A 72,089-nucleotide genomic window follows, 5' to 3' on the forward strand; every position below is an offset into this window, starting at 1 on the left:
AGAATGAGGTAAAGAGTACCCAGGAGTTTCTTGATCGAGCTAATCAATACATCAAGCTCAAGGATGCGATTGCCAACGAGGGGAAATCGCCTGCGAAGGACAACGGGCCAAAGGAAGATCCCGCCAAAGCCGCCAACGGGTCGGATAAGCCCAATGGCAACGACAAAGGCAACAGGAACGGGAATGGTAAAAATGGTGGAAAAAAGGCGAACAATGAGCCATCAGCGTCTGAAAATAAACGCCCCAAAGGCAATAGATACGAGCCGAGTTTTACCAACTATACGGCCCTTGTCGAAAGCAGGGTGAAGGTCTACCAGGCGACCAACTCCACTATCCCTTATAAGCGACCAGCACCTATAAGGAAGGATATCTCCAAGAGAGATACAACAAAATTCGGTCGTTTTCACAACGACCACGGTCATGACACCAATGAGTGTAACCAGTTGAAGGATGAGATTGAGTTCCTCATTAGATAGGGACACCTAAGGAGGTATGTATGAGCCACAAGAGGATCTCAGCGAGAGGCTCAAGGAGGCAATGAGCAGGCGCCTGCACGCCAACGCTCGCCACCTTTACAACAAACTCCTGTGGCAGGTACGTTACTCACCATTTGTGGCGGCCCATAACTTGCAGGAGATAGTGGGAGGGCAAGGGAGCGGTACGCTCGGACCTTACGCCATGGATAGGACATCGAGATGATGAGTGTGGAGGATCAAGCACCTAAAAAAGCTCGAACAGAGGAGGAGTTGATAACCTTCTCCGAAGACGACGCTCAGCACGATTCCCACATTCAGATCTGCTGGTCGTTGACGTCCAGATTTCCAACATGATGGTTAAGAGGGTGTTGGTGGACACGGGGAGCTCAATCAACATCTTGTATAAGTCTTCACTAGAGAGGATTAAGTTGTCCGTCAAGGACCTGGAGCCGTGCAACCAAACCATATATGGTTTTTCTGGCGAATGAATCGCGCCAACAGAGTCGATTAGGCTCCCAGTTACAGCAGGAATTGCGCTCGCGAACAGGACATTACTCACTACTTTTATAGTAGTTGATTGTCCTTTCGCGTACAATGCTGTAATTGGAAGGCCTATTTTGGTCGACCTGCGAGCTGTTACCTCGGTTTGGCACCTTGCCATGAAATTCCCAACTGACGCAGGAGTAGGATGCGTATTGGGAAACCAATGAGAAGCGAGGGAGTGCTACAACTCCTCGATATCTAAGGCGAAGAAGGGTGGATTGAGGGAAACCGCCGGAAAAGAGGTGCAGACGGCCAATGAAGTACAAGCCCAATCAGGTGATTGTGTCACCAAAAAGGTTGTTGCCCAAAGTGAGGATAGGGATTTGGATCCTCGCTTTGGGGATTTTGGTGAAGAAGTAGGACCCATCGAGGACCTTGAAGAGGTCCAACTCGATGAAGCAGATCCGACCAGGGTTGTGAAAGTCGATAAAAACTTAGAGATGACAACAAAACAAAAGCTGGTGGAATTTCTGAAGAAAAACTAGGAAGTCTTTGCTTGGTTGCATAAAGACATGGTTGGGATTGACCTAGCAGTTATCAGGCATGTCCTAAACATAGACAAAAGTTTTCCACCAGTGTAACAAAAGAGAAGGCTCCTCGACAAAAACATATCGAAGGCTCTGAAAGAAGAAGTCGAGAAGCTAAAGAAGAACAGATTCATCAGGGTAGTGTTTTATCCATCGTGGGTCTCTAATCCCGTATTAGTTCCAAAACCGAATGGCAAGTGGAGAACATGCATGGATTTCACAAACCTTAATAAAGCCTGCCCTAAAGATTGTTTCCCACTCCCTAGAATCGATCAGCTGGTCGATGCCACTGCAGGACACGAGATCTTGTCATTCATGGATGCATACTCTGGGTATAATCAGATCAGTATGCATCCACTTGATGAGGATCACACTAGCTTTCAGACCGATACAGGGCTTTACTGTTGCAAAGTAATGCCCTTCGGTTTAAAAAATGTTGGTGCGACTTGCCAACAACTAGTCAATCACATGTTCAAGGAGTTGATCGGTATAAACATGGAAGTATATGTTGATGACATGCTAGTTAAGTTGAAGAAGGCAGAAGAACACATATGAGACTTGCAAGAGTGCTTCAACATCTTGAATAAATATCAGATGAAGCTGAATCCCCTCAAGTGTTCCTTCGGAGTTGGATCAAGGAAATTCTTGGGATTTATAGTAAACTCACGAGGGATTGAAGCTAATCCTAAGAAGATCAAGGCCCTGGTCGATATGAAATCGCCAACAAAAATCAAAGATGTTCAGAGTTCAACTGGAAGGATCGCTGCTCTAAGTAGATTTATCTCCAAATCGACAGACAAGTGCATCCCATTTTTTAATCTACTTAGAGGCAATAAGAAATTCGAGTGGACAGAGGAGTGCGAACAGGCTTTCCAAGCTTTGAAGTCTCACATGTCGCAGCCAACAATTTTATCTAAGCCAGTCGAAAAAGAAACTCTGTTCATCTACTTGGCAATCATAGAATACGCGGCTAGTGCTGTCTTGGTAAGAGAGGAGGAAAATGTGCAAAAATTCATATATTATGTAAGCAAAAGGCTAATAGGAGCAGAGTTGCAGTATGCTCCTATTGAAAAATTAGCCTACTGCTTGATTTTAGCCTCCAGAAAGCTGCGGCCATACTTCCAAGCTCACCCAATCACAGTTTTAACCGACCAACCTCTACGACGAGTTCTGCAGAAGCCGGAAGCCGCAAGCCGATTATTAAAATGGGTGGTGGAACTTGGGCAGTTTGAAATCTCTTACTTACCACGAGCAGCAGTAAAAGGATAGGCTCTGACCGACTTCGTCGTAGAGCTCACTGGGCTTCTAGACAGCGAGCAGACAGAAGAGCCTGAACCTCAAAGCCAAACTCCCTCTTGGAAGTTGTTTACAGACGGTTCTTCTAATGAGCACCACGCTGGAGCCGGCATGATTTGGTGACGCCTGAAGGACATCGATTCCACTGCGCAATCAGATTCGACCTCACAGCGTCCAACAACAAAGCAGAGTATGAAGCACTGCTCGCAGGGTTACGATTAGCCAGAGACATGAACATAAAGTCACTTGAAATCTACAGTGACTCCCAGTTGGTGGTTAATCAGATCATTGGAGAATATCAGGCTCGAGGTCTAAAGATGGTTGCCTACTTGAATAAAGCAAAGGATTTGTTGGCACAATTTGAAAAGTATACTCTCCAGCAAGTACCTCGCGATCAAAACTCGAACGCTGGTGCTTTGGCCAAGTTAATGAGTGCCAAGGATGCTGACACCCTGAATATAGTACCTGTTGAATGGCTGTCCGCACCAAGCATCCAAGTAGAAGAAACCTCTCTGGTGATTCATGCGGCGGATACATGGATGGCACCTTTCATTGAGTACTTGACGCATGGTGTGTTACCGACGAACAGAAACAAAGCCAGGACTCTTCAGCGGCAGGCTTCTAGGTTCATCCTGGTCGAAGGAATTCTGTACCGAAGAGGATACTCTATGCCACTCCTCAGGTATATTTCAAAAGAAAAGGCCAAAGAATTAATGAGAGAGGTCCATGAAGGCTTTTGTGGGGACCATGCTGGGGGACAGAGTTTATCGAAAAAGATCCTAAGGAAACGATACTTCTGGCCAACAATGAATGAAGATTCGATGGAATTTGTGCAAAAATGCGACAAGTGCCAGAGATTCTCCAAGATTCCATGAGCAGCCCCTAATGAGCTAAAGCAGATACAGAGTCCGTGGCCATTCGCAGTGTGGGGAATAAACCTCATCGAGTCTTTGCCCACAGGAAAAGGTGGCATCAAATACGCCGTGGTGGCTGTCGATTACTTCACAAAGTGGGCCGAAGCTAAGCCACTAGCAACCATAACGACCAAGAAAGTGCTGGATTTTGTGGTCAAGAACAGTGTGTGTCGCTATGGATTGCCAAGAAAAATTGTCTCAGACAACGGCACACAGTTTGATAGTGATCTGTTCACAGATTTTTGCAAGCGACATGGAATTATCAAAAGCTTTTCTTCAGTTGCTCACCCTCAGGAAAATGGACAAGTCGAGGCTGTCAATAAGATGCTAAAAGATACTCTGAAGAAAAAGCTTGAAGAAGCAAAGGGGGCATGGCCAGAGCAATTGCCTAAAGTCTTCTGGTCATACAGAACATCTCATCGAACAGCAACAGGTCATACTCCATTTTCCTTAGCTTATGGATATGAGGCTATGTTGCCTATTGAATTAGATTCGCCATCGCATCGGAGGATGACATACGATCAAGGCTCTAATAGCCAGTTATTAATGGAATCTTTGAATTTGGTCGATGAAAAGTGCAAGCAAGCCCAACATCGAGTAGCAGCTTACCAGCAAAAAGTTGCCCGACATTTCAATTCTAAAGTACGTGAAAGAAAATTTAATGTGGGAGATCTAGTACTTAGAAGAGTTTTCCTCAACACCCGCGATCAGGCCGCTAGAGTACTCGGACTTAACTGGGAAGGACTGTACCAAATCGAAGAAGTCCTCCATCCAGGCACTTATAAACTTGCTCACTTAAATGGAGATCTCATTCCTCGCTATTGGAATGGACAACACCTGCACAAGTACTATCAATAAACAATTCTTCTTAAAGAATTGGCTTGTATTAATTTTACGTTTTACAAGTTTATGAACAAGCGTTAGTCATTTTTGTGACTGATCGCTTATAAGTGTAAGATACAGACACGATTGTCCATCTATTACGAGAAATAAAAGGGACTGTGCACAGCCAATCAATCTTGCCAAACTATTGTATTTATTACAAGTATTTGCTCATTACGTGTGTTGTTTGTCTATATTATCGTTTTTCTCTACAACGAGCAGAAATGTTCGAACAGGTTTTGGTCAAGGCAAGTGACCGAGGACCTAAAACTCCTCAATCACTCGGGGGGCATATAAGGTATCTAGTAAGCAAAGCATATCAATAGGTATGTAAACACACGAGCAAAATAAGTGAAAGCATGCTACGATACTTAGAGTATTTTTCAAAATTTTGTTATTTTGTTAAATTAAACCAAAGTACTATGCTAAGTTCGGTCATGCGAATAGATGTTATAATAGAATGAAAATATTATAATATCAAAAATGAAATCCTTTACACCGCGAGCAGTTACTGCTCGGATGTAATTGTCTGTTAAAAGGAAAAAGCTGCCCACGCAGCAATAAAAATATACATCGTCTTTACATCACGAACCATAGGTCGTGTATCTAAAAATAAAATTAAAATAAAAAATAGATAAAGTTACGAAGCGACCGGAGGATCCTGCTGAGGCTCTTGTGGCTGCTGATCAACGACAACTCCAACATCTTTCTGGACACCCTCAATGCTCGTTGCTAGAGAAATCTTGGGAGACCCTTGAGCCTTCTCTTCCTCTAAGCGAGCAGCACACCTCGCCAGCTCCGCCTCCCTTATATGATCTGGTTGATAGGAAAAGTTGGCGTTGGGATGGCATTTCCAGAACATATAGAAACTCAAACGCCGCCCCCTCGTAGTTTTCGAGGTTGCGGGCGTTCTCTTCCTCCAGGTCAGCAGTCTCCTTGCGGCTTATCTCCAGCTCTGCTTGAAGCTTGTGGGCTTTTGGATAGTTCATAAGCGAGACCTCTTTATACTACTCCTTGGAAGCAGTGATCTTGAAAATGCTTGCTTCCTTCTTCTTCAGATCCTCTTCGAGGGAGGCGAGTTTGGCCTCGGCCATTTGCACACCTCGATGTGTTTTTCCTCGACCTACTTGAATGCCTCGCTATTCTTCACTTCAACTTCCTTGAGCTGCTCGGCGTGTTCAGCTTCGATTGTTTTAAGCTGCTCAACATGTTGGGCCTCGGCTATGCCAAGCTGATCAAATTGAGCAGCCAGTGCCCTCAAACTCCGCCATCCGGAGCTCATGGTGAGAGCTCCCTGTGATCAGAAAAAGAGAAAGCTGTTAGTAGGAATAAATTGATGAAGAAAATTAATAAAGTATGGTAAAAACTGTGACTTACGCTAAGCACTTTGTTCAGTGCACGGTTGAAGACCTGATCGACCGCCATGGAGCCAGTCTCTTGGATGGCCTCCCGGCTGCGACGGTGCTTTGTTATCTTAGTCAACCTATCTTTGGATGAATTGAGCACCATGCTCGTAAGATCTTCTCTTGAGGCTTCTTCTGGGCGACCAACAGGCGTCTGGTCGGTGGAAGCTGGAGGAGTGAGGTCAGCAGGAGCTGCAAGAGGAGTTTGTTCGACTGGAGCTGGGGGATTTTGATTCACAGAAGTTGGCGGAGGAGTTGTCTCTTTGGTGGGAGTTGGCGCAGGAGGATCCCCTGTTCGAGCCTTCTTCGTGGAGGGATTGCTGCTGCCCTCCCCAGGTTGGGGCTTGCTGGATTTTTTCTTGCTCGCCGATTTGGCGTACAAGTCAAAAGCTCTGTCAGCAGGCATGTCTGCAAGGAAGAAATCATACGAACAATCAGGCAATATAATAAAAGGAGCTTGCCAAGTTAAGGAAACAAGGGCAAAGAAATTAAAAGTATAATACCCGAGCTACAATTGTTGGTCGCTACACTATTTAACGTACTAGTGATACACTCACTCTTTGGCTTGAAGAAATCTGAATTTAAAGTAGGGGTGTATTTAAAGTTGCCGTCCCCGTCAAATAAGTGATAGGGAATAGGAAGACTATCTAAAAGCGAAAAGTCAGTACCGTTCTCGTCTGATGATTCAAGAATAGGCTCGGGGTGTTAAGAAACCTTCTTCTTGCCCTTCCCTAAAGGGACTGGAGCAGGGGCAGTTCGCGGGGTGCCAGAAGGTTCGTTGATGGTCACTCCCGTTGCCCTCCTCGTCGGGGGTTGTGACACATCTTGGTGTTGCTCGGGGACTTCTTCACCGGTGGCACTACTCGCTGTGGATTCCCTCACATCCTGGTGAGGTAACAGAAGGCCGACCAGCCTCAGATTGGCCTCTGTGACCAGCTCTTTGATGCTTTTTTCTACGTCAGTCATGCTGGCCAAAGATGCCACTCATATCTCCATCTCTGGAGTAGGAGCTGCCCGTAGCCATGGACCTAAACGACATAAAAGTTCTAATAAACGCGTGGGAAAACTAAAAGAATTTAAGCGACTAGAGAATAAAGAATTTACCTCCTTCAGTGAAGGCCAAGTTGTTTGCGACCAGGTCCGTGGTTAAAAAGTACTCCTGGAAGTACTTTCCTACATTTGATTTGTAGGTGGTGTCACTCAGGAAAACGCGAGACGATTCCTGGTGGCAGAAATGAAAAAACACCGTGTTGTTTTGGTTGGGGTTGGACTTGAGATCGAACAAGTAGTTGATCTCATGTGGCGTGGGAACATGCCACTTTTTATGGCTGTAAAGGATATAGAGAGCAGAAAGCGTTCTATACCTGTTTGGAGTTATTTGAAAGGGAGAGACCCCGAAATAATTGGCCACTCCCTGGTAAAAAGGATGGAGAGGCAAGATTGCTCTTGCCTCAATGTGGTATCTCGACCAGGCGCTGAAGACACCGCCAGGCAGGTTTGCCCGTTGGTTAATGGTGGGTTTGAATAAAGTTACCCTCGGAAGTCCGTACTTCCTGAGGTAATTGGTTAGCATCCTAGCAATAATGTTGCTAGGGGGTGCAACGTACCACTCGACGTCTGGTTGAAGGACGTCTCGGGGTTGGGCTTGTGTTTGGATTCCTAGCTCAGGGGTGTTTTCAGCTCAACCGCTGGTCGAAGGAATTTCAGCCCGAGGAGTAGGTTGATTTACACGAGGTTTGGTTGGTTTCTTTTTCTGGGCGGTGGATTTTACTCTACCCATGTTTGATGGACTGGTCGAAGGTCTGTTGGATGGGGTATGGGAAAAAGGAATCTCCGGAATGAATTTTGGAAAATGGATCAAAAAGCAGAAGGGACAAGTTTTTCAAGAAAAACTTTTTCGACTCTGAAGGGACGGGAAAAACCCAGTTTTTCTACAAGCTTAAAAATCGAATTTTACTTCGATTTTACGCCCTAAATTTATTATCCTAACTACCAAACTGATCCTTAACCCCTGCAATGTATTATTTCAAGCTCAAATCTACGTGCCCTTTTTACCCCGAAACAAGTTTTTCAAGAACAATTAAAAACATTCAAGAACTCAGAAACTCAGAATCTAAAATGGAGATAAAACAGATATTGCATGGCATCTCAACAACTGAAAAGTTCGAGAAACTTGCTTGTATAGAGGATGGAGTAGAGTTCTGTGACGCTAAGTCGATTTGGTTGGGTAGGAACTTCGTGAATCATCAAAGACCGTCTGAGCTTCTGAAGATATTACGCCTTGTTCTTCGGTGTTCTTGAGGATAAAGTTAAAACGTAAAAAGTGAAAAATGATTCTGAGGGATTATTTATATTAGTCGAGGAGCAGTTACCGAGGCAATCATGAGGGGTAACTTTCCAAGGCATGGGTAAGTGTAATAGCCGTCAGACCACATTTGGGAAACCGAAAAGACATGATTAGTTGTATTTTTCGAGAAGGCATGGACGATTTCGACAGATTTGATGGGGCAAACGAAAGGTCGGTCACCTAAGTTTACTTTATGCTGGTTGCAGTAAAATAAACTTGGGGGGCAAATGTTTACCCAAAAATGGCTCCTGATGACATGGCAAGAATTTCTTACATGTGACTGGCACATGGCAGTTTTGAGTGAAGGCATCCTGTTCGACCATCGACCTGATAATCATTGATTCTTCAAGTCTCACGATTGGATGCAACCAGTCTGGTCGCATATTTTCATTTACTTCTTATGGAATACGCAATCTTGTAATAATTACATTTATAATGTTTCTTTTATTACCTTGATACGCTGATCTTAATTGTAATTAAGGCCTATCGGCCCATGTAACCCCCTTGAGCCTATAAATAAGAAGAAGAGGGCTCAAGGAAGGGACTTTTGACTTTTGAACTTTTGATCTTTGTATTCAGAGAGAAAAGCATAGTGTGATTATCCACCGAAATTGTAATCCTCCCAAGGCTTGTGAAACTTATTTTCTTTCCATTTGATTCTCTTCTTAATTTCCTTTTGTTCTTTGTCGTTTATTTGACTCCGTGTCATTGGCCAAATCAAGGGTCAACACACTTGTGCTATCACAGTAGATAGTCAAAGTTTCTTGAGGAAAACCATAGTCACTAAGCATTTTGTTCATCCAAAGTAATTGAGTGCAGCTAGCAGCAGCTACCAGCTGCTATATATTCTGCCTCAGCAGTGGACAAGGATATAAAATTTTGTGTTTTACTTAACCAAGAGACAAGATTGTTCCCAAGATAAAAACACCCAGCAGAAGTGATTTTCCTATCATCTAAACTCCCAGCCCAATCAGAATCACTATAACCTACCAAAGACATGTTAGTGTCACACGTATACCACAGACTAAACTCTAATGTACCAACAACATATTTCATGATTCGTTTGACAGCAGTGAGATGAGACTTAGTGGGGTTAGACTGATATCGAGCACATAGACCAACACTAAAACATATATCTGGTCGACTAGCAGTAGGATAGAGAAGACTACCTATCATACTACGGAACAGACTTGGATCAACAAGTTTCCCAGATACATCTCGTGTGAGCTTCGTTGTGGTGCCTATGGGTATCTTAGCATGTTTAGAATTCTCTGATAACTCTACAAAATATAGTTATTTTACCATATTTTATATGTTATTGTTGCTTAGTTCTTGAGTTTTTAATTGATTTGTTAATTTTTTTTAAGTAATTTTAAATTTATTGGGTTTATTTTGATTTTATATATATATTTTTTTTGTGTTTTTATAGTTATTTTGTTTTAGTTTAATTATTTGAAATTAGTATTGTTAAGTTAGAAGTAAAAACATGCACTTTTGAGCTAAAATATTTAAGTAAATTAAGTTTTAATTAGTATTTTCATGAAACTTATGTTGAATATTTTATTATTGGAAATATTTAGTTTTAATTTAATTTGACTTTATTTTGTAGGAATAATGATGCACTTTTTGGGTTGAAAATTCAGCCAAGAAGAAAAGAAAAGAAAGTATGTGACAAAAAGGAAAAAATGGCATTATTGAAATACCAAAAGAGAAGCTTATTGGCCCAAGCCTCTTGCCCTAGCCACAGGCCCAACGTAGGCCCACCCAAAGGCCTCTTGCTGCTTCACTCCCTACCCAGCCAGCTCCAGCCCACGGCCCAAGCCCACCCGAAGCCTCCCTGCCTAGCCAGCTCCCACGACCCAGCCTTCCCAGCCACGCCTGGGCCTGCCTCCACCCACTCGACCCAGCCCACAAGGCAGTAGCTAGCCACCTGTTTTGGCCCTCTTGAGCCCAAAAAATGTTCCCTTGTCCCTTTATGTCCAAAAATGCCACATTTTTATCCAACTTTCCTACACATTTTCACCACCAAATCATCATTACACCCTAGAATTTACCCCTACTTGCCATATTATTATTAATTTAAATTGATTATTTTAATAATCTCATTTTGGCTATAAATATGTAATTTCAAGACCATTTGTGTGTGCTTAATTTTCGGGTAACCATAATCTTTTCTACCATTCTCTCTTCCATTTTAGTGTTTTTCAAGAGCATTTTCAAGTATGTATTTTATTTATTTTGTAATTCCTATTCTAGCTATGTGCTTCTAATCTTTTTCATAAGATTATTAAGATCATGATGAAGCAACTTGTAACTAGATAATATTTATGTTGTATGTTGATTTCCCTTGTAATGCAACAAAGTTTATGGATTTTTCTTCTTCATATGTGTCTTCCATCTTTAATATCTTATATTTTGGATTGTTAGATAATATTGCTTTGTTCTTCATTTTGCAAAACTTAATATTCTTTGTGTAAGATGAGTCATTAAATTGTACACATCCAATGCTTAGAACAAACCTTATAAATAATGTTATTTGATTTTTTGTTGTTTCATTGGGTTGATTCACATTAAATACTTTGAAATTATATTGTTTTAAAAAGTGAAGAAAAATTCTATCTTTTTAGAAATAATTTGTGCTTAAAATTATAAATCTATTTGGAAAATGATAGTTTTACTTATTTTAACTATCACTAAAACTTGGGAATCAATATACTAATAAGTATTATTAAACTTACATTTTGTGGATTTTAGTATCTTAATAATCTTTCTTTTACAACTTATTTTCAAATCATAATTGGTTTATTTTTGTTCTCTTAAATATCTTTATTTTAAATCTTTTATTTTATGTTCATGACATTCAATCTCATCAACATTTGAAGCTATGTTAGAATTTATTAATTTTGGTTTAAAATAGTTTTCTTTTTTATTTTAGACTACTCATTTGGGTTCGACATCCTTGCTTACACGATCACTATTCTATATGAACGATTCGTGTGCTTGCGATAAAAATATTTAAAACATACCCATTTCGGGTCCATCATTCTCTAACCCAAATTTTTTCAACATATTTAGAGCATACTTGGTCTGAGAAAGAAAAATCCCATTTTCTAACTGACGAATTTGTAATCCTAAAAAGAAACTCAGGTCACCAATCATACTCATCTCAAACTCATTTTTCATTATGTCAACAAATTGAGGGATTTCATTAGGAAATGTAGAACAAAAAATAATATCATCCACATAAATCTGGGCAATGAATATACCTTTAGGAAGATTCTTTATAAAAAGAGTTTGATCAGCATTGCCCCTAACAAAACCATGAGTGAGAAGGTAAGAGGTGAGTTTTTCATACCATGCCCTTGGTGCTTGCTTCAGACCATATAAGGCCTTCTTAAGCTTGTACACATGATGTGGAAAATGAGGATATGTGAATCCCTGAGGCTGCTCAACATAGACCTCCTCTTGAAGTAAGCCATTAAAAAAAACACTCTTCACATCCAATTGATGAAGCTTGATATGCAACTGACAAACTATTGCAAGAAGTAACCGAATATATTCAAGACGAGCAACAGGCGCAAAGGTTTCTTCAAAATCAACGCCTTCGACCTGTTTGTATCCTTGAGCAACAAGACGGGCTTTGTTTCTAGTCACATTTCCAAATTCATCTGATTTGTTCTTGAATATCCATTTTGTACCTACAATATTCTTCCCTTTAGGTTTGTCCACCAAATCCCATACTCCATTTCTTTGAAACTGCAATAGTTCTTCTTACATTGCAGAAACCCAATGCTTGTCAGACAGAGCTTGTTTAACGTCCTTTGGTTCAAAGTTAAACAAAAACATAAGTGGGAAATTTCATCAGCAACCTTTCTCCTGGTGACCATAGTTGCAGCTGGATCACCAATGACAACAGCAGGAGGGCGTGCTTTTTGGATCCACGATGGAGGCCCCTTTTTATATAACTTGGCTGGAGAAAGTTGATGAGAAGACTCTACTGACTGTTCTGACCCAGGACTATCAATAACCGCATCTTCAAAATTTTCAGATGGCTCTGTATGTTCAGTAGAGGATGAAGTGGAAGGGGAACTTGAAATAGGAGGCATGGGAACTTGTTGTGTGTGAGGTACCAAGGTAGGTGTTGAACTGTCCTCATCATTATCATAGTCATCTGAACAATCTTCTGTATCATCAAAGCGAACATTGATAGAGTCCATGATAGTGTTAGTTCTTTTATTTAAAACTTGATAAGCACGACTGTTAGGAGAATAGCCTAGAAACATACCTTTGTCACTCTTGGAGTCGAATTTTCCAAGATAATCTCTGTCATTCAGAATATAGCATGTACAACCAAAAATCCTAAGATAATTTAGATTAGGATTTTTACCTTTCCATAATTCATAAGTTGTTTGAGTAGTACTTGTTCTTAGGTGCACACGATTACTAATGTAACAGGCAGTGTTAACAGCTTCTGCCCAAAATCTTTTTGAGATTCCCTTGGCATTCAACATAACTCTGACCATTTCTTGTAGTGTTCTGTTCTTACGCTCCACTACTCCATTTTGTTGAGGAGTTTTTGGTGCAGAAAATTCATGAGCAATCCCCATATGATCACAAAACTTAGAGAATAAGACATTCTCAAACTCTACCATGGTCGCTTCGGATTCTAAACACTTTAGCTATATTTAGAGCCTTTTCATTCTGAAGTCTTAAACATAAAGCAGAGAACACTCCAAAAGTATTTGATTTCTCTCGAATAAACTAAACCCAGGTAAAACGAGTGTAGTCATCCACACATACCATAACATACCTTTTACCATTAAGACTTTTTGTCTGCATGGGGCCCATCAAGTCAATGTGCAACAGTTCAAGAGCTCTAGTTGTTAGAAGCATCTTAATGGGTGGATGGGCATATCTTACTCGTTTACCTTGCTGACAGGGACCACACACTCTTTCTCTACTAACTTTCAACTCAGGTACTCCTCTTACAGCCTTGAGCTTAATCAACCTTTTTAAATCTCTGCAATTCAAATGACCCAGTCTATAATGCCATAAATCATACTTGTCTAATGAAACTCTTGTGCACACTTCATTATTGTTTATCATATAGCAGTTATCACTAGACCTTATTCCAGACAGAATAGAACACCCATCAGCTGAATTAACTAAGCACTTTGACTTAGAGAAACTTACAATGTAGTGATCATCACATAACTGACTTAAGCTTAAAAGATTTGCTTTCAGTCCTTTAACATAGAGAACACCTTTGACCATAGGTAGATTTTTCAACACAAGATCACTCCCAAGAATAGGTCACTTCTTTCCGTCTTCAAATGTGACCATCCCTTCAGTACTCTCTTTGTAGTTGTTTAGCAATTGTTTGTTGCCAGTCATATGTTTGGAATAATTGCTGTCAAAGTACCACTGATCATCCTTAAAGGCAGAGAGAGATGTATGAGCCACCAGAACAGAAAAACCTTTTTCTTCTTGAGAGCTGCCAGTTAACTTTGGTCTCCAAACCTCCTTAGAATCCTTACCTTCAACGTGAGATGGCTTAGTTGCATCTTATTGTCTTCCCACCAACGTGAGTTCCATCAATGGTAAGATTTTCTCCCTTTTTGTACAAAATCTTGTAGCCTATAGATGTCCTGTCTCCATAAGGCTTTTGAAAATGAAGTTCATGATTCAATGCTGCAGTTCCAGGCGGTATTGACTCCAAGGATTGTTTGGCACGAACTAGATCAGCTTGAATAGCATACAACTTGTCCTCTTAATGTTATAATTCTTCATTCAGGTGTTTTACATCAGCTTCAAGCTTTTTGTTGGCGACTTTAAGACAAGTATTACGTTCTTCGAGAAATTTTACTTTTTGAACCATGGTCAGCCATTGTTGATACATTTTCTCATAAGCAGTCTGTTGATCAAGACTTTTGGATTCAGAGCAGCTGCTCTCATTGTCCCCTTCTTCCTTTTCAACTGTATCTTCTTTGGCAAGAAACGCAACAACATTCTTGCTTGATCATAATTCTCACTACAACTACCATCTTTTTCTTCTTCACTATCACTCCAAGTTTTTACAAGAGCCTTTTCTTTTTCTGAGTGTTTGCACATTTAGCCTGAATATGTCCGAACCCATCATATTCTCTACACTGAATTCCCCTATCCCATGCTTCCTTAGCAATCTCACAGTTTGCAACCACTTTCATTAGATTAGTTGAAACAACATTGAATATAACATCATGAGCTTTTGAATTAAAATTTTCCTTTTCAATTTCATCCACTTGCTCGCTGCCTTAGCTTTTTCACCATCCCCTACATTCTTAGTTGGGGGTTTCCATCCATCAGATACTGCCATCCAGACCCGTTCATCTACAGATTTAAGATACGCCCTCATCTTTGTTTTCCAGTAAGGGTAGTTAGCCCCTTCAAGCATTGGAGGTCTAGTGGTTGATCCACTTTCTCTGAACATATCCATGACTGTCAACACAATAGAAGTTAAATAGAACTCTCGATGACACTAGGATAGGGTAAGATGGGTCAGTAAAAAAAACAAACAATTACCATTCGAACAATACAGAGGCAACCAAATCACACATACAGAAACAACCAGGAAATAGTAATCAAGAATTATAGATAGCTCTGATACCAATATGAAAATGATTTACTACCTAAGTATTGTGAACTTAATGAATTAATAATTCAAGATTCAATGAAAGCTTAAAGAACATGTAAAAAGAATCAGACAAAGCAATTTTTACAAGGTTCACCACCACACAAGTAATGACTTATCATTGGGACCTAGTCTAGAGAAATCCACTAAGATAAAAAATAAAAGTTCTACAAAGTATCTCTGATTTTATATTAACAATAAGAAAATCTTCTATATTTGTCTCTCTTGCAAATTTCCTTAGATTGAACACTTTAAGTCTTCTCACTTCAACTTTCACAGATCTAATCTTCTTTCAATACTTCATTTGAAGAACATTACTGTCTGCCATGAATGAACATTCTTCTTCAACCTGTCAAAACAACAAACCACAAAGAAACCAAACTACAAACTCTACCAGAGCTAAGTTTCTCACAAAAACATCAATAATGGTTCTACTGACTCACGGAATCAAGACAACAAATATATCTTCATAGAACTCACTATAACAAAAAACTGTTAGGAATTCTAACACAACACGAAACCCCAAAACAAAATAAAGTCAACTAAACATAACAAAAAGTTTAATACATGCCATGTAAACAACAAGAAGACATTAGGACTACACCGAACTTCCAGATGCAACTGACAAAACAACTGATGGATCATAATATTGCAAAAATACAAGCAACAGAAAGTATGACACTTGCATCTTGGTTTTATTACCATAAAAAAATGAGAAGGGTAAAATGTCCTTGTCGTGATTTTATTCATCTTTTTTAGTCGTCTGTCTTGAAGACCATACAAACGCCCAATAGCTAAAATTATTGTGTTGTTTTTCATATAATTTTGTTGATCATATTCTCAATGCCTATCCGCTTTCTTTCGTTGTAAATTTGATATTTTTTTATTTGATGGAAATTTGATCTTAGGTGACGAATAGATAAGGAATCGAATGGTAATAGTAATAGGAATGAAAGTTTGAACGGAATGAAATAGAATTTCAATTTTTTTTGTTTTGTTTGGTAGATGCTTTAGAATCAATAACTAAATACTATGTTTGATATATTATGGAAAAAAATGAAACTTATATTATTTTAACCAAATGATCTTTATTCTTACAAATTAATATATATTTTTATCAAATTATCATCATCGTTGTATATTAATATATTTTTACATGTATACCAAATTACTATTCTTATTTTAAATTATATATATATTTTTACCAAATTATATTTTAGCATGAAAAAGAAAGTGTGTATGGAAGCTTGAAGGAGAACAGGGTAAATTGGGCAAAATGTAGTAAAGATTGGAAAGGAATGAGGTTTCATGTAATTTAGTTCAGAAAAGTTGAATCAATTATTTAAATGAATAGGAATTCTATTTTGAATGAGCTTTCCAATAGTAAAAATAAAAAACAAATCAAATTTTAGTTTACACAATTCCATTCCTTTAAACCAAAACAGCAGCTTAGTGCTCCTTGTTGCTTTGTACAGGTGAATTTTTTTTTTTGAGGGAGTACATGTTAATTATTTGGTCAAAGTGAATTAGTACACAAACAAAACAAAAGATAGATAAATAAACAAATGAATGCACTACGTTGTGCTTGGAAAATCTTTTGATACCAACTGGTTGCTATGGTTTTAAGTCTTAATATAAGATTGCAAATGCAACAGTAACAAACAGAAACAGAAATGAGGCCAAGTATAAGTAGATTTTAATTAAAAATGTCAACTTATTTTAAAATTAAAAATTGGTCGCATATGTATTGATCCCATATATTTAATTGAGAACTTTCACTTTCTTATGGATATCCTTTCATGTTGATTGAAAAAAAAAATTAACATTAGCTCCAGATATATAAAAATTTGACTTAAGAATTCATCAGTAGATTGATCTAAATTGATTAAAACACTTGTTTTTTTTTTTTTTTGAGAAAAGTTACAGAGAAAAGAAAAGAAACAGAGAAAGGATAACAAACAAGATTCAGGACGCCTATTGGCCTTTGTCATCTGCAAGAGCAAGTGAAGCCATCTGTGGGACACAACCTTCCCAGCAGTAAGTCTCTTGAGATATCAAGGAAAATTTGGAAATCATGTGTGCCACACCATTCGACGATCTGGGACCGAACCGAACAGACCGAATGCTTTGCTCTGCTGCCTCCCTCCTAATATCGGCCACCAGTAAGTCCAAGTCCCCTCCCTCTTCCGGTGGTCTATTGAGCATACCAACTGCAAGGCTACAATCTGAGACTAACAGTCCTTCTTTAATGTTGAACCTCTTACTAAGGTGGATACCCTGTTGGATGGCCAGTAACTCAGAAACTAGAGGGTCATAAGCATAGTTGATAAACTTACAGCTTGAAGCTATCACATCTCCCAAACTATCTCTGATAACAACTCCACTGCTGCAGCATCCTTGGTTCTTGTTCACTGCAGCATCCACATTGATTATGAACTCTCCCTCCATAGGGGCGATCCACCTTTGCTGAGCAGAAACGGTTTTGTCAGGAGCGGTACCATGGCTCTGCGCAAACTCTTCCAGATATGTGGCCGCCCATTCCACCACAGCTGTGGCCTCCGGATTCCATTTTCTGAAAGTATCATTGTTACGGCAGTTCCAACATTGCCATGCCAAGATAGAGAAGAAGTTGAATTTTCTTTGGGAAGTTGAAGGGAAATTCTGGACAGGAAGGATATCGGGTCCTCAAGATTCCTTCTTTTCATATTCTTGTTGAAACCCGCCACCTTCCAGATTTGGCGATTTCTTGGGCATTGCCATATTGCGTGATACCAGTCCTCCCTTTGGTGGGAATCCCCACACCTACAGCACCCCTGCTCCTTCCTAAGTTTCCTGCAAAATAGAACACTGTTAGTGGGAAGCCACTTGTTGCTTAGCTTCCAAAGGAAGAGTTTGATTTTGGGAGGGACACGCAAGCTCCACACTGTTTTCCACCATCTCTCTGTATCCCTCATATCTGATCCTTCGGCCCTTTCTTTCTCACGAATAGCCACTTGGTAACCACTGCGCACCGAATATTCACCATTCTGGTTATAATGCCAGATTCTCTTATCTCTAGCCTCCAGAGGTCCTGGAATGATGCTTAAGATACTATCCGCATCCTCCTTAGTAAATATGTTTCGGATGAAGCACTCATCCCACTCCCCATCCGCTTTCCTCAGGTCTACCACTCTAATGCCAGCTGGCAGCTCCGGTTTTTCCAGGAAGGTGAAGTTGAACGGCCTTGGTATCCACTTGTCTTCAACAATTCTAACTTCCTCTCCCGACCCGATTCTCCATCGGGATACCACTTCAATAATTTCCCTTCCCCAAAGAAGACTCCGCCAAATGAAGGAAGGGGCTGAACCCATCTTAGCTTGAAAAAAGTCACAGTCCCTGTGATAGCTGAATTTGAGGACTTTAGCAACCAAGGAGTCCGGAAATCTCTCCAACCTCCAGCATTGTTTAGCAAGCATAGCTTTGTTGAAGAGCTCCATATCTTTGAACCCTAAGCCTCCTCGAAACTTCCTTTTGCACAACTCTTCCCATTTGCACCAATGGATTCTCCTTTTCTTCTCGGAGGAGCCCCACCAGAATTTGGCAGCAATGCTATGAATATTATTTATCAAATTTAGAGGGAGTCTAAAACAACTCATGGCGTAAGTAGGCATTGCTTGCACCACCGCCTTAATCAGTACTTCCTTTCCCGCTGCTGAGAACAGGGATCTCTTCCAGCCCTTTATCTTATTCCAGATTCTGCCTTTTATAGAGCTGAAGGTTTCCCTCTTCGATCTGCCAACCAAGCCGGGGATACCCAAATACTTCTCAAAATGCTTCGTGATTTTAACTTCAAACAACCCTGCTATTTCTTTCTTTGTATCTTCATTAACTCTACTTCCGAAGCAAACTTCTGACTTGCCGAAATTAATCACCTGTCCTGAGGCGTCAGTGTACCAGCGGAGAATGTTTCTCAGAGATCTACACCCACTCTCATCTGCATCAAGAAACATGATGCTATCATCGGCGAAGAATAAGTGAGAAACAGTCACCCCTCTTCTTCCAAAGCATATGCCCTCTATAATCTTATTTTGTTCAGCTTCCAAAATCAAACCAGAAAGAGCTTCAGCGCATAGCACGAAGATGAAGGGGGAGAGGGGGTCACCCTGGTGGAGGCCACGTTCTGGAGTTACATTACCTCTGACTTCCCCGTTAATCAGAAAGGAAAAGGAAGCTGAGGTAATGCACCCCATGATTTTCTTCACCCACTCCTCATGATAGCCTATTCTTAACATCAGTCTCTCAACAAATCTCCATTCAATTCTGTCATAAGCTTTGGACATATCAAACTTTAAAGCCATTTTCTTTCCGTTCCCGAAACGATCCTTTCTCATGCAGTGTAATCCTTCGTAACCAATAATTGCATTATCATGGATCACTCTTCCCGCAACAAACGCACTTTGAGAATTCGAAACAGCCATCGCCAAAGAAATTTTCATACGGTCCACCAAGCATTTAGAGATAATTTTATAGACCACCTTGCAAAGGCTAATCGGGCGGTAATCCTCTATCATCTTCGCTTTCGGCACCTTCGGTATGAGTGTAATCAGAGTCTCGTTCAGTTGATGAAGAGGGAGGTTCTCATTTAACACTTTCAGGCAAACACTGACTACATCGCCCCGAACCGAGTTCCAGAATTTCTGATAGAAGAGGGCGGGGAGCCCGTCAATACCTGGTGCTTTGATAGGATTCATACCCTTGATCTCCGAGCGAATATCCTCTTCAGAGAACTGCCCCAGTAATGTCTCATTCATGGCCTCCGAAATTTTTGGTTTAATCCCTCTTAATAACATAAAAAATTTCAGATCACAGAAACAGTATGCATGGCATCTCAAAGGGTTTAAACGTCGAAGAAATTTACCTGGATAAAGATTGAAGATTCTGAAAAGGAATGACTTTGGGTTTGCAAGTGAAGGACCCTTGGCAAAGCGAATGAAGACCTTTGAAGTTCCTGGTTCTGAAATAGTTCTTGAGAGTTCGTGGCAAAGAGATGGCGTGTAAAGCTGTTGATGAAGTGGCAAGGATTTTCAACACGTGGCCGACACGTGGCACAGATATTGCTCGCCTATCGACCAGGATTGTTTCCACATGGAAATATCACGTTTTATATATGACCAGACTGGTCGTATACTCCGTTCATTTATGTAAAGATCTGTACAATTGTGATGATATCCGAGAATATCTCTTCATTATGACCTGCAGATCCGTTTATTAAGCATAGATATTATTTCCTAATTCATGTAACTCTTCCTGAGCCTATAAATACTCAAGAAATAGCTCAAGGAAGGGGATGGATCTTTTTCTTTCAGAATTATATTACTATTATCAATTGTTGTATTGTTTTCTTCTTCTAAGGTCTGTGAAACTCAGGAACCCTAGTTCTTTGATCACACCTTTGAAGCTCACTGAGGCCAAACCACTATAATTCTCCGTGTTCTTTATTTTTCCATTAGATCATTTTCTCAACTTCTATATTACTTTTCTGTCGTTTTCTAAACTCCGTGTCGTTGACCGAAATCAGGGTCAACACTCTTCATGAAGATCTCCATGCAAAAAAGCATTATTAACATCTAATTGGTGCAAAAACCAGCCATGAGATGAACCTAAAACAAGAAGTAACTTGACATAAACAAGTTTAGCAACAGGAGCAAACGTATCATTATAGTCAATACCTTCTTGTTGTGTGTATCCTTTGGCAACCAACCTTGCTTTGTGTCTCTCTATAGTTCCATCAACATGATATTTGATCTTGTACACCCATTTACAGTCAATAGCATGTTTGTTTGAAGGAAGACTAGCAATAGTCCAAGTATGATTGACTTCTAAAGCGTGAATCTCAGCAGCCATGGCTTGCTACCATTCTGGTTGAGTAGCCACCTGTTGATAACAACTGGGTTTCGAATGGCTTGAAACAGCTAAAACTGAGGCACGAAATGATGGAGACAACCTCCCATAGTCAAGAATAGCAGACGAAGGATAAGAGGTGGAAGAGAAAGAAGGAAAAGGAAAGTGGACAGTAGCTAAAGTGCAATGATAGTCTTTGAGGTAGGAAGGTCGTTTGTGAGGGTGGGGGGATCTCAAAGTAGAAGAACAAGGAATGGGAGGAGCTGGTTGTTGTGTCATTTGGGGGTTCATGAGATTGGTAGGGACTGGTTGAGGTGATATTTGTGATACAGTGGTGGGAGTAATATCAGAGGATGGTGGGGAATATTGAAGGGAAGATGGTAAGTGAGGACTCTCGACAGCAATAGGAGAAGAACAACAATCAGAAACAAAACAAGGTAAAATGAGTCAGAAAAAAAAATCAGAAGCATCAAACATATTATGATTGGAAGAAGCTAATGGAAAAATATATTCATGAAAAATAACATCTCGAGAATAAAATAATTGATTGGTTTCCAAGTCAAGTAACTTGTAAGCTTTCATACCAAGTGGATAACCAAGAAAAATACAAGCACGAGACTGAGGTGAAAACGTATGTCTAGAACTAATAAGGGTGGAAGCATAAGCTAAACAACCAAAAACTTTGAGATGTTGATAATTGAGAGCTTTGTGATACAAAAGCTCAAATGGAGTTCTTTGTTTCAGTAAAGGAAAAGGAATGCGATTGATAAGATGAGTAGCTATAGTGACACAATCACCTCAATAAGCAAGAGGAACATGAGATTGAAACATAAGGGCGCGAGCTACATTTAACAAATGTTGGTGTTTTCGCTCTACAACCAAAATTTTTTCAGGTCTTTGCACACAAGAATGGAAATGTAAAATGCCTAGAGATGAGAAAAGATCATGAAATTGAAGTTCAAGAGCATTATCACAACGAATACCCTTACTTATAGCTTTAAATTGATTTTTGACCATATTATTGAAGTTGGGAATGATTTGGTTAACTTTAGATTTAGTGCGTAACAAATATAGCCAAGTAAAGCGAGAATGATCGTCAACAAGAGTGAGAAAATATCGATGACCTGAAACAGTAAGTGTATGAAAGGGTCCTCATATATCATAATGAATAAGATCAAAAGGCACAGCATATATAAAATTGTGAGAAACAAAAGGAAGACGTTCCGCTTGGAAAAATGACAAATGGAACAATGAAAAACACTTTTATTATCATGAGAAAGTTGTAACATTTTATTAGGGTGATATTTTTTTATTCAAGATGGATGACCTAGTCTATAGTGCCATAAAGTTGTTTTGGAAGGCGCTGAAAAAACAGAAAAACTAGCTGGAGTGAGAAAAACAACTGGAGCATAATTGACTAAATAATAAAGATTACCTATGCGTTCACCCATCCCAATCTGGAGTGCCCGAGAAGTGTCCTGAATGATACAAGACTTGTCAGAAAAAATGAAAGAACAATGACAAGACTGAGATAAAGAACTAACATATAAGAGATGATACTTGAAATCATGTACATAAAGAACATTATGTAATGTAATATGAGGGGAAAGGATAACAACCCCAACCTGAGAAATAGGGACAGATTGACCAGTGGGTAAAGAAACAGAGGCAATATGAGTAGAAGAAATAGTGTGAAATAGAGATAAATCACTACAAACATGATGAGTAGCTCCTGTGTCAATAATCCAAGAATGAGAGGAAACGATAGAAGTCATACCAGTGAAGTTAGAAACAATAGGCTGATCCTCTGAGATGTGATTTGAAGATTGAAGTTGGGTTGAAAGTAGGTGAATAATCTGTTGGCATTGAGTGTTGGAAAGGGTGGCTGCAACATTCTTGGATGGCTCGGGAAGTGTCTCAAATAAATGGTGCTCATCAGCATTAGTGTGATTAGCCACTGGTTTGGAACTTAGAGAAGGTGGAGAGGATCCATCACGAAACTTGAAACTAGGGGGATAGCCGTGTAACTTGTAGCAACGAGCCATGGTGTGACCAGAGATACCACAGTGAGTGCAAAGAGGACGATCAGTACGGCCACGATTGAAGCAAGAGGCAGCAGCAAAAGGCTTGGGAGGAATGGAACTAGAACCGAACTCCTCAGTGGTGGAAGGAAGAGGAGTAAGACATCTTTGATGTTCTTCTTGAACAATGAGAGAAAAAGCCTTATTGATGGAAGGTAAGGGGTAACACTTGTAACACTTATTTATTACCTATATATATATCTACTATATGTATACTATGGTACATGAAATTGAAGAGAAACTAATCCAAATTTAATCTGAATCCAACTCAACAGGCAACATGGCTTCATACCCGTATGCTAAGGAAAACGGGGTATGACCTGTTGTTGTTCGGTGGGAAGTTCTGTACGACCAAAGGACTTCAGGAATTGTTCTGGCCATGCTCCCTTAGCTTCTTCGAGTCTTTTCTTTAGGGTATCCTTCAACGTCTTGTTAACTGCTTCGACTTGCCCATTCCCCTGGGGATGAGCGACTGAAGAAAATCTTTTGATAATATCGTGACGTTTGCAGAAGTCCGTGAATAGATCACTGTCGAACTGGGTGCCGTTATCTGAGACTATCTTCCTTGGTAATCCATAGCGAAAGATGATGTTTTTTACTACGAAATCAAGCACTTTCTTAGTCGTTATGGTCGCGAGTGGCTCAGCTTCAGCCCATTTGGTGAAGTAGTCAACAAAAACCACTGCATACTATACACCACCCTTTCCTGTAGGCAAAGATCCGATTAGATCTATTCCCCAAACTACGAAAGGCCATGAACTCTGCATCTGCTTTAACTCGTTGGGAGCTGCTCGTGAGATTTTAGAAAATCTCTGACACTTGTCACATCTTCGCACAAACTCCATTGAGTCTTCATTCATTGTTGGCTAGAAATATCCCTGCCTTAGGATCTTTTTTGAAAGGCTTTGCCCCCCAGCGTGGTCCCCGCAAAATCCTTCGTGTACCTCCTTCATCAACTCTTTGGCTTTCTCCTTTGTAATACACCTGAGAAGTGGCAGTGAGTATCCCCTTCGGTACAGGATTCCATCGACCAGGATATACCTAGCAGCTTGCCGTTGAAGGGTCCTAGCTTTGTTTCTGTCTGCATGTAGCACGCCGCTTAATAGATACTCTACATATGGCGCCATCCATGTATCCGTCATTTGGATGACCAGAGTGGTTTCTGCTGCTTGGATGTTGGGCATGGATAGTCGCTCAACTGGCACTATGTTCAGATTGTCAGCGTCCTTTGCATTTGCCAACTTTGCCAAAGCGTCCGTGTTGGAATTTTGATCACGAGGTACTTGCTGGAGAGTGTATCTGTCGAACTGGGCTAATAAATCTTTTGCTTTGTTCAGATAGGAGACCATCTTCAATCCTCGCACCTGATACTCTCCCAAGATTTGATTTACGACTAGCTGAGAATCACTATAAACGTCAAGTGCTTTTATGTTCATATCCTTGGCAAATCGTAGTCCAGCGAGTAATGCTTCATATTCAGCCTCATTGTTAGAGGCAGTGAAGTCAAATCTTATTGCATAGTGAAATTGATGCCCTTCCGGCGTTATCAATATCACTCCTGCTCCTGCGTGGGATTCGTTAGATGAACCGTTTGTGAACAATTTCCACGAGGGTGCTTGGGTTTGACATTCAGGCTCGCTGGGCTCCTCAATCTGCTCGCCACCCGCGGGCTCTGTGAACTCGGCGATGAAGTCAGCTAAGGCTTGTCCTTTTATCGCTGCTCGCAGCAGGTAAGATATGTCGAACTGCCCACTTTAGTAATCTTCCGGCAGCCTCTGGCTTCTGCAGGACTTGCCGAAGAGGTTGGTCAGTCAGTACCATAATCGGATGAGCTTGGAAGTAAGGCCGCAGCTTCCTAGAGGCCAATACTAAGCAGTAGGCTAACCTTTCGATGGGGGGATATCTTAATTCTGCTCCGGTCAGCCTTTTGCTTATGTAATAGACAATCTTCTGCACACCTTCTTCTTCTCTCACCTAAACAACACTAGCAGCGTAATCCGTGATTGCCAGGTAGATGAACAAAGTCTCTTTATCGACCGGCTTCGACAGGATGGGTGGCTGCGCCATATGCATTTTTAGTGCTTGAAAGGCCTGTTCGCACTCATCTGTCCATTCAAATTTCTTATTGCCTCTGAGTAGATTGAAAAATGGGACGCACTTGTTCGTTGATTTTGAAATAAATCTACTTAGAGTAGCAATTCTCCCGGTCAGGTTTTGGACATCCTTAATCTTCACTGGGAACTTCATCTCGATCAGGGATTTTATCTTCTTGGGATTAGTTTCAATTCCTCTTGAGTTAACTATGAATCCCAAGAACTTCCCTGATCCTACCCCGAAGGAGCATTTAAGGGGATTTAGCTTCATCCTATATTTATTAAGGACGTTGAAGCGTTCCTGCAAATCCCGTACATGCCCTTCTTCTTTCTTCGACTTAACCAGCATGTCGTCGACGTAAACCTCCATGTTTGCACCGATCAGCTCCTTAAAAATGTGGTTGACGAGTCTTTGGTAAGTCGCACCAGCGTTTTTTAAACCAAAGGGCATCACTTTGTAATAGTAGAGCCCTGTATCGGTTCGAAAGCTAGTGTGATCCTCATCAGGGGGATGCATACTGATTTGATTATACCCCGAGTATGCATCCACGAATGAGAGGATCTCGTGTCCTGCAGTGGCATCGACCAACTAGTCGATCCTCGGGAGTGGGAAGCAGTCTTTGGGGCAGGCTTTATTTAGGTCTGTAAAATCCATGCACGTACGCCACTTGCCGTTCGGCTTGGGCACGAGTACGGGATTGGAGACCCACGATGGATAAAATGCCACCCTGATGAACCCATTCTCCTTCAGCTTCTCGACTTCCTCTTTCAAAGCCTTTGATCTGTCTTTGTCGAGCAACCTTCTTTTTTGTTGCACATGTGGAAAGCTTTTGTCAATGTTCAGGACATGGCTGATGATTGCAGGATCTATCCCGACCATGTCTTTATATGACCAGGCAAAGACATCCTGGTTCCTCCTTAAGAACTCCACCAATGTGTGTTTTGTTGTTGTCTCTAAGCTTTTACCGACTTTCACAACTCTGGTCGGATTTTCCTCATCGAGTTGGACCTCTTCAAGGTCCTCGATGGGGCCCACTTCTTCTTCAAAATCCCCAAAGCGAGGATCTAGGTCTCCATCCTCACTTTGGGCAACACCTTATTTGGTGAGATTATCACCTGAGCGGGCTTGAACATTAGTTGTCATTTGCAACACTATCCCGGTGGCATCTCTCGATACATCATTCTTTGCCTTGGTGATCGAGGCGTTGTAGCACTCCCTCGCTTCCCTTTGGTTTCCCAACACGCATCCTATCCCTGTGTCCGTTGGGAATTTCATGGCGAGGTGCCATATAGAAGTGACGGCTCAGAGGTCGACTAGAATTTGTCTTCCTATCACAGCATTGTATGTTGAAGGACAATCAACTACTATGAAAGTGGTGAGTAATGTCCTGTTAGTAGGTGCAGTGCCTGCTGTGACTGGGAGTCTAATTTACCCCACTGGGGCGAGCCCTTCTCCAGAGAAACCATAAATGGTTTGGTTGCATGGCTCCAGGTCCTTAACAGATAATTTCATCATTTCTAGCGAGGACTTATATAAGATGTTGACCGAACTTCCCGTATCGACCAACACCCTTTTCACCATCATATTTGGGATTTGTACATCCACGACCAGCGGATCGGAGTACTGGAATCGCACATGCTGGGCGTCGTCGTCAGAGAAGGTGATTAGTTCCTCCTCAGTTCGTTCCTTTTTTGGTGCACGATCCTCGACACTCATCATCTCGATGTCTTGGTTGTGGCATAGGGTTCGAGCATAACGTTCCCTTGCTTTTCCACTATCTCCTGCAAGATGCGGGCCTCCGCAGATGGTGAGTAGGGTACCTGCCACAGGAGCTGGCTATAAAGGTGGTGAGCGTTGGTGTGCAGGCGCCGACTCGTTGCCACCAGGAGCCTCTTGTTGAGAACCTCCCGCGGCTCGTACATATCTTTTTAAATGTCCCTGTCTTATCAGGAACTCAATCTCATCCTTCAGCTGGTTACACTCGTTGGTGTCGTGCCCATAGTCATTATGATAACGACAGAACTTTGTTGAATCTCTCTTGGAGATATCTTTTCTTATTGGTGCGGGTCATTTGTAGGGCATGCTCGAGCTGGTTGCTTGGTAAACCTTGGCTCGGCTTTCAACAAGGGCGGTGTAATTGGTGAATTTTGGTTCATACCGATTATTTTTGGGGTGTTTACTCTTGGAGGTCGAGGGTTCGTTCCTCGCCCTCTTTCCACCATTCTTACCGTTGCCATTCCCGTTGCCTTTGCCGTTGCCATTGGGCTTAGACCCGTTGGTGGCTTTGGCGGGTTCTTCTTTAGGCCCCTTGTCCTTTGCTGGTGATTTCCCTTCATTGGCAATCGCGTCCTCGAGCTTGATGTACCAATCAGCTCTATCTAAAAACTCCTGGGTACTCTTAATCCCATGCTTCCTGAGGCTACTCCAGAGGGGAGAATGGTGCCTAACCCCAGCGGTTAGGGCCATCATCTGGCCTTCACCGCCCACAGTCTTGGCTCCTGCTCCGGCTCGCATGAAGCGATGAACATATTCTTTTAAGGGCTCCCCCTCTTTCTGGCGAATCTCGACCAGTTGGTTCGCCTTGGTGGGGTGCACAGGACTTGCGTAGAAATGTCCGTAAAACTCCTTCACGGACATCTCCTAGGATACTATACTTGCAGGGGGGAACTTAAAGAACCACTCCTGGGCGGCATCAGAAAGGGTCGCTGGGAAGATCCTGCAGCGAGCATCTTCAGAGACTTTCTGAATGTCCATCTGTATCTCAAATTTGTTTACATGAGATACCGGGTCTCCATACCCGTCAAAATTTGGCAGAGTCGGCATCTTAAAAACTTGCTGGGGGTTTCTGCCACAGCAATCCTTTGTACGAAAGGGGTGCCTCTCCTCCAATCATACTCAATGTGCGATGTCCGCCCCCCGACCAGCTGTTGCACAGCCTGGTTCAGGGCATCGATTTGAGCCTGAACAGCTTCAGGAATTGCTGGGGCCTTTGAAGCCAGGGGAATGTACTCATTGTGCCTTTCTCGGCGGTCGTTGAGTACATCTCTCAAGTCATCGTCTCTTCGCCGCTGCTCGCTGGCTCCGAGTCGGCTAAAGACATTATTTTGTCTGGGTTGCCCCCCAGCATTATGGCCTGCTTGTCGGTCTTCTCTAGGTGGGGGGCTCCTACCTCCACCTCTCTCTTCGTTCCTCCGACTAGCATTTCCTCTGCCTGAGTCGGCCTCATTGTAGCCGTGGCCATCTCTAAACCTTGACTGGCTATGGTGGGACCGACTGTTTCCCCTGTTTCCTCCTTGGGCTAGCATTTCCCGAGCGTTAGGGGGAGGCCTGCGTTGGTCGGTGGGTCCCCGTGCATTGTCATGCCGTGGGGGGCCCCTGACCGCAGAGCCTGTCTCTGAGTTTCTTCTGTTGGCAGAAGGATGCTGCCCCCTGCTCGGTGGATGCGGCTCTTCACCACCTGGGCGTCTAGGGCTGCAGGGCTGTTGCCCGACCCTATTCTGCCTCGAGCGCGGGGGATTGCCTCGACCAGCCTGAGACGCAGGCTGCGTCTCAAGATCCCTAGGTGGGATCTCATCCTGAGTTATAGGTGGCTGCTCCGGCCTCTGAGGGCTTGTTGGCTGGAGCGAAGGGCCAGGATTGGGACCCCTTTGAGGTGGCCCGCTTGGGGGTTGATCAGACTACGAGGCTGGCGCAGTCTGATTCCTAGCCAACTGGAGGGCTGCTTCAAGGGCTGCCATGGCATCCCTCTGCCGACGGTCCATCTCTGCCTGTCACTCGCTTAGCTCTTGGCGTTGGCGCTCTATCTCCCTTTGTTGTGACGCCATTATCTCGGCGGCACTCTCCTGATTGGCCCTCAGAGCGGCCAACTCATCTTGCAACACCCCAGTGTTGTCTTCAGGGTCTCAGAGTCCACCTCCTCCTCATCGAACTCCAAATGAGGTTCGTCTTCAGCCATATTTGGGGGAGGAGGATGGGATGGTGCAGCGGCAGCCTGTCCAGTCTTCTTGGTAGTCTTTGCCATTAGATTTTCTTGAGTTCGACTCTCAATGAAAGCACCAGAATGTTGACCCTGATTTTAGTCAACGACACGGAGTCTAGAAAATGATAGAAATGTAATATAGAGCTTGAGAAAATGATCTAATGGAAAAATAAAGAACACAGAGAATTATAGTGGTTCGGCTCCAGTGATTGGTATTAACCTACGTCCACTTGACACTATTATTAGTATTGAGCTTCAAAGGTGTGATCAAAGAACTAGGGTTCCTGAGTTTCATAGACCTTAGAAGAAGAAAACAATACAACGATGGATAATAGTAATATAATTCTGAAAGAAAAAGATCCATCCCCTTCCTTGAGCTATTTCTTGAGTATTTATAGGCTCAGGAAGAGTTACATGAATTAGGAAATAATATCTATCCTTAATAAACGGATCTGTAGGTCATAATGAAGAGATATTCTCGGATATCATCACAACTGTACAGATCTTTACATAAATGAACGGAGTATACGACCAGTTTGGTCGTATATAAAACGTGATATTTCCATGTGGAAATAATCCTGGTCGATAGGCAAGCAATATCTGTGCCACGTGTCGGCCACGTGTTGAAAATCCTTGCCACGTCATCAACAACTGTTTTTTGGATAAAGAAAGAGGTTTATATGACTATTCCTCAAGGGTATAGTCCTAAGGGGGAGATTATTATGCCTCATAACCCGGTGTGCAAACTTAACAAGTCTCTCTATGGTTTAAAGAAAGCTTCAAGGCAATGGTATACAAAATTTTCAAGTATTTTGCTAGAAAAATAGTTGAAACAATCAGCCACGGATCACTCTTTGTTTTTCAAACATGAAGGTAGTGTTTTTATAGCCTTATTAGTATATGTGGATGGTGTTATCATTGCTGGGAACAATTTACAAGCTATTGAGCGACTGAAACAAGATCTTGACAAGAAATTCAAGCTTAAAGACATGGGAAGCTTGAGATATTTCATTGGTTTAGAAGTAGCTCGAACAGAAAAGAGGATTTTCATTTCTCAAAGGCCTTATGCTTTACAGATTCTCGAAGAAGCTGACTGTTTAGGCACTAAACTTGTTAGTACTCCTATTGTAACGACCCAAATTTCCTAATAAGGTTTAGGACCTTGATTAGGAGGCCGGGAGGGCCATAATCGATTTACTGTGTTATTATGATTATATGCATGATTATGTGGGACATATTATTATATGATGATAAAGGCATGCATGGGGCTATCTACTCTGCTGTGAGGGTATTTTGGTAATTTGGCTCATTGAGAGCGTAATTGTGTACTTGTGTGTATATTGGTAGGCTAATATTGAGACCACATTATTATGTGGATATATTTATATATCTGTGGCTCGAGACGATCCTAGTGAGCAGATTAGTGAAAAAGTCATGGCGGGGATTTATACCCGGCTCGGGGTGAGTCTAGGGGTATAAATGGGAATTTAGTGAGCTTATTGGAGTCTATTTTTTTAACATCGAAGAATATAATTGGAGATTAGTTAGGTATCAGGAATTAAGCGGGAAATGTTAGAGACACTCGAGGAGTTAGCGGGAATTGGGTAAAATGACTAAAATGCCCCTAGGTGGATTAAAGGGTTTAGACTTAATAGGGAGGGCATTAAGGTCATTTGGCTTGCAAGGGATAGATATGCTGAGGCTTTATGTTAGTGGGAATTGTAGAAAGTAATAGAAGTCTGGAAGAAAGGAAAGAAGGAAAAGAAAGAAAAGAGAAAAGGAAGGGAAAATAGAGTTGTATTCTCTTGGGTCGGTTTGTGGTTCTCTCACCAATTTTCTGGGGTTTTCTTGGAGCAAAAGCTCAGAGGAGAGCTGGGTTAGGCTAAGAATCAAGAATCCTAAGCTAGGATTGGAGACTTGGCAGAGGTTTAGCAGGAACACCCTAACACTTGAGGTAAGGTTCTATAGTTTCTTCAGTTTCTGGTTTTGGTTTTTGAACTATGGTGCATAAGCTGAGTTTGATGGGAACTTTAGGGAATTCAGGCCAAAGGGTGAGGAAGAGCAAGCTAGGGAGTTGTAGAGGCTGTCTTGAAATCGAAACTCCATTAAAGGTATGAATTCTAAGCCTCTAACTCTGATGTTTTGGCTGGTTTTGCTGAGTTTATGAGCTTAGGGACAACTATGGTGAATTTTGGGATTGGAGATGCATGTGATTGGGTTTTGAGTTTTTGGGGTGCTTGGGATGAGTGGAGTATGTGTATAAGGTTGTTTTTGAAGTTGGCAATGGTTTGAGGAAGTTTTGGTTGAGTTTGGTTCGAGGAAATCGCAGGAAGAGAAATTCGGAGTTGGCCTGTCTGTGACTAGCGCTACAGCGCTAGCCTTTGGGCGCTGTAGCGCTAGGCCATGTATGCTGAGGGGATTTTTCTTCTGTTTGTAGCGCTGTAGCGCCCTCCTAAGAGCGCTGCCCTGTTTTCATAAAGGGATTTTAGGGTTATTTGCAAGGGTTTTTGACCAAGGGTTTGGGGTTTGGTTCCACCACCTTGTTTGGTGGAACTAGAACTTCCCGGGGGCTCGGGATTGGTCCCGAGGCTAGGTTTTCGGACTTGAGGTTTGGTGATGACTTTGACCTATGATTGTGTTTAGGTGTGCGCTAAGGTTCGAGAGGGATCGTGTTCAAGGAGTCAAGTGATCAAAGCTAGCGAATCGAAAGGTAAGAAAGCTGCACCTGAGTATGTGGTTAGGTTGGGACTAAGTGTTCCCTATGTATGTATGAACTGTTATGTGAATGTGAATAACCATGTGGACACGATGGGACTAAGAGCTCCCTATATTTGTACATCATGTCATGAGATAGTGTTATTATGCCATGGGACATGCGATAACCGGCCTAAGAGTGTCGGAATCAATATTTGCGCACAGGGCGCGGCTCGGCCACTGGTAGCTGAGGCAGCTTATTTATCACTGAGCTCAGTTAAGCTGGCCGGAGTCAGTGAGTATTACACTGGGGGCGGCCCAAGAGAGCCGAAGACAGTGTATTAAATAGAGGGTGCGACTAAGGGCGCTGACCCTGAATATCATTTGATGTTGTGATAAATTGTTGATTATGATCGTGAATATTGTGTTATGAACGTGATTTGTTGGCTGTTTGGATGACAAACTGTTAATCTGTTGTGTGTTACCACTGATTGGATAAATGTTATGAAATGCTAAATTCCTGGTTGTGCATTGTGAAATATTTGATAAATGATATTGATCTTGCTGTGTTATCATGCTTTCTTGCTGGGCTCGGCTCACAGGTGCTACGTGGTGCAGGTAAAGGCAAGGGTAGGCTGAATCAACCATGAGTTGGAGAGCTCTGGGGGCGAGGTGTACATTGTCAGCTGCTCGGCCGCCACGGTTGAGGAATTGTACAGGGACGGAAACCTAAAATGTATATTTTTCCATTAGAGTGGCTTGAATTATTTGTAACTCTTGGAATTTGTTGTAACTAAGACGTCTAAATCCTGTTTTGAGTTTCCATGTATTAAATTGTCATTTTTAATGAAAATAGCCAGTTTGTGACCAAAATCTTTTATTCGTAATCTGTTGATGACATTGAGTTCACACCTTGTTTAAATGACTTGATTAGCAAGTCTTGCACTATTTTAAACACACAGTGTAACGGTCTTGGTTATCCAGGGCGTTACACCTATGGAAACTAATTTGAAGTTAAGTGAAAGTGAAGGAGAGCTCTTGGAGGATCCAGGTGTGTATAGGAGGCTCATTGGAAGGTTACTCTACTTGACTATAACATGGCCTGACTTGTGCTATTTAGTAAATAGACTTAGTCAGTTTTTAGCTAAGCCTCGTCAACCTCATCTTAGAGCACTCCTAATGGGTGCTTTATTCTATACTTCAAAATACCTCATTAAAACACCAATTTTTCTATTTTACCTCACATATTAACATTATACCATACAACAGTCTCTCTATATTTTTCTCTATATCATTTAAAATATATATTTTTAATATATTTATAATAAACAAATTAATAAAATATTATATTATATATAATATTTATTTAAATATAAATACAATAGTCACCAAAAGTGTGTAAAAATATATTAAATTATTTTTACATATCACTAACACCTAGGAGTGTTGTCTCTAGATGAAGAGATTTTTACATATCAAGATTGCATTTAGTTATTTTAGCTCATGGTTTACATCATCCATTGGAAACTTATTTTGATCTTTTTTAGCTACATTTTAAAGTTTGAGGTATTTTAACTCTTCCATTGTGACTGCTCTTAGAGCTGCACAAAGGGTTTTACAGTACCTAAAGTCTGCTCCCAGCCAAGGGTTGTTTTACTCATCAAAATATGAAATTAGATTAAGAGCTTTCACTGATTCAGATTGGGGTACTTTTCAAGACACAAGAAGATCTACAACTAGCTTTTGTGTATTCTTGGGAGATTCCTTAATTTCATGGAAGTCCAAGAAGCAACATATTGTATCAAGGTCTTCGGCTGAGGCTGAATACGGGGCTATGGCGAATACAAGTTGTGAGTTGCCATGGGTGTTGTCATTACTGAGGGAGCTGAAAGTTGAGCATGAAAAACCAGCTGTTATGTACTATGACAATTAAGCAGCATTTCACATTGCTACAAATCCAGTTTTCCATGAGAGAACCAAACATATTGAGATTGATTGTCACATCATTAGAGAAAGAGTTCAGTCAGGGAGCATAATTCTGTTTCATGTGTCAACACAGGACCAAATTGCGGATGTGTTAACTAAGGCACTCTTTCCAACTTAGTTTGGTCATTTAATTGGCAAGATGGGTTTGATGAACATATGTAGTCCATCTTGAGGGGGAGTATTAACATCATTTTGTTAGTTAGTTACAATAGAGAACTAAAGTTAGTTTTGTATTTGCTTTTCTGTTGTAACCGAATAATACTTAGGTGTATTGTTGTAGCTTTAAATACTTCAGTTTGTAGCTTATTACACAACCTGAAATAAAGAAGTCTATTTTTTCTCTACAATTTTTCTCTACTCTCTTCATTTTCTTACAGCTAATAGACTAGAGATAGCAAAAACTCTGTTCACTTTCAAAGCCAATTTACCTAGCCTCGTATATTCAGCTGAATCTTTTCTCTTAACCAATCCCATAACCTCTTTCATTTCTTTCTCAAGATTCTTGTTCCAACCATTCCTCTTCTTTGCCATTTTCGAGCCAAAGTTTTCTTGTCCCGACTCAGATTCTCCCTTGGCCACCAAACAGCAGGCTCAACATTCCGTGGGAACTTTTCAAGCATGGCTCCAAGTAAAGGAAGTGGGAAATCTTTATCTAGAGCCAGAACCTTTTGTATCGCCTCATTCACATCATGAGAAGTCAGGTTTCGAAGAGCCAAACAAGTTTTATCTCTTGATAAAGTTGCTTAAATAGTCTTGAAATGTTTCTATGCTCTTTAGCTAGTTGAGAAGTCTGAATCTTATTTACCACCAGCAAAATTCCAGCAATCGCCATGTATAGAAAACTAGAGGAGAGTTTTAGTGCTAAAAGGATATCTCCAACCACATTGATTGTCATAAAATTTTATTAAATTAATTAGAGTTACCAAAAACCATAATTCTAATTAATTATGATTAAAGCCAATGTTGAGATTAATTGACATATATTCTCAATATGGTCAGCATTTAAGGTAGTTACTCAATATTGAGTTACCCAATATTTCATATCTTATTGATTATCATATATTCTGACATTCAATATGGTAGAGATCTTGATGGAAGGTCTCACATATATAAATATAGGGTTCTGGTCCCCAAGCTCACTGTTCATTCTCATACTCCATCTAAAGAGCTAGTGAGAGCTTGGAAGTCATTTACCCTCACTAATACTCTTTTGTTTTCCTTGCAGATCTAAAACTGTTAGATCGAGGTTATCAAAATCAATGGCTGAAGGTATACTCTATCGATCTCATTAATTTTGTGACAATCCTATTCAGTCTATTCCGCATATTATGATTGTTATTCATCTAGATTAAATTAATCTTATATTTGATATCAGAGCCTTATTTACCTCTGCCTTGCTATATAGTTTGCCATGAATTTTTATACATATATTATTGGTGTATGATTATATGTATATATCTCATTCATATTGGATATTCAAAAATTTGAGTTTATATTGCCTTAAATATGTTTTTCATATTAATAACATTAGAAATTATTTAATTTAATTTTCTAATGATATAGTGTGTGAAATACAAGTTTGAAACTCAATGAAGATTTTGGAATTTTTTTTGATATACACGTTAGCCAATGTTTGAAAATGTTATGGTTTTATGATTCAAATCCATTTTTCAATCTAAATAACATTAGAAATCCTTTAGCTTTTGTTTTCTAATGTATTGCTTCATCAACATGAGTTTTGAAATCCATATCAATATTTGAAACCTTGAAGAACACGTTAATGGCCGAAATTTTTGTGGAAATTAAAATTTGTTTTTGTGTTATTGTTTATAGAAAATAAAACTATTAATCTTCATATACATGATTTTCGGTGTGATCTGGGAAAAAAATCCATGAATTTGGACGTGAAAATCGTTGTTTTCAAGTCGGGTTTTCGTTCAGACCCGTTTATGGCTGATTTTTTTTTTTTTAAATTGAAGCCCCGATTTCAGTTGTTGTTTGAGTAAAATAAGGCCACAAATCTTCATATAACTAGTTTTCTAATCAATCTAGGAGAAAATAACTAGATTATTGACGTCAAAATGGCATTTTTCAGGGGGTTTATTTCAGATCGACATGACCCGTGTTAGAAAATCGGGTCACTTATGACCCTGCTGAAGGTAAGAGATGAAAGAAACGACATGTCGTTTCTATCCCACTGAAGCAAAAATGACCAGTCGTTTGGACAAGTCAAACGACAAGTTGTTTTCCCTAAGGCAGAATTAAAAAAAAAAAAGAAAAATCTGAAAAATTAAAGTTTTTAAAATATATTTTTGAAATTAATTTTGTTTTCTTGATTTTTAAATTATTTTAGGCAATAAATTTAATTTTTTATTTTGCTTATTTTAATTACGCATAAAATTTTGGTAATTTATATGTTATTTGGAAATTAGTTAAAATGTGCAAATTTTTTATTTGGTATATTATTTGCATGATTTATTTTTATTTATTGAGCATGCAATAATAATTGTACTAATTTGGGTATGTAATTGCATTTAATGTTTTACAATTAAGTTTTAGTACAATTATTTATTAAATTACCAAATATTGAGTAATTGATTTATTGCCTTATTAAGTATTAATTTTAAATTAATTATGCCATTTAATTATTTATGGAATTATTGCATTTATTTTATTATACATATAAATTTAGTAGATTGTACTAATTTTGTATGTTTATTTATGTTTTAATTCTTGTAATATTTATTATTAGTACAATTAATTATTAGAAGTAAGTGTGTAGATAACGAAAATTCTTGGTTTAACAGTTTGTTTTGTTAACTTTAACGGAATATTCTAAATATTTAACAGAATATACTTTTAAAACTAACTAAAAATAGATATTTATTAATTTTATTAATATAAATTAAAATATTATAAAATATCATTATTATAATAATATTTAATATAAGACTACATATATAATAATTATATTAATATAAATTCAAATTCAAATGTTATAAAAATATCATTATTATAATAATTGTTATCCAGATTTCCGGATAGCGTTTAGATGGATATCCTCGGGGAAGCAGAATTATCAATGTCTTTCACGGTAGGTGACCAGAGCTCGCGGATGGACAGAAAGGCTTCGCCTCTCCCGTTTAGTGTCCGGATTACTCTTTCAAGCAAACGCGACACGGAAGCTCGTCAACTCTCCCGGACTCCCGAAGGGACATCCTTCGGGGAAGCTCCTTCCAGGAGAAGCTCTTCAAGTGGTCTTCGCGGAAACAGTTCCGTGCCTCGCACGGAATAAGACCAGGCGGTCGAGTCATGGAGGAGGCATAGTTGGAATGATATCCGCCTGACACAGAATCCCGCCTGACACGCCCGACAGGTCAAAGCCGCACACATCCCAGCACGCCTAAAAGTACTATTTCGCCTACTGTTCCGCTGACAACTTGGAAAAGACGGCTGCCTTTGTGCATTCCCCATACTTTCACGTAAATATACCCACATAGAGCCTGGTAGCCAGGTGACTACGGTAATTGTATCCTCTATTTATGGCTGGTGTAATTAAGACTCATGTGAGTAGAGAAAAACCCTAATCCAAAACCCTAGCTATAAAGACCCCCTCATTTTACAATAGGGGGGACGGCCAACAAATCACATAGCAAGAACTCTACTAAAATCTCTCTAGCTTCATCTTCTCCAAGAGAACCCGAGAGAAACACTGTGGGGTTGTGAGTTCCTTATACACCAGCTGTTTGACTGTTATTCTCTACAAGTATAATAACATCGACTCGTGGACTAGGGCTCGTTAACGCCTGAACCACGTAAAAACACTGTTTGTTTATTTACATTTCTGCATTTCTATAGCTCTTGTCTTTTTATTATTCCGTTCGTATTCGTTTCCGAAAAACTCGGTAAACAATAATATATAATACAAAACTAGATATTTAGTAATTATATTAATATAAATTTAAATATTATAAAATATTGTTATGATAATATTATATAGTCCTAATTTTTACTAATTATATTAATATGAATTCAAATATTATACTTATATTACTATAAATTTAAATATTAAAACATATCATAATAATACTAATATATAATACATAATCATATATATTTTTTAAAATTATCATATTATATATATTTAAAAAAATCATAAATAATGTTTTAGTTTATTTTTTCATTTAATATGTTTATGTCATTCTTTTATATATAATATTATTTATTTATTTGAAATTTATATGGCAATGATACAAATTTAATACAAATAATTAATAAATTTTATAAATAAAACTTGTTGACCCAGAATTTGGTCAACTGACACGGAATCAGAATATGCTTGATATGAATGAATGTGTTGAGAAGAACATAATGACAAAAAGTAATAAGAACACGATATTTTTATAGTGGTTCGGCCCCAGGATCTGGTAATAACCTACGTCCACTTAGACTGATATTGATATAAGAATCAAAGGAGTGATCAAAGAACAAGGGTTCAATGAGTTTCACTAACCCCTGAAGAACAATACAATATTCCAAAGAGAATTACTCTAATCTCAAATAATTCAAAAGCCAAAAAAGTCCCTTCCTTGAGCTATCTTTTCCTATTTATAGGCTCAAGGGGGATTACATGATTTAGTTGCCAATATTATCTCCTAAATAATCGGATATTCAGGAGATTGTGTGAGTTAAATTCGGGATCTACAAAGATCTTTACAGTAATATGACATTGCATGCGGAACTATCGACCAGACTGGTCGCAGGTAAGACTGGGCTGCTTACTGCTTCTAGTACGTCCTCTGGTCGATACCCTAGCAGAGTTCTTCCAGGTGTCAGCCACGTGTCCAGGAATCACTTGCCACGTCATCAATGCTAATTTTTTGGATAACAAAACTAAATAAATGTGCATTGTACGTTGTTTGTGTCTAGTGAACTACACTAATTGACCCTAATTAACCCTATATTTATAACTATAACCCTTAGTTAATGTTTTTCACATTATAGACTCTTTAAGACAAAATTACCCATTTGTTAAACAAACAAGTAGAAACAAATCTAACCCTTACCCTTCTCGTCTCTAAGCTTCCCACCGAAAACCCTCCCAAACTTAGCTATCTTCAACGTTGCCGTCGAAGCATCGGTGGTGTTATCGTCTCCGGCCAGCACCCACGTCGTCTCCGCCACACCGACGCATGTCCACCCAGCTGTGTCGTCGTGTCCGTCCAGCAGCACTGCGTCGACGTCTCCGCCCATCCATTGAGTCCCCTTCATTGAAGCCTCCTCCCATCACCACCCTTTGTGTATCGTGTTTCTCCAAAAACATACATTTATATACAACTTACAATCAGGTAATGTAATTGTTGTTTGATTATATTTTTTATTTTCATTGTTTATGATATTCTTTTGTAGTAATTTTAAACATATTTGTTGAATTTTCATAGTGCCCACCAAGTGTTTGTAATAATGCTCAAATAAAAATGCATGGCCTCAATTTCTAGTGTGATATATATCTCTTTTTCTAATATTATTAGTTTGTTGGAATAAATTTATTAGCATTATATATGATATATAAGTGAAAATCAATTATGGAAGGAACTTGTAACTCAAATGCACTAGTTTGTTATCAAATATATGAATGAGTATTATCAAATGCCAAACATGCTAAAAGTAGCTAAAAAATAGGCACCATATTTATTTCCATTGGTTTGAGTTGAATCCTCATGGAGTGTGTAATTCCCAGCAAGTTATGATCTTTTAATGTTTATATGTGAATTTAATTGAAAAAATAGTATCTTTTAATGATATAGAAAAACTCATTTGAAATATGATTTCATTTCTACAGAATGTAAGTAATATTTTTTGTAGTTTTTGGGTTTTTGAGTGAGAAATATCTTAGATCAAGCTAGGTCAACAGTGGGATGGTTTATGGATTTTTATGGGTATATACTTTAAATACTAACTTTGTTAGAATTTTGTGTGAACAAGAGGTGAATTTAGTGTGAACTATGTCTGAATTTGGTGTGAATTATCTGTGAGGTTGGTGTGAATTTGGGTGAACTATGTGTGAACCATGTGTGAATAATGTGTGAACCATACGCGAATCATGTGTGAATTTAGTGTGAACAATATGTGTGCTTAAGAGAGTTGTTGGTAGAGGAAAGAACGAATACTGCTTGAATTTTAATATTTATGGTCATAATACAAGGTTTGGAATTAGTGAATTTGGTTTGATCACTAGATTGAATTGTGGAATTTCTCTGGATTAGGCAAAGTATAAAGAAATTACCAAGAGTAAAAGACTTCTCTAGATATACTTGAACCATAAAGAAGGTTTGTCTTCTGAAGAGTTGGAAGATGGATTCAAAAGGTGTGATGTGAAAGAAGACGTAAGGAAATTAGGTCTCTGTTTCTTGGTAGACTCTCTTTTACTACCTAGTGAACCAAAGAAGAAATGCTTTATTGATGTCCTTTCCATGGTGGAAAATGAAGATGACTTCTTTAACTATCATTGAGGGAGATTATCGTACGAGAAGACATTATTCGGATTGACAAAAGATATGAAAAGGCTAAGGAATAAATACTTGAAGAATGTTGAGCAAAAGAGAAAAAGACCAGCACCTCAATACACAATTTATGGTTATGCCATTGCTCTACAATATTGGGCCTATGAAATTTTCACAAAGTTCGCTGCATTTGCTGATCAACAACCTTTTGCCTTTCCAAGAATGTTTAGCTGGTAAGCTAAGTGCATAAAATGCTGAAAGAGAAAGATATTGAAGCTGTATTTAAGAAAAAAAGTGTAAGTTGTTGAGATTTTATTTGAGTTTGTGATTTATAAGTAATGTTTGTACCTTATTAATTTATTATTTTGTTGCAAGATCTTGTTAAGGACACGCTCAATCCTAGACTCGAAGAGAAAGAATTTCACGACTCTATTATTCAAGGACCAGATGAACTACTCATGGGTCGTGTTATTAGCTTTGTAGACAATGATGTCGAATTGGAATTTGAAAGGGAAGAACGTGAGGAACCTCCCACAAAGCTCGATGTAACAAATGGGCATCATCACGAGCAAGACCAGAAAGAGATACCAACTCCAGTTAACACTCACCATGAAAAGTTGTTAGCTGATGTTGACACTTTGAAAAGTAACCAACAAAGAATGGAGGAGAAGTTGGATTATCTAATTGAATTGGTGCTCTCGCAACATAAAAGGTAGTGATTCTGAGGATGCAATATTAGATGGGCATCTTGCTTCACCACACCATACATATATTGTGTAGCACATTTTTGGAGAAGATAGCCCTAGCTGTTAGGTGGTATCTCTTGAAGATATGGCTGGGGTGGAATTCAAGAGAAGGAGGGTTCCAACGAAAATAATTTTTGGTGCCGAGTTTACTGATCCAACTAGGAAGAAAAAGCAAGCAAAGACAATTGTAATTGATAGCCCTATAGCCATATGACGAAAAGCAAATGAGATGTTTTAAGAAATGGGTAATTGATTTAAAAAATAATGATAAGCCTATTTCTCTTTTGGCTGGTTCATGCACAACGAAATGGTTTGTTCAGCTACTTACACCACATACATGGCATGACGGACTGGTAAGACTATTGAAAAATATTTTTTTTTTTAAAAAAATATATAATTTGAATGTGATGTATATATACTTATAATATTTGGCATGCAACACATTGATGCTGTAACGATCCAAAATCACTAACAAGGCTTAAGGGCCTTGATTAGTGTGCCGGGAGGGCACGATTGTCTTATGTGTAAATTAAGAAGTTTAATGCATGATTCTGTGATAAGCATACTTGTATGGTTATATGAATGTATATGTGAAATGCATGTCTATGAGTATTAGTATGCATGTAGGCCCCGTTTAGCTTAAAAGGGTATATTTGTAATTTTAGCCGTTGAGGGCGTAAATGTAATTATATGTTATAATTGTGAGGACCACATTATTATGTGGGTAAATCTGCAGCATGCGACTTGAGGCGATCCTATGGAGCTAGTTAGCGGAGAAGTCACAACGGGACCTAATACTTGACTTGGGGTAAGTCAAGGGGTATTTCGGGTATTAGATGGTTGTTTGGGTTATCAGGTTATGAAAATAAATAATTGGAGATATATTTGAGGTTAGGAAGCTTAGGTGGGAATACTGGGGAATTTTACCATTTTGCCCTCGAGGACGTTTTCAGTACCCCGAGCCCTTAGGATTGACTTAATTGCTTAAGGATAGATAGACAAAACTTAGAAAGTGGTGGAAACATCAAGAACTGACCCTTCTCTCTTCCTCTTTTTCTCTCTCAAGGAAAACTACAGAAATACTAAGGGAAACCACAAGGAACCAAGAAGAACTTGGCTGGAATTCAGTGAATTGAGTAGAGATTTTGGAAGATTGACTCAGTAGAAGCTAAGGAAACTAACTAGGAACAGAGGTAAGCATTGAATTAAATTTTTGATCAATTGATTATGTAGTTTTGGGGCTGGATTCTAAGAGTTCTTAGGTCCTTAACTTCAAGGTTGAATTAAGGCAGAAAGCTTGGGTGTTAGCTCAGTAATTGCTTGGAGGATTGATTCTTCAGTGAAGGTAAGCTCCAATTTATGATATAGTGTTTGGATTCTGGGTTTTCTTGACTATTTTTGGTGTTCTTGGTTTCAGAAATTAAAGTGGTGTTTTGGTGAGTTTTTAGATTAGGTTTATGTTGGCTTATGCTTATGAAATCATGCAAGTATGTTTGTGATAATTGGAGTATATTATTGGGATGGTTATGGGTGGTTTTGAGTGAGGTTTGGGTGTTAAAAATGGTGGTTTTTCTGGGTTCGAAGGGGTTGGGCTGCGGCATAGTTCTTGGTGTGCTGCGGCCCTTTGAAGCAAATGGGTACTGGAGATGGAGGGTGGGCCGCAGCATGGGGTATGTAGGGCCGCGGCCCGTGTTAGTTTTTGGGCGAGGTTGAGCCTCTGGTTGGGGCCATGCCGCGACATAGGGAGCTTGAGCCGCAACCCTTAAGGATATTTGTGGCATTTTGGAGATTTTAAGCACGGGAACATAACCTAGGTGCTTGGGATCGATTCTATTACTGTATTTGGTGGAATTCGATGTCCCGGTGGCTAGAACCTTATCCGGAAACCTTTTTACAATTATTAATGGTATCCCTTATCTTGGTTATGACTAGGTATAAGCTAGGGGCTCAGGAAACGGATCGTGCTCAAGGGACATCTCTCGTAATCAGTACATTTGGAAATTAAAGGTAAGAAAACTGCACTTGGTTGTGAATTTATAATGGGACTAAGGTTCCCTGCTTTGTATGCTTTATAAAGGATGGTATTATGCCATGTGAATAACAAGCAAACGACCTAAGAGTGCCAGAGTTTACATTGGTGCACAGGGGGTGGCTCAACCACTGATAGCTGAGGACAACTTATTATTCACTGAGTTCGGTTTAAGCGGACCGGAGTCAGTGGGGTTAAACAGAGGGTGCAACCTAAGGGCATCGACCCTAATTATCATTTGATTTGATTATTATTATTGGTTGATGGATTTGTCATGCTGAATAGCTGAGTGTTGGTTTGTTAATTTTCTGGTTATGTCTATGAACTATGTGATTAATGTGGTATGCTAAGTGTAAGAACATGCCTTAAGAGTTATCTAATTGTTATCATTGTTTGTGATAAGATGTCATGTTTTCTTGCTGGGCCTTGGCTCACGGGTGCTACGTGGTGCAGGTAAAGGCAAGGGTAAGCTTGATCAGCCCTGAATCGGAGAGCTCTGAAGGCGAAATGTACATGATCAGCTGCTCGGCCACCACAGTTGAGGAGGAGACAGGAACAGGAGGGCCATAAATATTTGTTTTGCCCTTAGAGTGGCTAGTGGTTGTTTGTACTCTGAAAATTTTGTAAACTGACTTTCAAACACTGTTTCTTTTGGGATCCCTTGTACAAAATGTTTAATTATATGAAATGTATTTTTTGTGACCAAAACCTTTTAACCCTAGTTCATTAATGGTTTCAGTGACACATTTTTAACTAAATGACTTGATTAGCAACTCCTGCACCTTTATAAATACACAGTGTAGCGGTCTTGACTATCCAGGGGTTACAGATGCAACTTTAGGGTTGATAAAAGAACAAGTGTACACTTACAAAAAGACTTACTCTGAAAGATTCACCATCGTGGATTCTATGTTCCAACAGTTCTTCAAAGCACATTGGGAACAATTCAACAAGAGGAAAATCAAATCAAGCTACATTTGGCTAAAGGAAGTGATTGATTACTTGGTAGGTGATGATAACGATTTCAAAAGGAGTTGAAAGACATTGACGATGTGTTGGCCCCGATTAATTTTTTTGGGACACATTGGGTGTTGTTAGAGATATCATTGACAAGCTATCTTATAAAGGCTTATGACTCTGATATCACTGTGGTCTCCACAAGGAGTTTGATAATAAAATGAAAAGATGGGGAAAAAATGCTACCATATCTAATTCAATCCAGTGGGCTATTAAGCCATAGGAAATATGTCAAACTACAAGCAGAGAAAATGCTTTTTGACTTCACAAGACTTGGCACAGAAAAAGTGCCACAGACCAAAACTAGGTATAACTCTGTTAACCATATTTAAATTGTAAATAATCAATATGGTCTTCCAATAATTAAAAAACTTTATTTTCTTTGCAGTGGCGATTGTGGGGTATATGTCATCAAACATCTGGAGTACTTGCTAGCCAAAAAACCGTTATCCGAAGTAAATGACAACAACATGGATTTCTTTAGAGAAAAGACTTGTTTAGATTTGTTTTACCACAACTTACAACCATAGTTGTCTTTTATTTAAATATATGCATCTTATTTTTAAATGTATGAAGAAAACTATGTCAACTTCATCTCATTAAATGGTATTGAATGACTTCATCAATTTCATCTTAATAGTGGAATAAATCTTTGTCACTTTTATCTTATTAAGTTATGTGTGAACCAGGTGTGAATTAAGTGTGAACTATGTGTGAATTAGGTGTCAATTACGTGTGAATTATGTGTGAACCACATGTGAAATATGTGTGAATCAGGTGTGAACTATGTGTGATTTACGTGCATGTGTGAACTGTGTGTAAAGTAGGTGTGAACCATGTGTGAACTATGTATGAACTAGGTGTGAACTATGTGTGAACCAGGTGTGACACACTATGTGTGAACTAGGTGTGAACTATGTGTGAAGTAGGTGTGAAGTATGTGTGAATTGGGTGTGTCCGAAACAACAAACTTTAACACAAAAAGTCGTATTACTGAACCAATCTAAAAGTTAAAATTCTGCAATTGAAGAGTACAAAGTAAAACAATCAAAGTACAAACTAAGCATGTCTAGACGACGTTTCGAACTTCGCACGGATATTCATGCTAACATGATGTATACAAGCACCGTGGTGTGCCTCAAGAAAATTTCTAGTCAAGGCAATTGCTATATCTGTATGTCTATCAGAGACGAATACTAGATTCTCTACTTCACCAATCGCTTCCTTCAACCTCAGTAGAAAATACAACCATGAGTCATTATTCTCTGAGTCAACTACTGAAAATGCAACTAGATATATTTGCTTGTTAGCATCTTGTCCCATGGCACATAACAAAGTACCTCCACACCGAGTAGCCAAGAAGGTTCCATCTACACATATAACTGGGCGAATAGATGTTTTAAACCCCGCTATAAAAACACCTAAGGCCATGAAGCAGTATTTGAACCTACCTTCGTTGTCCATCTGCAAATGAGTAACAATTCTGAGATATTTTTGCTCCATCATGTATAGAAATGAGGGGAGTTTCTGAAATGATGATTTTGGTGTACCTCTTATGTGAGCCAATGCATGCTCTCGACACGTCCAAGCTTTAGCATAGCTCATATGAACTCCATATGATAAACTCATATCTTTTACAATTGACCGTGGCTTGTAATTAACATCATCACCCTCAAATTTTCTCCTTATGACATGTCCAATAAGCCATGAGGATGCTTGACGGTGATCTTTATGTTGAACATCCAATGAGCATGTGTGTTCACCGAAAAATTTACGAACCTCGAACATATTGGAATTAACCAATTTTGTAGCCCTCAACCTCCATTTGCATTTATCATCAACACATATTGTACACCATGTATTTTTCACAGACTTCTTTACTTTAAACTCAAAGTTTTTCTTTAATGCATAAAGATGGAGTTTTATCTTCAACTCTTGCTTGTTCTCAAATATTTGACCCTCTTTTATTTCTCACGAATTGATACTCGAAGAAGATGTCAGTAATTGAGCCGTTGAGGCTGAAGTAGAGCCTCTTTGCCCTTGATTCAACAAAAGTGGAGTACTCCATATATTAACTTCACCAACCTGTCTTACTTTACAACCTCTATTGTTTGAGGAATCATGGCTCATCAATACTTCATTGGATGTTGACTGTTGTAAATTATGCTTCACAAGTACATCATTGCAGGTAGGCCTATCGATATTCTCATTATCATCTGAGCTTGATGCATCAATGTTATCATCATCACTACTGTCTTCATTACCATCAATGCAAAAATCATCATTCACTTTGGTTTCAACTGGAGGAATAGTATACAACTCACGCATTTTAGTAACCAAAGGATCATTACTTCTCTTCTCTATAGTAGACACACATAGGGGTGTCCGATGATTATTAGATGTTCCTATCTCATCAAGAAAAAAAGCAACATCATAATCATTACTAATCAAAGATTGAAGGATACCTTTACTTCCAAAATGATAGATTACATTTAAGTCAAGATCAATACGAGACTTGTCAGCTCCAATTAAAGTATACAATTGATCAACAAGATTATTGTAAGTGATAGTCTTTGGCACCTTCATACCCTTGTTTTGTTTCGCACTAAATGACCAACCTTCGTTCAAAACTTGTGCCCACGATCTATCATATAACACCACAATATTTATATGTGTTTGACCTGTATAACATATGACAAAAGGTTAGGAACCCAAAGATTATTAGGTAAAACTAGCCAAAAGAAATAAGAAATATACGTGTGAAGAAAGCATGTGTGAAAAGTGTGAACCAAGTGTGAAGCATGCATGTGTGAACAATGTGTAAACCATATGTGAATTATGTGTGAATCAAGTGTGAATCATGTGTGAAATATGTGTGAAATATGTGTGAATCAAGTGTGAACCAAGTATGAATCATGTGTGAACCAAATGTGAAAAATGTGTGAACTCGTTTGAACAATGTGCGAACTATGTGTGAACGCAGTGACCTAAATCGCGGAAATCAATCGAAAATTCGTCATCTCAACATAAAATTATTTTTTTTCATAGAATTTTTAGTCTAGAGTAGTTCAAAAATTCCATTTAAGCTATTACACAAGACACCCATAAACTATAAATAAAAAAAAAATACTTACTCATTATCAAATTAAATATTCAATCTTCTTCAAGTTTTGGAGATGATTTCTCTTTAATCTTCAATCTTCTTCAACTTGGGTGAGAAGAAAAGAGTTGTGGGAGATAACGTCACTTTCCAAATCTTGGTGAGAAGAAAAATAGTGATAAACTTTGAGATTTGATGATTTGAGAGAGAATAGGTATTTTCTCTTTTTGGTGAGAGTAGATCCTCTTTGTGGTCGCTAGGTACGTGCAAGACAAACAAAAGAGAGAAAACCTAATATTAATTGAGAGGTATTAATGTATTTTTAAGTGTCTATAAAGTCATTAATATGAGAAACATTTAGGGGTTAGGGTTATAAATATAGGGTTAAAAATGGTCAATCTATGAAGTTCCCCTACCAACCATAACACGTCTATTTCCCATAGATAGGGGAATGCTTTAAATGAATAGTGAATTGGGTCAAAATAGAGTAAGTAAATTTTTCTTTTCTAACATTTTCTTTTTGACTTCAAACCTTCAAAGCTCACTGTTTAAACCTCAAAAAAATATATTATTGTTCCCGAGTCATGATTGGTATGGTCCGCATGGATATCAGTTTTGCATGGAAATTCTGCATGCATGGCTAACATTATAGTATAAAAAAATGTGGAACTTCAACTAAATTGGGGATGGTCATAATTCATTTCAACAAATTGTATATTTGTTTTTTTATTATGTCAAGAGAAGTGCACTAAAATTTATTATTTATAGTTTCATGAACTTAATTTCAAAATATTCATGACAGAAATTTAACCAATAAAACAATTCATAAATTTTGTGCATGCTTTTTTATATTTTTAATTTTATTTTATGGATGAAGAACTTGTTTAGATGACACGTCCTCTAGAGATTGTTTCCATCTATATTAATAACAATATTGATTTTCTTAAGGATATAATGGGGTGATGTATTTCAAGACTCAAGTGTCGGTAGTACTCTTGAATATTTAAGTCATCATATTTGGAATTATGAGTTACACTCACAAAGATATTATTAAGCTTGGTGCACTTGATTACATCTTTACCAAATAGATTGTTGTTTGTGAATTATAAAAAATATGAAATGTTTTAAATCTTACTTACAAATTTGAGAGTCTGATAGATAACTTAAAATTAGTCTGACTTATCCTCTAGCAACACATTAATTGTCAAATTAGTTTATTGTGGACTAGTAATATTTTTATGTGTTTTTAAATTCATTGCATTCATGTATCACGTTTATTATTTTGAAATTTATTTTAAATTATATTAATATTTTATTTTTAGTTATTTTATTTTCAATATTCACTTGCGCTGTGATTAGCATTTCCCATTGACCCATTACAATAGTCAGTGAGATCAACAACTTTCTCATACATATCCTTCATCTTCATTCTCATGCTCTTATAAAGCATTAGAAATATTTAATCGATACCCAAATATGTTAGCCGGAAAATGCACCTGCCTAGTTTTTTGGCGTTTGCCATGGTACTAACATTACTGCCTGTGACTCACCTCATTCTCAGCTCCACAAAAATCTGTTTGTTTATATTTCTTTGGGTTCTTGAAATTGTATTGTACTTAATTTCTCAATTACTCTTACTTTTATATATATATATATATATGAGTTCACTTTTAATGGTGATTGAATTTATTATGAACGAATAAGTTGTCAATTAATAGTAATTGGATTAAGATCTAATGACCCATATTTAAATATGTTAATTAATGCTTTCTTTGATTTTTTCAAACTTGGTAATGAACTACGTGCTGATATGACAGTCACTTTTTAATTATCGAATTAAAAAAAATTAATATTTAAGATTTATTCTAAGATTCCATGCCTCATTCCCTTCTTATTCTTTGTTCATTTCATATTATTTAGCGATTCATTCATTAATTTTTTATGTATTAATGATCATTATTTTTCCAACTACAATTAGTTGGCTAATTAATGAGGCAATTTTGAAAATTTATATTAATTATATATATTTTTTTCAAACTTTCTACATTTTTAATATTAACCATTAGGGTTTAAGAATCACATGGAGGAGTAAGTTTCATGTAAAAATCTCCAATTTTTTCAAAGTTTTTCATGTAATTTTCTCAATTATTTTTGTTCATTCTTTTTACAGACAACTTCATCATTTTCTTCACACATTATAAAGTTGAAAATTCACTAATAGAGTTTTTACACAAAAAAATCTTTATTATTCACCATTAGGATTTAACCTAAAGATCTTATTTATCTTGAAAAACTTGTTTAGTGAAAACACACAATTTCAACTTTTTTAAAAAAAATTAAGACACATAAGCTCTAATAAATTTCAAAAGTTTCTCAATCATTTTTGTTCTTTCATTTTACAAACAACTTCATCATCTTCGTCACATATTGTAAATTTCAAAATTCACTAATGGAGTTCTTACGAAAAAAAAAACATCTTTATTATTCACCATTAGGATTCAATTTCAAGATCTTATTTCTTTTGAAAAACTTATTTAGTGAAAATACATATCGTCAATTTTCTTGAATTTTTTTTAAGACATAAGCTCCAAAAAACTTCAAAGTATTTTATGTAAGTTTCTCAATAATTTTTGCTCTTTCTTTTTACAAACTACTTCATCATCTTCTTCACACATTATAAACTTCGAAATTCACTAATAGAGCTTTTACAAAAATAAAAATCATCTTTATATTCACCATTAGGATTCAATTTCACAATTTTAATAATAATAGAGCAAAATTATTGAGAAATGTTCAAGAGCTCATTTCAAGTAGATGAATATTGTATTAAAGATTAAGATCTTTAGCGCAAGCAGTAGTATTTGTTGTTTCCAACCAAGTGGTTTGAAAGAAAGAACAACTTTTTTTTTTTTTTTTGTCAATTTGAAGAAATTACGAGATGATCAATAGTTTACTTTTTTTTAATACATAAGGAGATTCAATTTCGAATTGAGTAATTTATTTTTTGATATTAATGATTAACTAACATAACCAATTACAAATGAAGCATAGTTTGGGGAATTGGAATGAATTCTTAAATGCCAATACATATTTAATTAACACACATTTTTATAATATAGAACTAAAATGGTTTTATTTATTTATTTATTTATTAAAATACACTATAATGCGAATTCATAAATTAAAATATTTAAAAATTAATTTAAAAAAATTGGTAGATAAAAATTAATTCATGATAACTCAATTAATAACAATTTATCCATTTCGAATTTAGTGAAGTAATTTAACATAATCAACCTAATCAATAACAAAATTGGTGCAATATTTTAGAGAATTAAAAATAACATTGAATAACAAATTAACCTAAAAAATTAAGGATAATAATTTTTAAAATCCAAATTTCAAAATGGAGGGAAATAAATTACTTGGTTTGTTTTTCAAAGCTTAATTTATACACAAATTTTGAAATTATGGGGAATAACAAGAAAATATTGGAATTTTTTATTATAAAAATAAATAAAAAATGAGTTAATTAAAGATAATGAGAATATTATAATAGTATTTGATATTGTTGTACCCTAAAAATAAGCGCAGATTCAATCACTCAGCAAGGGGTACAACTAGCAGATAAACACGTGGAAAAAGTAGGCGAGTAGAACATCTAACTAATATTGATGTGATAAGCTCGAGTTAGGACTTGGCAGTGCGACATGCAGATAATCTATAGATTGCTTCACAGGACAATAATCCAATTCGAGACATGTAATGTCCATATCGCCTTTAGGGTGCTCTGAACTTAATTCGAACTAAAGTTCGTTCACTCTTCAATCTCCAGCTCGATAAAGACGTTCAACTCAGGGAAACCTGGTCATGACGCACAATGAAAGATCTTGAAAGACTTGTAGGCTCTTTATACGGTCATTGATGCCCAGGCTGTATTACATATTTATTGCCCGAGATAACAGGAGTAATTTCCATAGACAATCGTATCCATATGTAAATGTGAATTATCCTTATTAAATGTTTACCATATTTATGCACACAGTTACCCAAACCTGTTAAGGAATATCACTATAAATATCAGGGATAATGGACAGGAAAATGGACTGCTTTTTGTAATACAGAAACTCTGCAAAAATTGTGAGAGAATAATAATATTGTCTCGTGGACTAGGTGGATTTTAACTATTGAACCACGTAAAATTGTGAGTGTGAGAAGTAGTTCATATAATTCATTATGGTTTATGTAACGTCCCAAATTTGATAATAAGGCTTGGTCTCTTGATTAGTGTGCCGCGAGGGCAATAATTGATTTAATTATATCATTACGTGATTAATCATGATATATGTGTATTAGTATTTGATTGCTTGAGTTATGATATGATATGATCAGATATGCATGTTTAGGTGTATTAAATATGCATGTGAGCCGTTCTTGTTAACAAGGGGCATATTTGTAATTTTGGCCCGTTTAGGGCATAAATGTAATTATGTGTGTGTTATGACTGAGAACACATTGTTATGTGGGTGTATTTGCGATATTGGGCTCGAGGCTGTCCTTGGGAGCAGATTAGCGGAATAGTCACAACGGGGTCAAATACCCGGCTTGGGGTGAGTCTAGGGGTATTTTGGGAACGTAGTACGTATTCAAGATTACCGGGTAACAGGTATGTAACGACCCAAAATTACTAATAAGACTTAAGGGCCTTGATTAGTGTGCCGGGAGGGCATAATTGGTTTATGTGTGATTTAAATGATTTAATGCATGATTATGTGGTAAGCATGCTTATATGATTATATGGATATGTGAGATGCATGATTATGAGTATTAGTATGCATGTAGGCCTGTTTAGCTTATAGGGGCATATTTGTAATTTTGGTCCATTGAAGGCATAAATGTGATTATTTGCGATAAATTGTTGAGACCACATTATTATGTTGATATATTTGCAGCATATGGCTCGAGACGGTCCTAGTGAGTGGTTTGGCAAAATAGTCACAATGGGGATTTATACCCGGCTCGAGGGAGCCTAGGGGTATTTTCAGGAATTTAGGAGATATATTGGAGATTATTAGACAATGGGTAAATAATTGGTGATTATTTGGATGGTGGGATTTAAGTGGTAAATATTAGGAATACTTGAGGAATTAGTGGGAATTGGGAACAAATGACTAATATACCCCTAGATTAAGTTAAAGGTTAGTTTTGTTGGGAGGGGTAAAATGGTCTTTTTGTTAGTAAGGATATAATCAGATTTTTCTTTAGTTAGAACATCACAGAAGGTAGTGGAAATATTAAAGAACATAAAGTCTCTCTCTCTCTCTCTCTCTCTCTCTCTAACGATTTTTCCCTTCTCTCTCTCTTGGAAGTGAGCTGAAAATCCTTAAGGTAGTGGAAGGAAATTGAAGGGAAGGAAAACTTGAATTATTGGAGAAGCTTGAAGGTTTAAAGCTGGGGTTATACTGAGCTGTTGCTAGGGAATTTGGGTTGCAATAGAAGGTAAAATACTGACAGAAATCTTTGGTTTCCTGAGTTTAAGTATGAGGATTACGGTATGCATGAGTGTGGTGTTAGATTGAGTATTGGGTAGGAATTTTAGTGGGTTTTGCTTGATTACTATGTCTAAATTGAGGTATGGTTTTTGTGTTAGTTATTGAGAGTATTAGATAAAAGAAATAGATGAATATGGGTCTTAATTCTTAACTTGATTGGTGTTGAATTGATGGGATAAATGGGGGAAAATTCTGGGCTTGGTTGAATGTTCTTGGCTGGGAGAAGGAGGAGAAAACCTAGGTTTTCTCTGGGTTCGCAGGGCGCGCCGCGACCTAGCCTGGGGGCGCTGCGGTGTGTGGCGTGCTGCCCCTTTGGCACACCCACATGGGGCCATTTTGTAATGAGCATGCCTTGGTGCTTGATCATTAGTCAAGTCTTGCACCAAGCAACCTCATGGGATAGGGTAGTGGCAGTTTTGTAATATTGCATATGTCTCCCAGACAAAAATCATATATGTTCCTGGGAAGACTTTATTTCCCTAGAAGGCTCCTTAGGGGGAGGTGACCTGGTGACTTAGGGAAGCACCATGGCCATCAGCAGATAGGGGCCAAAGCTGTGTACTCCCTTGCCCTATCAAGGCTATATATTAATGAAATAACATTTATCCATACTTGCCCCTGTGTACTTCCTTGTTGCTTATGTGTTACTTGTTTGTTACCTTCGTTGGGCCTTTGTGTGCCACTTGCCTTGTTGTGTGCTTTGTGTTGTGTGGACGTTCCTAGGAATGACTTGCTTTGTGCTTGCTCATACTTCGTTATTGCCCGTTGCATGTCCGAGATGTGTATGTGGCTAACCGCTGAGTTTGTTTGCCTGTAGGTGTGTGTTGTAGGCTGACTTGCTAGCTTGAAGAGTCTGCAAGTGCTGCACGTTCCGTCTAGTTGGAATCCCCAAATAGCCGGCCCGTGACACGGTGCATGTGGCCCTCCTAGCCTAGGAGCCTTCTGACTTGGGGGCGTGCCGCGACTTGCTTGGCCAAGTCGCGACCCGCCTCCCCTTTGGCATGAGAGCTTGCTCTCTGACTTGGGGAAAGCCGCGACTTGCTGAGCCAAGTCACAACCCGCCTGGGAGTTTTAAGCTTAGAGGAGTTCTTAGTGTTGTTAGGGCTCGGGGGTTTGAACCTAGGGGCTCGGGACAATTTCTACTACCCGGTTTAGTAGAAATTGAGGTCCCGGAGGCTAGATTTGTTCCCTACGTATTTTATTTCTAATTGGAAGTTGATAGAAATTGTAACGCCCTGGCTACCCCAGAACAGTTACGGTGATCGGTGAACCGGAAATTTGACCCGCTACCCGAGTCCTTTGGTTAAAAACGTGATCTAAGTGTCATTAACAGGTTAAGGTGTAAAACCAGTAAAAAGGAAAGGGCACTTTTCATTAAGTAAGTAAACTGCTCATGAGCCTTTTTAAAATGTTTACAAGTAGTTCAAGTTACAAAAGAGTTGCTACAGTTCCAAATATACAATCTCCGCCAGCCTAAGCGGCAAAAATAGGGAAAACCCCTAGTCTCTCTGAGAACTCCTTGACCGTGGCGGTCAAGCGGCCCTGTATGTACATCACATCGCCCAAGCTCTCCACTCAGGGTTGGCCAAGCTTTTCCTTTCCTTTACCTGCACCACGTAGCACCCATGAGCCGAGGCCCAGCAAGAAAACATAATAAAACATGATATATTATCAACAACGATCATAGTAACCATTCAGGACTATCAGTCCAACAAGTAGGTGACAATAGCCAAAAGTCACAATAATGAGCATCGCTCCCTCTAGCCATGTGACGATAGGGTCACCAGGGCTTAACTGAGAAGTGAATCATTCATAAGTGTTTAGGACAGGTGTATGGTGAATGGTCACCAACATAACCTTCCTCCCGACCCTAGAGTCATAACTATGGACAACGTCCCTTAGCCATGTGACAAACAGTCACCGGGGTCTCATACCTTGGCTATATTCATCTGGTTGTAAGCCAGGCAAGCGCTTATAAGTTCCTCGACCCTAGGGTCGGTCCGACATTAATGCTATAGAGCCATTCAATGCATGATTCTCGACTTTAGAGTCGGTCCCTGACTAGTCAGTGTCTCAACAGGTAAACAACGTTCAACAACATTTAATATGCAATCCATGTCCACATATATCAACCAACATGCCTCAAGTATCAAACCACGCATGTCATATACCTATACAGGGTGCAACTGTACTCAAATACTGTTTTCTTACCTCTGGTTCGAGTGAGAATAATTATATGAACGACCCCTGAGAACGATCAACCTTTAAATTCCTCGACGGTCACCTGGTCATAACCAAGATATAGGATTCATCAATAAAAATGATAACTGAGGGTTCCCAAACCAAATCCCAGCCCCCGAGACCTCAAATACTACCCAACCGGGTACTAGGTCCAACCCCGAGGTTTGAATCCCTAAGCTAAAAACCACTTTCTAGCAAATTTGGCCTCTTGGGCCGCGGCCCCAAAAAGTCGTGCCGCGGCACGCCCCCAAGCCCCATCTGCCAGACGCACCTGGGCTGCGGCACACAAAAGCTGTGCCGCGGCACACAGCCCAGTTCAGCCTAAACCCCACGCTCAAACCAGATTTCCCCCTGTACGTTTTTCTCTCAAACAAGCCTCTCAAACCATCACAAAACCTCCTCCAAACTTGTAGTTAAACCCCCAAACCTTACCTATAACACCTCCTCACCAAAACCCAATCAACTAACACCAAAAACTCCCTTTAATCCTCACTCCCCACATCGAAATCCATGAGTTAAAAACCAAAACGAAAACAGAGTACTAGCTGTAATTAATGGTCAAAACTCACCTTGAGACTAGCTTTAAACCTCCCACACAGGCTAACACAAGTGCTCCAACCCAGCCTTGAGTTCCTCTAGCTTGAATTATTACCAAGAACACAAAACTCTCAAAGAAGCAATGAAGAAGATGAAACTATGGGAAGGTACGGGAAGAGAAGAATCTAACCCCTGTTTTTCTCTGTTTTATTCCACAGCCTTCAGCCACTAAACCTTATATATATCCTCCTTCAAAAGACCAAAATGCCCTTATACCATTTCAAGCCTCTTAAACCAACCCAAGGGAAAAATTGGTACTTCTAACTTAACCCGTTAATCATAATTAACGCTTCCCAATTCCCGCTAACCTCAAAATCCTCAAACACCAATATTTCATAACCCGTTACCCTAAAATCCCCAGTAACGCTATAACCTTTAAATTCACCCCGAGACTCACCCCGAGCCCCGAGCTCAAACCTGTTATGACCAAACCGATAATCACATTTAACAATCGTCTCATGTCGGAATACTCGAACCAATCCACATTATAATGTGGTCTCACAATATATCATTATCAAACAAACAAGTATTCAATTATACCCTCCACGGGCCAAATTACCATAATACCCCTGTAAGCAAGCGTGGACTCACATGCATGCATTTGACATCATATGATAATATAATTCTCATAAACATGCATAAACACATTTAATGGCATAATTAAGCAGTTATGGCCCTCCCGGCCTACTAATCCAGCCATTAACCATAATAGGGAATCCGGGGCATTACAGAAATCAATGACTCTTGTGACTAGGTTTTTCGCCAAGGCTCGAGGCTAGGGATCGTGCTCGAAATCAGTTCACCTTCTCCGCTCGGAATCAAAGGTAAGAAAACTTCACCCGGTTATGTGGCTATGTTGGAACTAAGAGTTCCCTATACTTGTATGCAATGTTGTATGATGGTATTATGCCATGTGAATATGACATAAACGACCTAAGAGTGTCATAATTAATATTGGCGTACAGGACGCGGCTCGACCACTGGTAGCTGAGGTTAATTATATAATCACTAAGCTCAGCCTAAGCGAGCCGGAGTCAGTGGGATAAACAGAGGGTGTTTACTGTTGTTAATCTAATGATTATGGCACGATAATTACCTGAATGATAGATTGTTGGTTTGATGATTAATATCACTGATTATGTGAACAATGTGGTCTGCTGAGTATCTGATTGATGATTTGTGAGTTCTATGATTACTGATTATTGATTATGCTCTGTGATATGTTTTCTTGCTGGGCCTTGGTTCACGGGTGCTACGTGGTGCTGGTAAAGGCAAGGGTAAGCTGGACCAACCCTGAATTGGAGAGCTCTGGGGGCGGAATGTACATAGCCGGCTGCTCGACCGCCACGACCGAGGGATGATAAAAGGACAGGAGACCCTAAAATGCCTATTTTTCCATTAGAGTGGCTTGTGGTTGTTTATAACCTCTAAAAATTTTGTAAACTGTTATTTAACCCTGTTTTTGGGATCCTGTGTATCAAACACTTATTTAAATGGAAATTTATCTTTTATGACCAAAATATTTTAACCCTAGTTCAATAATGGTTTAGCGTTACATTTTCAACTAAATGACTTGATTAGCAAGTCTTGCACCTTTATAAACACACAATGTAACGGTCTTGGTTATCCAGGGCGTTACATGGAAGTTATTTAGTGATTATTTGAGTATGTCATGATTAGTTGGGGGCTTATAGGACTACTCAAGGAATTTGTAGGAATGTGGCGAATGACGAATTTTCCCTTGGTGGCATTAAATGGCTAGAAATTGATCTAGGGGCATTTTGGTCATTTTGGTGCCAAAGGGTAGACTTGGGTAGGCTCTAGACTCCAGCAGAACACTTAGGAAAAAAAAAGGAAACACTCTATTATTCCTGACTTTTTCTCTCTCGTGTAACACTCTCTCTCTCTAAGGCTTTGGAAGAATTTTGGAATTTTGAGAAGGAAGCTCTGAATTTGGGGCTAGGAATAGAGGAATCAAGCAAGGAGCAAGTTTGGAGTCAGCTGAGGGTTGAAATCGTCATTGAGGTAAGGTTTAGAACATGTTTTCTCTATGAATTTTCGTGGTTAGCATAGGTTTTAACTGAGTTTTTATTCTAGCCTTAGTTGTTAAGTTAGGAAAGGATTCTTGGTTAGTTTTAGGGGCAATTATGGTGCTTATGTTGTGTTGGTTTGAGTTCTAGACATAATTATGCATTTAGTTGTTGATTTGAAAGAGTTTTGATGATTTAGGCTCTAGAAAACGGAGGGGAAAATTCAGGGTTCCGAGCTACAGCACTGCGACCCATATGCGTGGAAGGGCATGGCGGTTCTTTGAAATTGCCCAAGTGTCATGACGCAGGCTGGGGTGCACCACGGCCCTATGGGCTGGGCTGCGACTCTAATTAAAGAAATTAGCCTAAACAAATTTTTATGCTCAGGAACTCAACCTTAAGGGCTCGAGAGGGATTCTACTACCCGATTTAGTAGAATTCGAGGTCCCGAAGGCTAGTATATTATTTCGAAGTTTTTAATTGGTTTAGGGTTTGATGGTTATTTATTATTATTATGCTATGACTAGATTTTACTGCTAAGGCTCGGGATTAGGAATCGTGCTCGGGATCGCCTTCATCTGTCAACTCGGGACTCAAGGAAAGAAAATTATTTGTGCCCGTAGAGCAGGGCATGACCTGATTATCTGTGGTTAGTGTTATGTGTGAATATTTGTAATTTTTATGTCATGTATATGTTTGTGACAGATCAGCAAAGGCCGAGAACGGCAAAGGCCGGGATCGACAAAGGCCGGGAACGGCAAAGATCGGGATCGGCAAGGGCTGGAAATGCAATAAGCATACTGAATGTAGGCCGCCATGGCATGGCCATATAGGGTGTTGTACTCACCTGCTCGGTTAGAAACGTGAACTTGGTGCCTGGTAATGCACCTCGATCGACTTAGGCCATTGTTATGAATTATCTGGCGTGTTTGTTTAATTATGCATTTACTGAAATAAATTGTTATATGCTATGTGTGTGGAGTTTTCTTGCTTGGCCTTGGCTCATGGGTGCTCTATGGTGCAGGTAAGGGCAAGGGAAAGGCCGACCAAGCATGAGTTGGAGGGCATGGAGCGGCGCATACATGTTTAGCCTACCTGGCTGCCACTACTAGGGTAGTTTTGAGAAACGTTATGTAAATGTCTGATTTTATCGCGTGGGTCGACTGTATAAAAACTTTTGAGTTGTAAATATGTTTTAAACAATGTTTTGGGATCCTAATGTAACAATTTTATGATCTTAATGATTGTCCAAAACCTTTATATTGAATTTTATTAAATGAATCATTACTTTAATTTAATCACGGTTTTTGGTCTAACACCTCGATTAGCGAGTCAAATGCACATTTTAAAACCACATGGTAAAGACTCTAGGGTAGTAGGGTGTTATAGTTTAGAAAAGAGCACTAATATCTTTGTCATTGGATTTCTTAATCTACTGTTGGCGAAAAACTGTGGCAACAGTTTGGTGCTTTCGTTGAGAGTTTATTAGTGCTTAATCCTTTACAAGTTTCATTCAACATTCATCATGGTGGTCACTCGATCAATGCACGACAATGAATTGGAGCAGCCTGGTGAGCAAGAGGCGCATCATATGACCGTTCCCACTAAAAAAGGCCCAGAAATTCAGCATTGCCCTGGAAAGAACTAGGTGGGCCAAGATGATGCTGGGAGTTCAGCATCAATCCCACCAAATCCTAATCCAGGATATCTAACAACCATCAAGATGGATAATTCCCAATTAAGGAGCCATCTCGCTCGGACTAACAAGGAAATTGAGGAGGTCCAGGCAAAGTTACCCCCTCTTGCAACCGACGTCCAGGCTAAGTCACCCATAGGTCCCGCAAGAATAACCGACCCAATCCCAGTCGTTCAGTTATAACTGCAACTCTAAGCTCTGTAGCTTCGGAGCGAAATCAGCGGAGTGCTCAGCCTGTGAATCATCACAGGAACCATCATCCCCATGTTAGTCGATCGGTCAGAACTGCGACCCCCAGCTCCGTGCCTTCCGAACAGATTCCAAGGAATGTTCACAACAACCAAATAGGGCGAGCTGGGACAAATTCACGGAGACAAAACGCCCTAGCGAATCCACCTGCGCTGTGATTAGAACCACATGCACAGAGGACTTAAGAGATCAGGGTAGAACCGAGACTGGCTAAATTAGTCCGACCTGATGGAACGAGGATAGCCTGGTCGATAAGATACCTGCCATCACTGGTTAGACATCAAACATTGTCGCGTCCATAGAGAGACGCTCTAGTTCATGGGAATAGCAGGAGAAATCCTCCCCCGTCAGTGGACATCTACCTCCTATGAGCTCTTGCTGATAATTCAGGTCCTTGATCTCAGGTGCAGGTCGTAAGTTTCGCTAATGGAAGTTATTGGACGGGGAGCCAACATGGAGGTAGGTTTGAAAGCGACCTAAGGAATCATTTGAGTTCCGCACAAAGTTCTCATTCTGATCCACATTCTGAACTGCGTGACCATCTGAATTCACAAAGGAGGTATCCAGCTCGCAATGATGATATGAGTTATACTCATCATGGGGGAGATCCATCTATCGTGCGCAAAATGGGAATGTCCGTGTAACGCCCTGGATATCCAAGACCGCTACGCTGTGTAATTATAAAGGTTCAGGACTTGCTAATCAAGTCATTTAGTTAAAAACTTGTCACTGAAACCATTAATGTGCTTGGGTTAAAAGATTTTGGTCTCAAAAGATACATTTCATATAACTAAACATTTTTACACATGGGATCCCAAAAAGGAACAATGTTTAAAAGTTAGTTTACAAAATTTCCAGAGTTCAAACAAACCATAGCCATTCTAAGGGAAAAACAGATGTTTATGGTTCTCCTGTTCCTGTCTCCCCCTCAACCGTGGCGGCTGAGCAGCTGATCATGTACATTCTGCTCTCAGAGCTCTCTGTACTTTCAACATGGACGAGTGTAAATGGTTGGTCGCCGCATGTGTAAGGAACCTCCATTTTCAACCCATAAATCTTTTTATCAACACGAAGTTCCTTGTGAAATATGTCAAGAAGTTGCAAGTACGTTACGTCATTCTTCATCGATATCACTATGCATTGAGCATCCTTAAAAATCCACTTCCTCCCTTATATTTCCCAAACACCATTGTAAGATACAAAAAACATAAACAATGGAACCTGTGATGAAAAAAGAAACAAAAAAATTGTTAAAAAAATAGTAATTTTTTTTAGGTTTTAAAAAGAAATGTATCAAGCTCTATCGAGCTTCTATCGATCCTACATCGAGCAACAAGTTTTTAAACCGAACATAACCCCAACCAAACATTTCATCAAGCCTCTATCAAGCACCATATATCGAGCCACAATCGATCAGCATTTAGAACTTAATAGAACCTACACCATCTGCATATTATCGAGCCCCCGTCGAGCACATATCGAGAAACTACTAAGCCAAATAGCAATCGAACCCATATCAAGTTCCTATCGAGCACCATCGAGAAATAACTTCTATACATATCAAGCTATCATCGAGCCACTATCGAGCATCATCGAGCTCACAACTTAACCGTCTTCTACATAGTATCAAGCACCTATCGAGCTGTTATCGAGCTCCTATCAAGCAAACATGTTGTAGAAAATGCAAAAAACCCTCAAAAATGCATATCGCAAAATCTCTCTAACAAACCCAAAAAACACACCAATATGGGCTCAGATCTGTTCAAAATAGCCAATAAAAAAGTAAACAAACAATACCTAACACAAAAAAATGAGAAATCTTCCTACCCATGGATTTTCTCGTCCAAAATACCTCAAAATGGATGTTGAATTTGATATTGTGAAATTTGTATGATGTTGCATTGGAGACAGTAGAGATGGCTAACAACGATTTCAGTAAGAAATTAGGCACAAACCGTGGGTTTTGGGGATGGTTTTGTGAGAGAGAGAGAGAGAGAGAGAGAGAGAGAGAGAGAGAAGAGAGAGGAAGAGAGGGAGAAGGTTTTGGTGTTCTTGAAATAATTAGAGGGGTATTTTGGGTATTCGCTGAAAGTTTAGCACCAAATTGAAAAGGTGAATAGTCCTAGTATTAAAATATGTTATGACACACTATCATGAATAGATAGTGAAATTTCCCTTGTAAAATATAATTTTCTAAACCAAACTACTTAGAAACTAAAGTTATAAAGTTAACACTTAGAGAAAAAAAATGGGATTTTCTTCAAAGTGTTGGCAAAAAGAATTATAAATTAATCTTGGTAATTATAAATTTTAGTTTAACACACTACATGATTATTAAGATTAATTGAATATTAGAGGGTTAATATTTTAATTAATTAAATTATTTTTATTTAAGAAAATTAAAAAGGGTCCAAAACCCTGACTTTTTATAGAAAATAATAACATAATATTTTTAAAATAAAAATCAATTTCTATCTTATTTTCTCTTAAATAAAATTAAAAAAAAATTAAATATTTCATATAATTTCTTCTTAATTTATTAATTTAACTTAAGTTTATGATTAAAATAATTTTACTAGAAAATTTGGGATTTTTCGAAAAATCAAAGAAATGATAAAATGGTAAAGCTTGAAGTCTTCCAAAACGATATTTGCACAGCTAAGCTCGGTAGTGAGAATGGAGTGGGATTCTTTGTAGGAAACTGCCTTTCAAATAACTAAACCAGAGAGGGAAGTTTTCCCAAAAATTTAAAATGTCGCTATGGCTTAAAAACATGCGAGGACGAAAATACTCTTGGTAGGTATTTTGTAGTTACCTTAATGCCCAAGTAGAATGTTAATCTACTATAATGCCATAATTAATCTGAGTACACTGTATACATTGTTGGCTAACGAAGCAAGATTCTTTAAGGGAAGATTTCTTGTGCGCAGCTAAGGACAACTGGTAAGTCAATTTATGATTTACGTGTCTGCATTTTGAGTTAACTAGTGTATTGCTTGCTAAAAGTAGACTCTAGTTAGAAAGAGAGGGCTTGATTTGAGACAGTCTCTAGGGGTGTTTACGCTCCACATGAGATAATGAATATTGATGGTCCGAGTTACACCCAGGACCTTTGAGATAAGTATACTGAATAAAATTAGAAGTTTGAACAATCATAGGGGTGTTTATTCTCCATTATTATAAGTTATTATAATTTGGTTCGTGTCCATGAGAATTTTCCATTAGAAGTCTGAATGATCCTAGGTATGCTTATGCTCCATTGTGAAACATTATTATTTGATCCGGTTAGCTAACGTGACATTTGGCTAGGAGGTAAGTATACTAGGAAAACTTAGAGGTATCAATGAGCCGGTGTGGATCCACCAACCCCATTATTTGTATGAAATTAGAATAAATGACCTTGGTAACTGATTGTTACCCTCGAGAGGGATTTCTAAACTAGATATCAGTATAGAGACTTAAGTCTCAACTGCGATAAGAGTGAAGATGCCAGGGGATATTTTGGCGAATCCCGAGTTTGCTTTTGGGGTTAGTTCTGTAATTAGATATTATTTCCTGCTTCTGCTTTGGTCCGGATTATTTGTAGGATTTTGTGTTAGACTTCTGTTAAAGGCAAGGCGATGACACCTAGACAGTTAGGCATTCTTGAAATTGTTTGGTTAAGGCCCAGATTTATCCAGAACCCTAAGTGCGGTATGCTATGTATTGTGATGACAATGACTTGGGCATTGTTCCTGTTATTTGTTTATACTTTATGTTTTTAAATTAACTTACTAAGCATTTTCGCTTGCCTAGTTACTGATGTTGTAGGTAAAGGAAAATAAAATTTGATGTAGTGAAAGTCGGAGTTTGCCTACGAAAGTGTAGATGTGGCCCGACCTTTGGGGATGTCTGCACTTTCAAAATGAGTCTTTTGATTCTAATTATGTTAAAACTATGTTGGGTTTATCACAATATTTTTACGTTTCATGTAAATAGTTTTTAGTCTGTGCACACATTACGGTAAAAGTTTTTTTTTATCCGAATTATTGAGACCTTTTTAATGTTATGAATGGTTTTAATTCTGAAAAATTAGTGTTATTATTTTTGGTTCGTTACAAGTGGTATTAGAGCTCGAGTTGAGCTAGTTCTGTAGACAAACCCTTATGTACATTCCATAAGGTAGACCAACACTCACTGTAAGTATTGTCTTAACTTTGTTATTAGTTGGGTTGTTTCCTTGTTACTCGCCTAACTTCTATAAAATGTAGGTTGAGATGGCGGAGTAACCATAGGTTATTCACCCTGAGGTAGTAGAGTCAACTATAGTTTACACATTAGAGTAACATGTTAGTTGCTATGAGAGATTTCATAGAATGGGGCCACAACTCTATGCTGGAGCAGACCAACACCAGTCTTATGTGTGGGCCTGGACCTATGGATTACACGACAGAGTATCAGGCTAAACAGATCCTTGTTGATCTAAATCTTTGAGGCTTGGGGATCCAAAGGAAAGCAGGGATTTTGTATGTTGGTGGACTAAGGATCACACAAGAAGAGCAAGACTTTGAAGATTTAATCTAAGAATTTTAAAGGTAACTCTTTGAACTATGCTTATTCAAGTTATGATAGATATATATTTTTATAATATTATAGGGATTTAAATGTATTTTGGTTAATCAATGTGTATTAAAGGTTTAGGATTGATTATAATTGGGTTCCAAGGGTTAGAAAAAAAGTTAGGATGGCTGATTGGGTGATTTGGGGTCTAAATTTTACAATTTGGGTTGATTTCTAGGTTTAAAAATTGCATTATCTATTGCTAGAAAAAGGGCCTAGCGCGAGTGCGCCCAGCCCTGGTGCGACCGTGATACTTGGCTGGATAGGTCGTGTGCTCTGCGGGCGCGACCGCACCCAGGCACTGGCCCAGAAATGCATATTTTTGTGATTTTAATGCACCCTTTTGGTATAAATTGATACCCTTTTTGGTTTGGGGGTTTAAGCAGTTTAATTTAAGAATTTCTTAGGGATATTATGTAACGACCCAAATTCGCTAATAAGGCTTAAGGGCCTTGATTAGCATGCCTGGAGGGCATAATGGAGATTACGTGTGATTTTAGTGATTTAGATGTATAATTATGATTTAAAGCATGTTATATGACTACTTGAGTACTTGAGATGCATGACTATGCGTGTTTGTATGCATGTAGGCCCAGATTAGGGTAGAAGGGCATAATAGTAATTTTGGCCATTAAGGGCATAACTGCTTTGATATATGTGATAATTGTTGAGACCACATTATTATGTGGATATATCTGCGATCTGTGACTCGAGACGATCCTAGTGAGCTAAGTAGCGGAAAAGTCATAGCGGGGATTTATACCCGGCTCGGGGTGAGCTCACGGGTGTAAATGGGAATTTAGTGGATGAGCTGGAGATTATTGTAACATTGAGGAATGCTATTGGTGATTAATTAGGTATCGGGAATTAAGCGGGAAATAATAGAGACATTCGAGGAAGTAGCGGGAATTAGGCAAAATGACTAAAATGCCCTTAAGTGGACTAAAGGAGTAGAGTTAATTGGGAGGGCATAAAGGTCATTTGACTCTTAAGGATGGGTATTACTGGGGTTTTAAGTTAGTGGAATTTATAGAATATCAAGGAAGTCTGAAAAAGATGGGAAAAGGAAGAGGGAAAACAGAGAAAGTTTCTCTAAGTCGGTTTACACTTTCCTTCACCTGTTTCTTGAGAATTTCTGGAGTAAAGCTTAGAGGAGAGATGGGATAACTAAACATCAAGGATCTTGACCTAAGACTAAGGGATTGACAGAGGTTTAGCAGGGTTTCACCAACACTTGAGGTAAGATTCTAGAGTTCATCCATTTCTGTTTCTGGTTTTTTTAAGTTGTGGTACTTGAGTTGAATTGAATGGAACTTTGGGGAATTCAGGCTTAAGGCTGAGGAGTAGCAAGCCAAGGGAGCCTAGGAATAGCTTGTGGGCGAAATTCTATCAAAGGTATGAATTCTAAGCTCTAATTCTGTTGTTCAGCTGGTTTATGTTGGGTTTGGAGTTTGGAGGTGGCTATGGTAGATTTTGAGTTTGTGATTGGATGTGCTTGGGTTTTAGATGTTTAGGGTGCTTGGGATGAGAGGAGTATGGTCATGAGGTTGTTTTTAAGTTTGGGTAAGAGTTGGAAGAGGTTTGGTTGAGGTTGGCTCGAGAAAATCGCATAAGGGAAAAATTTGGTGTTGGGACTGTCTGTGACTAGCGCTACAGAGCTAGCCTTTGGGCGCTGTAGTGCTAGGCCATTTTGCTGGAAGGGTTTTGGTTTCTGTCTGTAGCGCTACCCTGCCTTCTGAAGGGGATTTTAGGGTAATTTGCAAGGGTTTTTGACCTAAGGTTTGGGGTTTGGTTCCACCACCTTGTTTGGTGGAACTAGGACATCCCGGGGCCTCGGGATTGGCCCCGGGGCTTGGTTGTGAACTTGAGGGTTGATGTTGACTTTGGCCATGATTGTGTTTAGGTGAGCGCTAGGGCTCGAGTGGGATCGTGCTCAAGGTGTCGAGGGATTAAAGCTATTGAATTGAAAGGTAAGAAAACTGCACCCGAATGTATGGTTGTGAATGGGACTAAGTGCTCCCGAAAGTTGTATTGTGTCATCGTTGGTATTATGCCAAGGGACACGTATAAGCGGTCTAAGAGTACCGTTCATGAGTTTAGCGCACGGAGCGTGAATTGGCCATTGAGTGCCGGAAATAATAGGATAACAGAGGGAGCTGCTTGTGAGCGCTAGCCCTGGTTATCATTTGTGCATTATGTATTTGAGCTGAGATGCTTAGTATATGAAATACTTGATTGATGATACACTTGAGTTGATGAGATGCTATATGTGTAATTGATTTGTTGCTAGTTGTTCATGCTCTGTTGTTTCTGTGTTTTCTTGCTGGGCCTTGGCTCACGGGTGCTTCGTGGTGCAGGTAAGGGCAAGGGCAAGCTGGACCAGGCCTGAGGTGGAGAGCTCCGAGGTGAAATGTACATAGCCAGCCGTTCGATCACCATGGTCGAGGAGTGTGTCAGGACAGAGATTACCTAACAGCTCGCTTTTTCCTTAGTATGGCCAGTCGATGTATCTATACGTTGTAACTTTTGTAGATGACTTTTAAACTGTCAATTTTGGGATCCCATGTACGTAAACAATGTTTAGTAATGAAAATGTACTTTTGAAACCAAAACACTTTTAACCCTAGTTCCTCCACCATTTCAGTATCACGCTTTTACTTAAATGACTTGCTTAGCAAGTCTGGCACTTTATAAACACACAGTGTAATGGTCTTGGCTATCCAGGGCGTTACATATTATGAGTATGAATTAGCTTTAAGAAGGAAATGGGTGCATTCAATTATGATTTTGGTTTTGTTGAGTTTTAAGACTTTGATGTTGTGTGACATGTTTAGGCTCACTAAGGATACTTGAATGGACATGTTAGTGTGTGTGTGGATCACTGCTACTTGGACTTGAGGTAAGAAGATGGGCTCCTGCACACAGGGTGTACGCTTGACATACTTTTAGATGGTATAATTTTTACATTTAATTACCTATGCTAGATGTATGGTTATGCTAGTGAATATTACATGTTTTAATTAGTTTATGTTGCATGTTACTTATGTTGATGCTTGTATGTGTGATATGTTGCTTGACATGCTTATTTTCTTAAACGCGTGTCTATGTTCAGATTGGCATGCTTATGTTACGTTGAAATGCATGCTTATGTTCTTTTGTGCTTGAATGCACTATGATTATTTTATTTTAGTATAACTGATTTATGATCTAATTACCTGTTTCTGTTTTGATTTGCATTATGTTCATGGGTAAGTTTTTAAGGGGGTTGTGTCCTACACAACTCTTCTTGTTGGGATTTTGCTCATGGGTACTTTGTGCTCCAAGTAAAGGCAAGGAAGTGGTTTTAGCGCAATGAGTTGGAGATCTTTGGTAGAGGCTGCACATGTCATGGATATCTCGACTATTAGGGATCGAGCCTACTTGGAAGTTTTAGTGTTTTCTATTCAGTTTCAAGATATGTTTTATTTTAATTTTTTAATAATGTTTTGAGTCTTGTTATGGAGTCAAATAATGGATTTTATTTGTTTAAACGGTATTTATGAAACTACGGAGTTTCTTTTCTTTCTAACATTCAAGTTGTTATTCACGTTGATTTCTTTATAATAAAAGGTGTTTTACTTCAAAATTATTTATTGTACGGGTTAGTTAACATCTAAAGAAAAGTGGGGTGTTACAATGGTGATCTCCTGTTTAGTGGCCCGAAGGAAAACTCTATCAAAATACAAAAATCTAACCATGTAGTGGTATTTGGGGTGAGATATCGATTATGATACCATATATAAGTGTCGCCTCGAAGATATAAGCTAACACCTTACCCAAAGCTAGGCAGGAATATGAGTTTCACTAATAATGTGCTCCATGCCATAGGTCTAGGCCTACACATAAGGCAGATCTCGGTTTGCTCCAGCATAGAGATATGGCCCCATCCTATGAAATCTCTCATAGAAGCTAATTTGTTGCTCTAATGTGTAAACTATAGTTGGCCCTACTACCTCAGGGTGAATAACCTCTGGTTACTCTGCCATCTCAACCTACAATTTATAAAAATTAAGTGAGTAACAAGGAAACAAACCAACTAATAACAAATTTAAAACAATACTTACAGTGAGTGTCAGTCTACCTTACAGAATGTACATGTGGATTTGTCTACAGAACTGGCTCAACTCAAGCTCTTATACCACTTGTAACGACCCAAAAATGCTAACACTAATTTTGTGAAATTAAAACCATTCATAACATTAAAAAGGTCTACAAAATTTGGATAAATGTTTTTACTGCAATGTGTGCACACACTAAAAATATTTACATAAAAAGTATTGTGATAATCCCAACATAGTTGAAACATAATTAAAGTATAATCAAAACACTCATTTTGAAAGTGCAATGTAACGCCCTGGATAGCCAAGACCGCTACACTGTATACTTATAAAGGTGCAAGACTTGCTAATCAAGTCATTAATTTTAAAACGTGTCACTAAACATGTATGAGCTAGGGTTAAAAAGGTCTTGGTATCAAAAGTTTCATTTTATATAATTAAGCTGTTATGTACATGGGATCCCAAAAGGAACATAGTTAAAAAGTTGGGTTAGAGACTTCCAAATGAATACAAACAACCGTTAGCCATACTAAGGCAAAATGGACAATCTTTGGGTCTCGCGTCCCTGCCTAAATCTCAACCGTGGCGGCTGAGTAGCTAGCCATGTACATTCTGCTCGCAGAGCTCTCCTAATCAAGGCTGATCAAGTTTGCCCTTGCCTTTACCTGCACCACGTAGCACCCGTGAGCCAAGGCCCAACAAGAAAACATGATGTGCAACACAAGCAGTAATAACAGATAACATACTCACTAAGCATGAACTTTCATCACATAATCCACAATAATCATTCAGCATAAATTCAGAATCATGGATGCAATCAAGCACTTATAACATTAATATCACATAATAATCAGGGCCGACAACTTAGGCCGCACCCTCTGTTTATCCCACTGACTCCGGCCCACTTAAACCGAGCTCAGTGCATATTAAGCTGTCCTTGGCTACCAGTGGCCAAGCCGCACCCTATGCGCTAGTGCAACCCTTGGCACCCTTAGGCCGTTGGTTCACTAAATGGCTTGCATAGCATAATACCATCTTCTCAAGCATACACAATAGGGCACCCTTAGTCCCGTCATAGATATTCAACCAGGTGCAGTTTTCTTACCTTTAATCTTTGCGGTTATTGTTTACGAGCAACACTCCTAAAGCACCATCCGTTCCCGAGCCTAAGCTTTTATCACCTAGTCACAACCAAAGTATTAGGTTTCATCAATATCCAATTATAGGTTTCCGGGTACAAAACTAGCTTCCGGGAAATCGAATCCCACCAAGCACGGTGGTGAAATTGATCCCGAGCACTCTAGGCTCAATTCCCGACCTTAGAAACCCTAAACGTTCAAGTGCACGACTAAGGGCTGCAGCCCTTGAAGCTTAGCCGCGGCCCTGGCCTCAAAACAGAACCAAGGGTAGCCCTGGACAAAGACACGTGCCGCGACCCTTGCATTGGGCGCCGCGGCGCTCACCCTTGGCCGAGCCTCCTTGGCTCATCTTCAACCTAGGGCCGCAGCGCTCTAGAACAGAGCCGCGACCCTTCCCTTCAAACCAAGAATTCCCACCATTTCTAGGCTTAACACCTTAGCCAAAACCACCCTTAAGCTCCCTACTTCAACACCCAACAATCCCAACACTTTCAAAGCAAGTTAAACTACACAATTCAACAGAAAAAGCCAACTTAAACTCATAGAAATCATACTTTTAATTCCTAAAACTTAAGAGCATAAACACTCAAAACCAACCAGTCAAAGCTTAGATTTAAACCTCTAATTTATAAATTAAAGCTTACCTCTTCAATGGAATCCTTTCCCTAATCAAAACCCAGCTAATTTCCAAAGCTTTATAGCTCAAATTCCACCTTAAACATCAAAATTGAAATCACCTCAATACCCAGCTGAAAACTCAGAATTGAAACTCCAAAAACATAGTTTGATCCTTACCTTAGCCTTGATTAAATATCTCTTGGATAATCTCTGAGCTTAGCTTCAAATCCCCATTGAATTCCCAGCAAATTCCCAGCTTAAAATCCCAGAAATTCTCTGTTTTTCCTTTGTGGTTTCCCTTGAGAGAGAGAGAGAGAGAGAGAGAGAGAGAGAGAGAAAGGCTGAATAGAGGGTCGGTTTAATTTTCTGTCTACTGTTTTCTAAAGCTTCAGTCCTATCTTATCCCATTAAGTCAATCCCGAGGCTCGGGGTGCCGGAAACGTCCCCGAGGGCAAAACGATAAAATTCCCCAATATTCCCGCCTAGACTTCCTAACCTCAAATATATCTCCATATATTAATTCCATAACCCGATAGTCTAAATAACTACCCGATACCTAATATACCCCTGACTTAACCAAAGTTAGCTGTTAAGACTTTTCCCCGCTAACTAGCCCTAGGATCGCCTCGAGTCGTCCTCTGCAGACCTACCCACATAATAATGTGGTTCTCACAATTACCATATATACATATCACATTAATACCAATATAATCATACAAGCATTATTAATCATATAATTATGCATTTAAATCAATAAAATCATTCAAATCACATTAAACCTAGTAATGCCCTCCTGGCACACTAATTAAGGCCCTTAATCCTCATTAGCGAATTTGGGGTCGTTACATGCAAACTCCCCAAAGATTGGGCCACATGTACACTTTCCCAGGCAAACTCCAGCTCTCACTTCGTCAGCTTTTCCTTGCCTTTACCTACAACATGAGCAACTAGGAAAGCGAAAATGCTCAGTAAGTCAATTTAACAGCACAAAGTAGAAACACACAATTGGATTCAATGATATAGTAATTGTCCTCACAATACATAGCTTACCACACTTAAGTTTCAAGATAAATCAGGGCTCTAACCAAAAAAATTCAAGAACGCCTAAGTGTCCTAGCGAGATCGCCTCGCCTTTGGCAGAAATCGAACACAAAACCCTACAAATAATTCCAAACCAAAGCAGAAGTAGGAAATAACGTCCAATAACAGAATTGATCCCAAAAGCCAATTTGAGAGGGTCTAAGGTATCTCCTAGTATCGCAACTCAAATTGTAGTGGAGACTGAAGTCTCTACACTGATATCTAATCAAGGATTCCCTCTCAAGAGTAACCATCAATTTCTTAAGGCATTTATACTAATTTCAAACCAAGAACGGGGTTTCATGGATCCACACTAGTTCATTGAAACTCCTTGGTTATCTGGCTCACTTACCTCTTGGCCAATTGTAATGGTAGTTCACTAGAAAAATGATGTCAATGGCAGGAATTGCCTGCACAATGACTAAGTAGGCGGAAAACGTCTACACTACAAGTAAATGGGTGGAAACCGTCCACCACTCATGAGTCGAGTAGAAACCGTCTGCCCATTAATATATAACTTGTAGATACCGTCCACGGACTCATCAGGTATGACAAAGGCAGAAACCATCTGCATAGTCATTAAATAACGAAAAACGACTGCATTATTTGACAACTTGGAAACCATCCATGATTATGAATTACAAAATGGACCGGAAGTACCGCCTAATCATAAACTGACTTACAAGTTGTCGTTAGTTGTTCACAACAATCTTCCCTTGGAGAATCCTGCTTTGTTAGCCAACACTATCACAAACATACAGTGTACTTGGATTATATATGGCATTATATAGTAGATTACCATTCTACATTGGGCTTTTTACAAAATTTTCCGCTCCATTCACACTATCAAACCTAGTCGATAAAATATAGTTTTGGAAGCTTCTAAGCTTTACCAATTTGACCCTTTCTTTTATTTTACCAAAAATCCCAAATTATGTAGTAAAATCACTCAAATTATAATATTTGATAAATTAAGTAGAATTAATTAAGTAAGCAACAATTATAAAAAAATATTGATTAGGTT

The 72,089-nt window shown here is 39.0% G+C and overlaps 2 protein-coding genes across 2 annotated transcripts; one reads left to right on the plus strand and one right to left on the minus strand.

The window, feature by feature from the left end:
* Positions 1-22,189: 22,189 nt before the first annotated feature.
* LOC133784129 (uncharacterized) lies at positions 22,190-23,177 on the minus strand. The gene is made up of 2 exons (XM_062223620.1): positions 22,716-23,177; positions 22,190-22,416 (listed from the first exon to the last, which is right to left on the minus strand). Exons 1-2 carry the CDS (start codon positions 22,981-22,983, stop codon positions 22,382-22,384), a joined length of 303 nt encoding a protein of 100 aa, XP_062079604.1. The 5' UTR covers positions 22,984-23,177; the 3' UTR covers positions 22,190-22,381.
* Positions 23,178-32,782: 9,605 nt separating this feature from the next.
* LOC133785311 (uncharacterized mitochondrial protein AtMg00810-like) lies at positions 32,783-33,719 on the plus strand. Its single transcript, XM_062224558.1, has 2 exons — positions 32,783-32,862; positions 33,347-33,719. The coding sequence occupies exons 1-2, from the start codon at positions 32,783-32,785 to the stop codon at positions 33,717-33,719; spliced, it is 453 nt and encodes a 150-aa protein (XP_062080542.1).
* Positions 33,720-72,089: the final 38,370 nt, after the last annotated feature.

This window comes from Humulus lupulus, chromosome 6, assembly GCF_963169125.1.
Source record: "Humulus lupulus chromosome 6, drHumLupu1.1, whole genome shotgun sequence".
Taxonomy (NCBI): domain Eukaryota; kingdom Viridiplantae; phylum Streptophyta; class Magnoliopsida; order Rosales; family Cannabaceae; genus Humulus; species Humulus lupulus.

What these genes read in the sequence shown, in the direction of transcription:
- LOC133784129 (XM_062223620.1), bottom strand. Translation starts at nt 22,983, where the DNA reads ATGGCTCGTTGCTACAAGTTACACGGCTATCCCCCTAGTTTCAAGTTT. An exon ending in TATTGTTTCTAACTTCACTG is followed by an intron (nt 22,417 to 22,715) that starts GTATGACTTCTA and finishes TGTATCATTCAG; the next exon opens with GACACTTCTCGGGCACTCCA.
- LOC133785311 (XM_062224558.1), top strand. Translation starts at nt 32,783, where the DNA reads ATGGAAACTAATTTGAAGTTAAGTGAAAGTGAAGGAGAGCTCTTGGAG. An exon ending in TATAGGAGGCTCATTGGAAG is followed by an intron (nt 32,863 to 33,346) that starts GTTACTCTACTT and finishes TACATTTTAAAG; the next exon opens with TTTGAGGTATTTTAACTCTT.